Raw genomic sequence first — 63,923 nt, forward strand, 5'->3', positions numbered from 1 at the left:
TTTAAATTGTGATTATAATGCCACTTATGACTTGCATTTTGAGGCACTTATTTTTCTAAAAATATAATTTCTATTACATTCTTTACATATCTAATTTGCATTTACATTACTTACTATCTTGTTTTTCCTTTATGTACATATTCAATTATATCATACAATAATATAACTCAAATTATTTTTTTACTTACATTAGTAAATATATTATAATTCTACTAATGGCTTACATTTTTAGGAAAACTATTTTGTAGACTAGGATTCGTGTAGCCGATCCCAATTAATTGGGGAAAGGTTGTAATGATGAAGTAAGTGTTATTTTAAAAACTGAAGAAACTAAAAATGCAAAAAAGAAAAATAAAGAATGAATTATCTTTTTTTCTTTTTTTTTTTTAATTAATATTTTATCTTTTTTATTCTTATTTTTAGTTATATTATTTTAAAATCGTTCAAATTATTTTAAAATAATATTAGCAAACAAAGTATTTACTTATGGGAAAGTATAGAATGAGACCATTTACCTTTGATACAAGATGATCATAATAATTATAACCATTGGATGTGAAATTGAGTAGCTGCAATTATTCCATTGACCAAGCTAAAACTTCAAAAGAAATTTTTTCGAACTTTGTGACACATCCAAGCTATCAAATTTCACATCAAATGGTTGTAAGGAATTGTGACCACCATGCATCCAAGGTAAATAGTTTCATTGTATACAATCCCTTTACTTATAAGTAAATATTATCTTAAAAAGTTAGAAAAATAAAAATATAAAAAATATGTCACACGATATGCTAACAAGTGACCCTTAAAAATTAGATATATATTGCAAAAAAAAACTAATAATAATGTTGGTATGCATGTCAAAAAAAATCAGAAGGATATATATGCCTTTCTCTTTAAACTATGCAATTGAATATTAAACAATATATGAAGATTGACGTCTAAGTAACTTAGAGATGATAATATTATGATCATAATTCAATTACAAATATATTTGTAAAAATATACTAAACTAATTAATATAAAGTAATAAATTATATATAAGATTAGAATTTGTTTACTATAATTATTTAATTACATAATTTACTTATATGATTATGAGATATTTATAATATTTAATTAGGTTTCTAATTATTTTTGTAAATAATGATGAGGATGATAATGATAATGATGATCATCACCATCACCATCTGAGTCTTATCCCAACTATTTGGGGTACATGAATATCATTAAAAGGCCACATTCTCACTCGATTTATAGGTTACCATATCTCTTCTCACTACTTCTATCTATGTCCTTTTGGGCTTGTTCTTTTCTTTTTTCAGAACCTTCTACTTTAACAAAATCACCCTGTCTAAGAAGTGTTGTTCTAGATCCACAATAATAATAACAATAATAACAATATGAGTAAATGAAAAGTCCAAGACAATAAACAAATATTTTTTATATTTTCTAGAGTCTTTGCCATAGACTAAAAGGGCATGTTATCCTCTATTTCTCTTATTAATTTCATATTATCATGTTACTTGCAGTTGAAAGTTGAGTTATTCTCACTAAGACCTAGATTTTGTCATAAGGGATTAAAGAAAATCCTTATTAAATGTTCTTTAAATTTTTTATTCAACTCTCATATGTTTAAAATTACTCATCAATTTAAGGGAGCGCTCTATGAGAGAATACCCTAACAAAATTATATATGTGTGCATAGAGACATCAAGTATCTTTATTGAAGGGCTTAAAGTGAGTCGAGAATAATGTCATACATTAACTAGAAAATGATGTATACATTTGAGATAAGCGTATGACACTATCTAATAATATTTACCAAACAAAAAAAGCAGTCGAACTTAAGCGAGCCAAATTTACAAGGAGAGATGGCCACCATGCAAAATAAACAAATAAATAAGTAAAGGGTGTGGTTTCAATAAGGTTGCAACCTTAAACAATCCAATTAAGACACACCTACAAATTTTATCATAACATGTAATTTTGGTGTAAAATTTTTTTAGAATTATCTAAAAATCTACTTTCATATCTAATTATAAAATTTTAATCTCAAAAAACATTTAAAATCAAGTAGATCTATAAATATATGAAACTCTTGAAAATGGAAGGTCTAGATAATGTGTTGCAAGATGCAATATATCTGGGACTCAAAATCCTTTTTTTTTTTTTCTTTTTTTTTTTTTCATATGCATACATCTCGATGTCGAGATAATCAATTAGAGGGTTCTTCAATATTAAAGCAACATTTTCTAATGGATTTTTTAAGTGCATATTTACTTCTACAGTTTAAGGTTACAACCTTATATAAACTTTTTCCATAAGTAAATAGAGCGGTTTCAATGGACTCATGTGGGGCACAGCATATCTTACTCCACTAGGAACAACGTACCTCATTCTTCGACTAGGCCAATTTTTAAGATCGGTCCCGGATTTGGATCTGAAACTATATGTAGGATTTAGATCTGTATCTAGATTGAGATCAATTCCAATTTTGTATATTATAAAAATAAATAAAATTACAAAAGTTAAAATAATAATATATATAATATACAAATCCATAAATAAATAAATATATATATATATATATATATATATATATATATTTTTTAAAAAAAAAAAAAAATTGGATCCGAAAAATTCCTATTTGGATATAAATTTTGGATCGAGATCTGAATTTTATATAGTTTTTAAAAAACTGGATCCAAAAAATTCCTATTCAAATATACATTTTGGATCGGGATCTGAATTATGAATCTAGGGTTCAAATTTTGAGTTTCAAATCCAAATCGGATAAGTTCTCAGCCCTACATATGTTCTTGCAGTTGCATACAATATTTTTGGTTTAAAAAAGTGGTGGAGAGTTTATTATGCAGCCACTAGCTAAAGCTCCCACTAACAAGTAACTATCATATCAAATCAATTGAATAATGAGTGAATTCAAAAGTTGGAACTAAGATTCCCATCCTCATTTTCAAAGAAACCTTTTTCTTTTTCCAAGTCCCCTTCACTACGCTATCACTTTACAAAAATGACCTCAACTTCCAAGAAGTAAGGATGGCAATATGCTACTCCTTTCCTGATAAATGTTTGTCCCTTAGAGAAGTGATTTCATGTTACTGCCTCATAGTAACATAATGAAACCTATTTTAAAAAATTATAATAGGTGCACTTGTTTAACTTTAATTTTTGAACATACACTCAATTTATTATGACGAATAATTTTTAAAAATACAACATAAAAATTGCTTGTTTTAACCCAATGAACATAGGCCATTTATTTATTGGAAATGATCAGATCCGGGCTTTAAAGAGTGTCTTTTTTTTTATTCCAATTTCTTGTAAATGGCCCTAATGACATTAGATGGACAATTCTAAAAAACAAAAAGATTTCTTTTGAGCTCTTAAAAGCCGAGATCTCAATGTCCATGAAAGGGATATTATGGATCCATTTTTCTAGAGTGACTGACTCATCTTGACATTTTCTAGGGTGCAATTTTTTTTTTTCGTTCTGGCAATTAATTGATGGGATGAAGAGAATGCAAATGCAAAATTCTGGATCATATAAATGCCACAAAAATAAATTTTTTTTATGCAGTTTCATTGTATTATCATGTAATAGTGACATAAAATCACTCCCACCATATGTATTTGTGTCTGTGTAAATTAAAAGGAGCGTCTTATAATTTTACATAAGGATGCAACCTTATAGTATTGAAGTAGGATGCAATCTCAAAAATCCAATAAAAAGGAGTACTTCAAGGTTAAGCTTATCTCAATATCAAGATGTATGATAAAACCAGAAAAAAAAAGAATCTCGAGTTTTAGAAATAGGGCATATTGTAACAAATTATCTGGACCGTTTATTTTCAAGATTTTAAAACGCTTATGGATCTACTCAATCTACATCATTTTTAAAATTTTAAATTTTGTAATTAAGGTTGAACATGAATTCTAAAGCCATCATAAAGTTTCTAACATCAAAACTACATCGTCTCATGACATGATTTTGAGATGCAAATTATATAGTATAAGGTGGCACCTTATACAAACCTCACCCATTATATTAACATATTCTATATATCTATCTCACATAACTTGGTTTTCTTTTTTCTTTTTTCTTTTTTTGGACTTCAACCATGAATTCTCTCATACAAAACTTGAGGGGCACAATGTTATTTCCTCACTCTCACAGAACTTGGAAGAATTTCATATTCATGACTTTCTCTCTCTCTCTCTCTCTCTAAAATTTGACCAAAGCATATTTGCATATTTAGGGTGGTAATTTAGGACAAAGCAAGAGGGCATTATTGTAAAAAACTCTAGGGCGTTACAGTATTTTGTCACATGGAAATCCTAGATTTGCGGCAATCAAAGTTGAAGACTTAAGGGACCATAATTCAATTACTTTATGCTTTAGGCCTACTTTTTAACTACCGATAGATTCTCGCCCCTCTCTTTTCCTGTTGGCGTGTACACAAACCAGCTTTTGTTTTTTTTTTCCTTCACCGCTAAACCAAACTTTGAAACTCATCTCTCAAAAGCCAGGCCAAATTTTTGAAAGGAAAAAGCTTATATAAGGGTGAGGCCCCTAAACAATCAAAATAAGGCGCACCCCTAAACAATCAAAATAAGGCGCACATCAAATATTCACTGGAAGATAAATAATCAAAATAAGGCGCACATCAAATATTCACTAGAAGATATTTGTTTTGATGCCCAAAAATCGATCATCTCGAACTTAAGATGTAGGGACATAAAAGAAATTGATTTCAAATCGTGGAAATAATGCATCTTGTAATACTCTTTTTGGGCGGTCAATTTTCAAGTGTTCATAAATCTGCTCGTTCTATACTATTTTTTGAATATTTAATTGAGGCGTTCATAAATCTGTTTGCTCTACGCTATTTTTTGAAGATTTAAATTTCATAATTAAAAATGAAGATAAATTTTCAGGATATTATAAAGATTTCTAGTACTGAAATAAGGATGCAATCTTATAATGTAGAACTACATATGCCCCTCAAAAATCTATCAGAAAAGGTAGTTTTAATGTTAAAAAACCTTTTGATAGATCATCTCGACATCGAGATGTATGCTTATGAAAAATAAAAAGAATTTAAGTCTCAAAAATAGTGCATTTTACAATATATTATCTACACCGTCCATTTTCAAGATTTTCATATGTTTATAGATCTACTTGATTTTAACCATTTTTTAAATTTAAAATTTATAAATAGATATAAAAATAAATTTTGAGATAATCCTAATAACATTTTACATTAAAATTATGTACCATAATAAAATTTGAAAGTGCTCCTTACTTCTCCACCTAAGGATGCATCCATATGCCAACCGCACCCTGAAATAATAACTTTCGACATTATTTGAAGATGCGCCTTATTTTGATGGTTTAGGGCCTAGGCCCTATACGAACAAGACTTGATGTCTAGGGCCTAGGCCCTGTACAAACCAGACTCGATGTCCCTCTCTAGCTAAGCCAAACTTTGAAAAAAAATGGCCATTCCACCTTTGAAACCATTCGCTCTCTACCCAACCGACCTTTGAAAACTGCTCTCTCTCTCTCTCTAGCCAACCCACTCTCTCTCTCTCTCTCTCTCTCTCTCTCTCTCAGGGAGGAAGAACCGTATATTTCAGAGAGAGGGAGAGGCATTTGTATTTTGATGAGAGAGAGACTTATTCGATCACGGCGCGTTTAACATTTCGTTGCGTTGGGAAAAAGATGAGCACTTTATAGACTCTACAATTTTCCTTAGTTTCCTTTCCAGAAACCATGTCCAACTCTATTTATATGCATTTCACAACCGACCAGAATTTAGAACCAGCAAACCATAGAGAGAGAGAGAGAAGTAGAACAGAGGAAAGAGAGAATGGGTAGTGAGGTGAGTGTGAGGGCAATCATAAGCAAGGAATTCTGCTCAAAATCAGAGGTGATATTGAATGTGAGGAAGAGGCCGAATGCGATAAATGGAGGTGGTCTAATTGTGAGAAATTGCAGTCAGGAGGTGGCTTTCAGGGTTGATGGGTGTGGAACTCTTGGCCTCAAGAACCAACTCATTGTCAAGGACGCCTCTGATAATTCTCTCCTTCTCATACGCAAACAGGTACTCATCATGAAAACATTTAAACAAAATAGAGATTATATTGTGTGTTAGAGATATATATATATATATTCAAATGAGAGAGATTACATTGTTTGTGTATTAGAGAAAGTATAAATGGGTAATTGTTTTAAATTGGGTTTGAGAGAGAGGGTAATTATTGTGTTTGCATTTAAGAGAATACAAATGGGTTATTATTGTGTTTGCATTTTACAGGGAGGAGTTGTACAGGCTCTGAGCTTTTACAACAAGTGGAAAGGGTATTCCGAGGACTACGAGGGTACTCAGAAACCGGTTTTCAGCATTCGGGAAGCGGTTTTGTGCTTCTCAAAGAGATGCCCAATTAGGATTTATATGGAAGGGAAGCATTGCACCAGGGATTGGGATTTCGAGATCCAGGGCTCTTTCTCAGACAGGGATTGTGTTATCAAAGACCATAATGGAACCATTGTAGCTCAGGTCACTCTCTTCCACAAATGCAACCATACTAGCTCATCTCTCTCTCTCTCTCTCTCTCTCTCCACAGATGTTTCCATCCTAATAAACATACTGCAATATTGCCTCTTCATCTCCATCTAAACCATGTATTGACGGTGATGATGCTCACAGCCATACGTATCCTGTAGTCATGAGCATCAGATTATACTTTTGGATGCGGTTAGCATGGAGCCATGCTCGCACATATAGAAATGCAGACCCTTTAATAAATTTATTTTTTGAAATATAATTTTATCTTAATTTTTTAAAAATATATAATCTTTAACATGGAGATCATGAATTGAAAAGATAAACAAATTTTAAAACGAAAAATAATAATTTTACTAAAAAAAATTAGACCCTTAGTTCCAATTGTTTTTAAATGACCAACTTATTTGTGATGGATGCTTTATACCTCTGGACCCGCATATTCTACAAATGCGGTCCAGTCCTCTGAAACAGTTTTTATGTACTTTTCGCAACTGTCTATTCCTTGAGCACTTTCTTGATATCATTTTCATATAAAAAGATCGCATGCTTTCGGCTGCAAGGTTAATTTTCATATAAAAAGTTTATATGTTTTGAAGGTGTAACTTGTGCATTTGCTCCCTCGGAAAAAAAAAACCACAAGTTAAGAGTATTTTTGTCACCTAATTGTTTGTGATGTGACGTACACAACCTGACCACAAAAAAAAAATTTTGAATAAGTACCCGGAAAAAAAAAAAAAAATTGGGATAACACAGACAATCCAATTTGTAGAGATAGGGGTGTAAACTTTTCGGTTTGTGCCTGATCCAACCAGCTTTGGATCGAAATCCAAAAAGTAATCCAGAATATTTGGATTCAGATCCGAAAGTATATATCGAATCTTGATCAGTTTCTATTTTGTATATTATAAAATTAAAATTTAATTATAAAAGTTAAAATAATTATATATATTATATAAATAATAAATATATAAATTAAAACATACACGTATATATAAAATAATATACTTTAAAAAATCAGATCAGATTCACCTATACTCAGATTCGACCTGAATTACTATTCAGATCTAGATTTTAGATCCTCTAAATTTCAAATCCAAAACTTGGATAGATATCTGGATTTGGATATGATCCGAATTTCGAGTTTCAGATCCAAACCAAGTAAATTCCCAGCCCCATTCAAAGAGTTAGATGTGAGTGTTTAGGCTTAGCGAGCAAGACCATGGCCATTGGGGGCTATCACCATTCCTCACCAATTTAGATTTATATTGGGCTGGATGGAGGGTAAATCCCACCCTATATGTGATCGATTAAGTGTACAAACTACTCAGTGTGATCGCATATATTCCATGAGGTCACTCACACATAATATGTATAAATTGTGCATAGCACTAGAATATGGGGTTATACCCATAAACCACATGACACAAAGCAATAGTATTTATAGCCAAATCCAAGATCTTTGATGAAATCCTCTTTGATTTGTGTTTTAAACTATATCCACTAAAAGTTCATAGAAGAAGAGGATACCCTGGAATTACAGTGAATTAGAAAAGGTTGTTATGAGGCCGAAAAACCTTCCAAATGATGATCTCGACCACGAATGTGGGAAAAAAAGGATTACGATTCTTGGAAACAATGCATCTTATAATGTATTATGTGGGCCATCCATTTTTGAAAAGTATTCATAGACCTAATTGATCTACACGATTTTTGAAACATTAAATTTTATAAAAGCTCAGACAGATTTTCAGCATTTGAACTACATCTTTTGGCATCATTTCTTGGTGTGGCATCATTTCTTGATGCGCCTTTGATTGTTTAAGGCGCCAACTATATACAAACACTTTGATTGTTTAAGGTGCCAATCATATACAAACCTCACCCATATATAATTATGTTTACGTTCCGATCTATACCAATCTCTAGGTGCGATCAACTCAAATCTTTGCAGCCAGAATTTAGAGGGGGTTATCTACAAATTGACTTGATCTATCGCAAATTGTGTTTGAACTTCTGGACTAAATTTCTTATGTTTTTGTTAGGTGGGTGTAACTGAGGACATTGTGAAGACAATGCTTCGCAAAGATGTTTACTATGTGGTGGTTCAGCCAGGCTTTGATCAGGCCTTTGTTCTTGGAGTCATTGCAGTTCTTGATAACATGTTTGATGGGGCAACAAGATGCTAAAGACTTCAAAAATATTTGATCAATTTGAATTCATGTGAAACGTTCTTGTTGTGGAATATTTCTTATGTTTGAGATGGCATCTTAAAGATCCAAAATAAAACCAAGATTATGTTAGTTGACTTTTTTTTCCTTTATATTTTTTAATGTTAATATTTTCTGCTTAATATTGTAAAAAATGATAAGATTGTGTTGGTTGATTTTGTTTTTCTTTCTTTATTTGAATGTTAACATTTTCTTCTTCTTAAATATTGTAAAAAAATGATGTAGGCATGTAGGATCGTCTGCTATAGAAATTAAGCCCACGAATATAGGACTATACTAAAAGTCAAAATGGTGCCACATAAAGGAGTCACAGCTATCCCTCTTTTGAAAGCGAATCCACAATGGAAAAGTATACAATAAGATCTTTTATTTTTGATATAAAAAGGTTACAATTATTTTTAGCTATTAGATTTGAAATTCAATATGCTAAGTTCAAAGTTAAAAAGAAAAATTTTCGGACTTAAGTTGCCAAAAGGGCCTCTCTTTTCTATAAGCGCCTCTCTTGTCCACCGTCCCATTGTGTTACGTTTCATGAATCGCCCTCTGTCATTATTTAAATAACAAAATTAACAATGTTTCTCTCATTGACACATCAAGGAGATTATAAATTGTTTGGGTCCATGGGTGCAACAACCTTGTAAACTTAAAGTTGGCGATATTCTACACCAACAAGCATATGGAAAAGGTTTCTATACTTTTCTTAGTGCACATAAGATATATACTTCCCCACATCCATCAGTTCAATTTAGATCAAGTGAACCACTGGTCGTTTAATCTAAGATCCGACACTTCAAAGTATATTATTTTTAATATTGTTTCTATAAATTTTATGAATATGAAATTTGGTACGTGCCATCCTCGACAAAACCCAATCGAGCAAACTCTTTTAAGACACTCTCCCGATCGACACCATATGTCGTTCTTCTTTTCCTTTACTTCTGGCAACCATTACAAACAATACCAGATAGAGACGCCAGAACAACGAGAAACTAATATTCCCTCTAACTAAAATGAAAAACTATCCAAAATTTCTATGGGAACTGTTTCTCTACAAGAGACTAGTCTCTCAGTATTGATGAGTATTCCAAATGTACCATCGCAGTGTTTCTCTCTACAAGAAGCTCTCTTATCCCTAAGGCAGACCTTTCATCTCATGCATAAGAGCTTGCCCCATCTCTCTAGAGGAAGCCATTTTTCCCATATAGTGACCTAAATAGGGCACACACATATTTCCTCTTTTATCTCATATATATAAAGTTAAGAATCCATATTAAATAGAAAACTTTCTATACATGTTTGGCGCATATTTAGCACCTAGCCCAATAGACACATGGTAACAAAATTGCTGCCAATTTAATATCAGTCTTAGAGAAATTGTGCTTTCACAAGCATGCGCCACATGTTTTGCACATATTCAACAAAATTCCTATCAATCTAAAAAAAATAGAGTGAGAAAAGAATTATCGTTAAAGTCTTTTCTCAACTAATGGATGGCAATACGAATCTTAATCCACTAATTTAGAGTGAAAAAAAGATAATTTATCAAAAATTATGTTTTAATTTTAGAATTTGAAAATATTTTATATATTTAAATTTTTATATTAAGAATTTTTTATCTCTTTTTCTATATATCAAATTAAACTCAAATTTGGTATGTCGATAGTTCTCACTATCACTCTCCTACAAAACAATATTTAAAATAATTTAAGAATAAGAAATAACTAAAATATCCCAATAATAGTTAGGGTAATTTGACCATTTTATTTATCTTAAATTATTCTTCTAATTTTTTTTTTAAGTGTATAATAGTAAGAAGCATAAAAATACTAAATTTAAGCGTAATCCAATATATAAAGAAAAAAAAATTATGAATAGGTCGTGCAGATCGAAATAAGTAAAGCCTCACCTCATAACTAATCGAAAATTGTAATTCAACTGTTGGAAAATCTTTATATCGATCATCTCGGCTTGAACATCATGGTTGTGAAGAAAAATTAGGATTTCAAGCTCTAAAAATAATGTATATTGTAACAAAGTATCTAAACCATCCATTTCGCCTTAAAAATAAGTGTTTATAGATACGGAAAAGCTGTGCATTCTTTTAGTTTCAAATTTTATTGTCGGCGTTAGAAATTAATTTTAGAGCCATCATGGAAATTTTTGTTGGTGAAATGACTCTCCCGACAAGTATTTGAGATGAGATTTTATTTTGTTTCCATAAGCCTCAACTTTTATGGAAACTTCATCCATAAATATATATCTAACGTTATGATTAGCGGCTTATTATTCGCCCATGTCATATTTTAAGGTTCATGATTAGCCTTAAGACACATCATCAAATTGTATGTGTAAAGTTTGTGGTTAGATTCTTAATTTATTGTCGTACTTTCTTTTGATTTTAATTTTATATAAATAATTATATATATGTGATTTTTTTTTGGCTCACTCCAATTAATTAGAAAAAAGCTAAAATGATGATGATGATGGTGCAATTTTTTTAACGAACTTTTTTTTGGGTAAATTTTTTTGAATGAGTTAGGATCTACTCTTGTACACACTCAAAACCACCTTCACCCTTTCAAAAATGGATGTGGAGATCCTCGAGCAAATCTGGGTCCACTGAAATAGATTATCCATAGTGGATGCTGAGAAAGTAGTTAAGATGGACCATTTTTAAAGCTCTAAATCTGGGTTTTTCATTCGTAAAATTGTAGATTTCAAAAAAATAGATATATAGAAAGAACACTCGGGTTTTATTGGTTAGCGCTTGACAATTTGCCAGACTCACCAAAAATAAAAAAAATAAATATGTAAAGTTTTGAAACTTATGGGGTGAGGCACACATTGTTCAATGCAATGGGTGCTGCACCATATTCCACACATGTAGGGCTCACAATTCCCACTGACACAAGAAAGACCAGTTACTTTCCAAGAACCCTCCAATAGTCAGATTTCAGCAAGGAAGTTTAGGGGGAACTTTGTCTGGAGGAAGATTGCATCCTAGCCGTCATTTCATACATCTGATGGCCAAGGAAGTTGTTACCTTTCCATCAGAAAAAGCATCTGGTCTCATTGATTACATTCTTTTATCTTGGTGTATACATGTGTGTGAGAGATGGAGGCATTTTTAAGTGGAAAGAAGCACCATGCTCCTCTCTCTAAGTGCTCTTTTCAGGTCAAGTCTTCTAACCATTCATTAAACAAAGAAAAATACAATAAGATTATCATTTAAAGACTCTATTAAAGACCTAGGAAGATTCATGCATTAAACCAAGAAAAATACAAAAAATATATTATTTAAAACTCCATTAAAGACCTAGGAAGATTCATGCTTCCAAAGTCTTGGTTTTAATTTTTTTATTTCCTTGGTCTTGGTCTTAATTTTGTATTTCCTTGGTCTTCTTGGTGAGGAATGGGACAAAGGCAGGTCAAAAATCTATTGTTTTAAAGACTTAAATTGCCAAGTCTTCCTGCTTGTCCACCACTTGGAAAGTTAAGAAAGACTTGATGAAATTTACTCCATAGAAATTCTTTTGAAATAACCAATTCATTTGGATGAGATTTCTTCTTTCTTGATGCCAAAGATAAAGAAACTACAGGCCAAAGGATTAAAATAACTACACATTCTTTGGGGAAATTTCTAGTCTTTTTTCTAATGAGATGAAAAAAAATTTCATATACTAACTGAATAAAATAAGTGAAAATATTCATTAAATTGTTGGGAAACTTTCTGTAAGATTTACATAATTATCCTTTGGTCTATATTGTCAAAAAATTTAAAGTGAGGTTATTCTTTTGTATTTTTTTTTCGTTTTTTTGTTTTTTTTTCCAATTTTACCATTGATTTATTGTTGCAAACATCGAACCATTTTATTATTATTATTTTATTTTTTTTATTTTGGTCCCCCTAACTCCCACCCTATAACCCCTTATTTTAGTTTTATTTCATCTTATTTATTTTAAATATTTTTTCGATCCATGATTTAGATCGATCCGGATCGTAGATCCAGTGATTTGGCAAGGATATGTAAAGTGAACGATCTACCCCAGGGATCTGAGTTTTGAAACCCTGAGTTGAATAATTAAAAATTGATAAAATTTCAAATAGCCCATACTTTAAGTGCATTCTAATAAATTTGCCAAAAAATATAAGGAAATCTCTTGTTATGCATCTCCTTTCAATAAAACACAGCCACTTAATTTTTATTTTATTTTTTTTCAAAAGTAGAGTTAAACTCCATGGCATGTTGCGGGGTGGGGTCACCTATTAAATAATGTTAGTTCAACGAGTGGCTAAGATTAATCTCTGAGTGAAGCAAGAGCCCACAGTGAAACAGTAGATTATGTTGAGATATGGCAAGAGACACATGGTCCTCCTGGTGCGTCAAGGCGTGTTATGCCTTCTTTTTTTTTCTTTCATTATTTTTCTTAATGTTTACAAACTTTCATTGAAAAAAAAAAAAATAACTGCAATAGTAAATCGTATAAAATTTAAAGATGAAGTTTCTATAAGCCCCAGGTTTTATGAAAACAAAATAAAATCTCATCTCAAATCTTCATCTAGAAAGCCATTAGAACAAAAATCTTCATGATGGATTTAAATCAATTTCCAATATTGATAATAAAATTTAAAACTTAAAAAATGGTATAGATCATGAAGATCTATGAACACTTAATTTTAGAGTGACATGGACACTCTAGATAATTTGTTATAATATACATGATTTTTAAATCTTCAAATCCTAACTTTTTTTCATAACTAATATGTTCAAACCGAGAGGATCGATTTAAAGGTTTTTCAATACTTGAATCGTAAATTTTAATGAATTATGAGTTGAGGGTTACTTATTTTCATAAGGCTGCAGCCTATAAAATTATTTTCCAAAAGGTGAAAGAAAAGGACAACATTTGCTGTGTCAATAGTCGTAGTACGCGACACATGGACTTCTTTTAGTTGGTGGAACATTGAGATATTTTCTCTCTTTGTATACCATACAAATTGTAACAATTATTATCGGATCTTAAATTAGGTGTTGATTATAACTTTTTTAAGAAAATTTCATTGAATTTTGAGCTCGTTCAACATAACACCCTCCTTAATTTTATTTGACATATAATAATCAAAAGTAATTGGGACTTTCTTGTATTAGATAGTAATTATATTATTGTAAATTTTTTTTTGGGGATTGTCTAAATAGAAATCATTTATCCTTTGTATATAGAGGTCAAAATTATTCCTGTTCATTAGATATCAAATTTGATGGCTTGATATGGGTCAAAAAATCCGAATATTTTTTTTTTAGAACTTTTTATCTATTCAATGACACTCTTAGAACCACCAGTTTTGAAATTTAAAGGATAAAAATAAATGTGACCTCCATATATAAAAGATAAATAATCTCTTTAAATACAATCCCTTTTCTTTGAACTAACGCCATAAATATATGCAGCAGCGAGTACCCAAACTTATTCAAACCCCTAGGAGTGAATATATATGAGTTTCTAAAACAGAAAAAATAAATTAATAAAAAATTTTGTCGAAAATTATTTGAAAATACAACATATAACGAACTTTTTAATAGTTTACTGTTGTGCCAATTTTTATTTACCCATATATTAAATAATTGTGCATGATGAGCAAAATTTCGAAAGAACGGACATTACAGAGTCTATAGTGGTCCCTTTTTTTTTTGTTTTCTAAATTCTTAATAAGCAATATATTTGCGGACAGACCGATATATAACAACTTATATAAACGTGAAATCACCAATATTTGACCATATTGGGTGATTTTGATTGCACACTATCTTGGGGTGGCAATGGACCCGGGACCCAACGTCCGGACCTGACCTGGGTCCGGGTGTGGGTCAAATTGGACCTGATGGGCGGGTCTATGTTCAAATATTGGACCCGAACACATGGACCCGGACCCGACCTGACTTGAATAGTGTTATTATATAAATAATATTTAATATATAATATTTTAATAATATTTAAATAAATATAAATATATATTTAGTTAGGGTGCGGTTTGTATAGAGCCTAGGCTCTAAACAATCAAATTAGAGCCTACCTTCAAATAGTATCGAGAAATATGGTTTCAATGAAAATCTTTGTGATAGCCTTAAAATATATTTTTATATTTATTTATAAAGTTTAAAGCTTCAAAAAATAGCGCAGATTTATGAAAACTTGAAAATCTTGAAAATTGACGGTCAAAAAATGCGTTACAAAATACACTATTTCTAAAACTTGAAATCCATTTTTTTCTCATGTCCATGCATCTTGATATTGAGATGATGAATTTGAAGAAATTTGAGCATCAAAACAACCTCCTCTAATAAAAGTTTTGAGGTAGGCTCAAATTTGATTGTTTAGAGCCTCAGCTCTATAAAAACTTTTCCCATTTAGTTATAATATTTAAATAATATATTTATATATTGAAAATAATATTTAAATATATTTAAAAATATTTTTTTATTATTTTTAGGTTGGGTCCAATCCTGTCTAGATGGGTACAGGTCCCATAATTTTATTCGTGTTCAGACCTGATACAATCCGTTGCCACCCCTAACACACTCCCATATTAGGTAGAAGGCCCCTCTAATAAAAATGGTCTCTATATTTAATATTTTAGTATAATCAAGAACATATTGTTCAAAAAATGCTAATCAAGATCAAGTTCAATTAGTGGATTAACCACCTTTTTATTCTTTTTATTCAGGTACTTCTTCATAAATACTTAAATTGTAATTATTCATGAACCCTGAACCATCAGAGGTATTTCATTTATTTATTTTACCCAGTGTTTTAAAAACGCCGAGTCAAACCGGACTCGCCCGGTTCGACTCGAAAATCGTGAAAAGGGAACCGGATAGCCTAAAAAATCGGAAATCATCCGGTTCTAGAGAGAACCGGACGATTCTGTACAGTGAATCGCCGATTCACTGTACGGAATCACGCGAGTCCGAACAGTGAATCGGAGAGTCCGTACGGTTTTTTTTTTTTTTTTTTTTTTTTTTTTTTTTTTTTTTTTTTTTTTTTTTTTTTTTTTTTTTTTTTTTTTTTTTTTTGTAATCCATGATAGATTTTTTTGTAATACTTGATCGATTTTTTTGTAATCCATGATCGAATTGTTTTTGTTTTTTTGTAATCCATGCTCGAATTTTTTGGTTTTTTGTAACCCATAATAGAATTTTTTGTAATCCATGATCGAAGTTTTTGGTTTTTTGTAACCCATAATAGAATTTTTTGTAATCCATGATCGAAATGTTTGTTTTCTTTTTTTGTAATCCATGATCGATTTTTTTGTTTTTTTTTTTTTTTTTGTAACCCATGATAGAATTTTTTGTAATCCATGATCGAATGTTTTGTAATACATGATCGAAATGTTTGTTTTTTTTTTGTAATCCATGATCGCAATGTTTGTTTTTTTTTTTGTAATCCATTATTGAATTTTTTGTTTTTTGCTTTTTTTGTAAACCATGATAGAGTTTTTTGTAATCCATGATTGAATTTTTTGTAATCCATGATCGAACTGTTTTTTTCTTTTTTTGTAATCCACGATTGAATTTTTTGTTTTTTTTTTTGTTTTTTTTTGTTTGTTTTTTTTTGTAATCCATGATCGAATTTTATGTAATCCATGATCGAATTTTATGTAATCCATGATCGAATTTTATGTAATCCATGATTGAATTTTTTGAAAATTTGTGATTTTTTTTTTTTAATCCATGATCGAATTTTTTTTTGTAATCCATGATAGAATTTTTTGAAAATTTGTGATTTTTTTTTTAATCCATGATCGATTTTTTTGAAAATTTGTTTTTTTTTTTTTTTAATCCATATTATTCAAAGAGAAAATGAGAGAGATGATGATTCTGAGGCCACCCTATCCCAGCCATATTATTCACATATCGAGTCCCAACAGCAACAGTGTAGGGATGAGCACGAAATACTGTAAATTAAATGCTGAATGGCGGTTCATGCAAGGAAAGAACATATCAATATTCGCATATTCATTTAAAAACATGAAAATTCTTAATGGAATACCCTCATTTTTTATTGAATTCCTAAAAAACAATATTTATAATGAATTTTAATAATTTTTTCGAATTTTTTTTAAGTTTTATTCTGACATATTCACCCTATTCTCGATCCGGATCGCCGATTTACCGATCCAGATAGGTTTTTTGAAAGCCCGATCCGGATCACCGATCCGTTTTTTAAACCATTGATTTTACCCGATATGAACAAGCACAAGTACCCATGCCATTTTCTCAAGTTATTTCCCCTCCTTTTCCCTGAAAGACTTTCACCCCAAATTCCATTTCAGTCAATCAAGTATGAAACCATGAACCATCCAAGAAGAGTCCTAGAGAGAACCCCTCATTATTAACTAACCCAAAAAAATAAAAAATAAAAATAATTAAAATAGAAAAGAAAAACAATAACCACTCAATAAATAGACACCACTTCCTCTACTAAAACCATCTTCAAAACCCTCCTCAATTCCTATCAAAGAAATCTAACTCTTCCACCTCTACCATGTCCTCAATAAACACCACCACCTCCACCACCTCAATCAACGGCCCCAATGCCCTCATCTACCCCCTTGCCCTCATCACAGCTGTCCTCTTCCTCTACAAAGCAATCTTGAACCATCATCGCCGCCCCCGCCTCAACCTCCCCCCAGGCCCAAAACCATGGCCAATTATCGGAAACCTGAACCTCATCGGACCCCTCCCCCACCAATCAATCCACGAACTATCTAAGCGGTACGGGCCGTTTATGCAGCTGAAGTTTGGGTCTTATCCGGTTGTCGTTGCATCATCGGTGGAGACGGCAAAATCAATTTTGAGGACTAATGACAAGGCCTGTGCAGGTAGGCCTAAAATGGCAGCCGGAAAATATACAACTTATGATTATTCTGATATAACATGGTCTCCTTATGGGGCATATTGGAGGCAAGCAAGGAAGATGTGTTTAATGGAGTTGTTCTCTACAAAGAGATTGGATTCTTTGGAGTATATAAGGAGAGAGGAGTTGGGGGCCATGCTTAGAGGCCTCTGTCAGCTGCAGGGGAGGCCTGTGGTTCTAAAGGATGAGCTCTCTACGGTGACTCTCTCTCTCTCTCTTTCTCCTGTTTTGTGAATTTTGTACTTTCTCTGTCTATGTTATGAATTACAGTCTCTCTCTCTCTCTCCTGTTTTGTGAATTTTGTACTCTCTATGTTATGAGTTACAGTCTCTCTCTTCTACCCATCTCTTCATCTGTCTTCTGCTTTATACTCTCTTTCTCCCTGTTTTGTGATTTTATATCTCTCTATCTCTTTGCTTTGTAAAATTTTACTCTCAGTACTTGTTTTTTGAATTCCTCCATCCCAAAAATTTGTTTATCAATTTATTTTCGGTAATTCAGTGGGGAATATTGACCCTACATAGTTTTTAAATGGTAAGTGGGATTTTTTAAAGTCTTAATAATCTCGGAAACACCCTCTTTATTTGTTTATGTATTTTTAAGTAATTCAATTAGCAGCAAGGACAGGCCTTACCCATACGCTTACTCATTTTTTAAAAAGTTAGTTAATGAGGTTTTAAAGTACGAGTAGGAATGAAAGCCACAACGGTATATACGAAAATGCTACCATCACACCCCTTCCCCTTCCCATGCTTTTAAACTGTGCTTTCGTAATGCTCTCATTTGCTTTGTGAATTTAGTCACTCTCACCTTTTTCTCTCTCTCGTTACTCAAGTGCTTATATTATATTCCCGCGAGTACATGTTATACATTTACTCCCTCAACGGAAAGAACTACTCAAACGTAGTTTTCATCTTAACTTTTGAGATCCACTTAAGAATTACCAAATAATATTAAAATTAAAATATTTGAAGTTTTTAAATACCTGAATCTAATCTTTCGAAAATTGTTCAATCTTGAAAAGCTTATTTTTCAAGCATACAAAGTGCATTGATTTTTTTAAAATTTTTTGCATTGATTTTTTTTAAATTTTTTTGGGGCTTGGCTCTAAATTGAAAATGTTACTTACATTCCCAAAACTTTGGGAGCCTACAAGCAAGTTTTACCCAGATAAATGAAGAGGAAAAATTATAAATTCTGAATGTAGGGTAGAACCTCTTGAGTTTTCACGCTCTCTAATTTGTAATGACTGCTTCATTTTATGAATTAGCAGTCTCTCTCTCTTCATTTTATGGATTAGTAGTCTCTCTCTCTTCCTTCTATGAACTAGTAGTCTCTCTGCATTTTATGAATTCGTAGTCTCTCTCTCTCTATTTTCATTTCATAAATTAGCAGTCTCTCACTCTCTCTTCATTTTATGAATTAGTAGTCTCTCTCTGTGTCTTCATTTTAAGTACTCTCTCTATATATATAGAGACAAAGGCTAACTGTAAAACATATTGATGATGAGCAGTTGAGCCTAAATGTTATAAGTAGGATGGTGTTGGGCAAGAAGTATTTAGAAGAAGATGAGAGTGGCAATGCAATAGTGAAGCCTGAGGAGTTCAAGAAAATGCTTGATGAGCTTTTCCTCCTAAGTGGTGTCCTCCTCATTGGAGACCAAATCCCTTGGCTCAGTTTCCTCGACTTGGAAGGCTACATTAAGAGGATGAAGGCAGTTAGTAAGAAGTTTGATAGGTTTTTGGAGCATGTGTTGGATGAGCATCAAAATGCAAGGAAAGTTGAGGGGTTTGTGGCCAAGGACATGGTTGATGTCTTGCTTCAAGTGGCTGAAGATCCCAACCTTGAACTCAACCTCACTAGGAACAATGTCAAGGCCTTCACACAAGTTAGTGCTCTCTCTCTCTCTCTCTCTCTCTCTCTCTCTCTCTCTCTCTCTCTCTAGGAAGGTCAAGGCATTCACACAATTTACTGCTCTCTCTCAAGCTCACTAAGACCCTTTCTCTCTCACTCACTAAACCAAATTTCACACAATTTAGTGTTGCCTTCTCTCTCTCTCTCTCTCTCTCTCTCTCTCTCTCTCTCTCTAGCTTAGTATGGAAATATCAAGGACCTCATACAAGTTGTTAGCTCCCCTCTCTCTCTCTATCTCTGCCTCTCTCTAACTCAGTATGGAATGTGAAGGGCTTCATACAAGTTAGCTCCTCTCTGTCTCTCTCTCTCTCTAAGAAGGAGGTTCAAGTACTCAAAGAATAGTACATTTAATAAGTTGCCATAAAAGATTGCAATGAAAGCAGTTGACAAGATTTGCCAAATTTATTTTAACCCACCTAACCCAAAAAAATAATGACCACTAGGCTTGCTTGTGAGAATCTGTCTTATTTATTCTCACTTCTGTTGGCGTTTTCAAATTGGGGAATTTTTCTCTCTAAAACGAAAAGATGGTAGCCTCTACACGCTTCTTTTCTTCATTTATCAAAGACCCTGGCCTTAATTGGTCACTTTTTTTCTTTTTTCTTTATGAAAGACCCTCGTCTTAATTGGTTAGCGCTCGACGATTTGTGAAGCAATTTGCAAAGCTATATCTCAAGCTCAATTCTTAATTTGGTAAACTCATCTGAAAAAAAAACAAAAAAAAAAAAAAATTCCAAAGCAAAGCAAATAGTCTCGCTAAGAACTCACATCAATTAATTGTCTCTATCAACTCTGTCTCTTTCCATAACAATGAAAAACATGCCATACCGAACCTTAATTTGAATCTCTATCTCTGTTAACAAAACATTAATTGTGAAGTAGTGGCAATGGACTTACCAGACCGGGGACCCAACGGTTAGACCCGACCTCGGGTCTGGGTATGGGTCTAAATTTTGGCGGGCACCCTTTGTGAGAGACTGTATAACAGTGAAAACCACGTTATCCAGATTCCAGACCTCAATTTGAATCTCTCTTTCTCTAACCCCCTTTGTTTCTCTTCCCTCCAGGACATGATCGCAGGAGGCACCGAGAGCTCGGCCGTGACTGTCGAGTGGGCCATCTCTGAGATTTTGCGTCGCCCTGAAATTTTCGAAAGGGCCACTCAGGAGCTCGACCAAGTCATTGGCCAAACACGCTGGGTTGAAGAGAAAGACATACCCCAACTCCCTTATATGGCTGCCATAGTCAAGGAGACCATGCGATTGCACCCAGTCGCACCCATGCTCGTGCCTAGGCAAGCTCGCGAGAGCTGCACCATAGCTGGGTTCGATGTGCCGGTTGGGACCCGCATCCTAGTCAATGTGTGGACCATAGGGCGGGACCCCAAGATATGGGACTCGCCTGACGAGTTCAGGCCCGAGAGGTTTCTGGGCAGCCAGATCGATGTGAAGGGCCAGGATTTCGAGTTGTTGCCATTCGGGTCCGGAAGGAGGATGTGCCCCGGTTACAATTTGGGGCTCAGGGTGATTCAGGTAGCAACATTCTTCAAATAACGTCATTAGTTCATCAAAGCAGCCATCATTATAACGGAATAACAATGCTTGAATTTTCATGATCCATGTGATTATAGAAACTATGCGATCTTAAACGTCATCATCATCCATTCGATTTGTTAAAGGTGATTGATTTAGAGAGTGGGACCAACCACTTGGCTATATCACGACCATCACCATCCTACAAACGATTGGACCATGATAAAAAGCTTGATCTTAAGATTCAAGATTCATACAGTCATATGGATCATAATGCACTTTTATAAATCAAATAACGTTTTTGTGACCGTTATGATGGCCAATGCAACGGTAGTGGCTGTTATAGCCGAATAATGTTATTGGACTTTTTAATTTCCCTCTTTGATCCCATGGTGGAAAACCATCGTTTTCACCATTATCATAGCATCAATACTGGTATAACATTTTTTAGCAATAAAAATTGTTTTTTGACCATTATAATATCATCATCATTATTAATTTTTTAAATAATCGGATTTAGCTACACGAATCTTAATCCACCATCTTACTCTATTGACCGTTATAGTATAAATAATATTATTTGGATCCATGCAGACGAGCCTCGCCAATTTGGTGCATGGGTTTGAGTGGGGCTTGCCTGAGGGAATGAAGAAGGAAGATTTGAACATGGAGGAGATATTTGGATTGTCTACACCAAAGAAGGAGCCCCTTGTGGCTGTAGTGAAACCAAGGCTACCCCCACAACTTTATGAGCACCTCCACTAAAAACTCTCTCTCTCTCTCTCTCTCTCTTTTTTAGGGCTTGTGATAGAAGCTAGGGCAGTCCTTGTGTGTGGATTTTTAAGTGTGGATGTGTGTTATCTCTTTCAATTTTATGAGCAGCTTCACTAAACTCTCTCTCTCTCTCTCTTTTAGGGCTTTAGGGCTTGTGATAAAAGCTAGGCCAGTCCTTGTGGGGATTTTAAAAGTTTGGATGTGTGTGTTTTGGTGTATTTGGGGGGCTTTAATGTCCCCATACTCTCTAACCCAGTGTTTGGGCTGGGGATCAAATGATTTCAGCTGTAATGTGAAATAACTACATAAAGAAGTAAATAGCCAGAAATTCCATAATTTATATGGGTGTGTATATATGCCCTTTCTCTATATCGCTTTATCCTTCTCTCAAGTGCTATAATTTATTTGTCTTCAACCTCTCTCCCTCATACTCTATTCATAAAAGGAGCGTATGATCCGGATGGTATAGTGAATTATTTATTTGTGGTATAAAACTCAGATGGTACACTAAATTATTTATTTGTAGTATAAAGAGGTCACAATCATTTTTTAACTATCATAAATAACATATGCAGCTCAAAGTGTTTAGAACATTTTAGATATCTGAATTCTTGTAACAAATGCAAAATTCACAAAATAAGAAAGAAGCACTTGAACCTGCTATAACAACTAATCAATAAGTCACATGATTGTTCCAATCAGTGTTCTAGAACTCAGAATTGATGGGATTGGATAATTCACCCCATAGATCTATGTTGAATCAAAGGAATAGCGACCCATAAGGTTTGGATTTGTCCAAATAATTGAACTAGAGAAATATTAAAATAAATAAATCAAATAAAAATAAGGATTTATGAGGTAGGATTTAGTTATAATTATTAAGACAAATATTGCCTATTGTAATATTGTATAGGACTTTATGTTATTCTTTCATTCTTTACCCTCAAAATATTGTCAAGAGTATATATATATATATATAAAGTGTGGAAGTGCAAAGCCCCCTCCGGATGAGAGATTTTCTTTGGGCTTTTTAGCTGAAGACAGGTCTTAACTATTGATCAGTTGCACATCATGGGAGTTTCAATTGTAAATATTTACATTATGTGTAAACGGGATGCAGAGTGTGCCTCTCATCTCTTTCTTACCCGCCGTATAGCTCGCCAAGTCTGGTATTGGCTCCTGACTAAGTGCAATTGGCATTGGGTGATGCCATGTCACCTTCAAGGCATCTTTCAACATGGTTGGTTGCCTCCTTTCTCTTGCTTGGGGGTACTCTTATGGTGTTTATGTGTCGCGGTGATTCTTTGAACTATTTGGAAAGAGAGGAATGCTAGATGTTTTTTAAGAAAAAGTGAGGAGTTTCAAACTCATTACAGCATCCATCTTAAAAACCATTGTCGGTTGGGCTCAGATGTACCCTTCTTTCAAGCATTTCCATAAAGAGTGTTTTTTATTCACACCTTATGGTACTCTTGGTTATAAGAAAAAGGAAGTTTATTAAGAACAGTCGATGGTTACCGGCACCAGCTTGTTGGGTTAAGCTTAATTTTGATGGCCGCGTGAAGGAGGATGGCCAAGTGGCAAAGTATGGGGTCTTCTCAAGGATAGTGTGGGGAATATTATTTAGACCTATCAGTGTAGCTTACATCCATGCTCGGTCAATGAAGCAAAATTTGGGGCCCCTCTTTCATGGGATCTCTAGGATTGACGATGTTTTTCATCGAATTTTTATTGAAAGAGATTCCCTCAATGTTATTAAGTAGTACCACCACCCTTCTGTCACTCCTTGGCAATGGATGTACATTTGACCGTATTGATACATCCCTTCGAGGTAGAGAGATTCATTTTATCCACGTTCACCAGAAGCGGAATGGTGATACTGATGCAATAGCCAAGGGTGTTCCTGTTTGAGTTGTGGATGATCTTCCCCACCCCCTTTTTCTTTCCTCCCCTCTTCCCTTCCTCCTCCCCCCACCCACACTCCTTTTTTTTGCTTTCTTTGTTTTTCTCTTGTTGAAACCTCTTTCCATTCTTCAAAAAAAATCGTTGTTAATTGTTATATATATATATATATATATATATATATATATATATATATATATATATATATATATATATATATGAAAAAGTATAGAATGTGACCATGTGCCTTTTATACAAGGTGGTCACAATAAAAGATAAATGGTCTCATTGTATACGATGGGGTTAGCCCACTAGCTAGTGGGCTAAGCTCAGTTTTATATATATATATATATATATATATATATTGAATAAATAAATTGAGGTGCTTTCTCTAGGGTGTCATACATTAACAAAAATAAATTCGTTCCAATAAATTTCCATCCAAGTCGGAAATTGTTGGGTTTTAAATTACTGTCGATATTTGTTCAGCTACACCTCAAAAGTAGATATTATTGAAACAATATCATCTCATTTTTGTTACAAATCCTTTCGCTTCTTTGGCTCCATATATGCAACCAACAATCTCAAGTTCGCGACGGACCACACAAAGAAAATTTTGAATAACCACCTTACCTGAAAAATAAAACCGTAGATAACACAGACAATCCAACTTTCAAAGATAAGGGGTGAGACTTTTTTTGGATGGTGTCCGGATCCACCTATATCCTGGATAGGAAAAATATACATCAGATCTGGATCTTATCAGATCCAGAATATTTGAATTTGGATCTAGATCTGAAACTTCTGAATCTGAATCCATATTAGTTCAAATTTTGTATATTATAAAGTTAAAATATAACTATAAAAGCTAGAATAATAATATATATTACATATAAATATATAGATTTATAACATATATATATATATATATATATATATATATATATATATATATATATATAATTTAAAAAACCCAGGTCAGATCTGGATCAGATCCATCTATCCCCAGATCTGCCCTAAATTACTATTTAGATCTAGATTTTGCATATTAATCTGAATTTTAGATCCAATACTTGGATCTATACCCAAGTCCGAATTGGATTCAAATTTCGGATTCAAATCCAAATTGGGTAAATTCTCATTCTATTCATAGAGTTAGATCTAGAAACTTAGGTTTAGTGAGCAAGACTATGGTATAATCACTATTCCTCACCAATTTATATTGTGCGGGATGGAAGGTAAATACCACCCTATATGTGATGAATTAAGTGTACAAACTACTTGATAGTGTGATCACACAGATTCCATAAGGTCACCCCACGTAATATGTATAAAGTGTGCATGGTAGAATATGGGGATGTGCCCATAAGCCACTTGACACTGAACAATGTTAAATCCAAGAAGATCTTTGATGAAATTATCTTTGATTTGTGCTTTAAACAAGATCAATTACAAGTTGATAGAAGAAGTGGGATCTTTGATGAAATTATCTTTGATTTGTGCTTTAAACAAGATCAATTAAAAGTTGATAGAAGAAGTGGATACCACGGAATTACAACGAATAAGAAAATAAGTCCACAAGAACAAAAGTTCTCCTTATGTATTGCTAATTGTCTTGGCTTAAGATCTCATAAAATCAAACAATTTTAAAAATGATTTAAAAGAAATCAAACTAAAGGTTTTGAAAGATTCTTAAAAAAGGCAAACTAGATTTAAAAGAAAAGAAGAAATAACTTACTTGGCAAGTCTGGGCCGGCACTCAGAGCTGTGGCCCGGATCGAACTTATGCTGCATAGGCATCTTTCTCCTTCGCCTTGAATTTCACTTGAACTAGAGAATTTATTGTATACATTCTCATGTATTTATTTTCCTGCAAATGTTTAATGTGGATTCTGCATTGCGACCCAACTTGGTGAACATCCTAACAAATCTCTGATGTGTGTATGTGTGAGTGTGTGTATATGTCAACCTTATACTATAGAAATAAGGCGCACTTCAAAAACTCACTAGATAAGGCTGCATTGAGGCCAATAAACTCTCCAATTGATGATTTCGACCTCGAGATGTACGGATGTGGGAGGAAAAAAAAAGATTGTGATTCTTGAAAACAATGTATCTTGTAATGTATTATCTGGACAGACCATTTTCAAGAATCTTAAGTATTCATAGGTATGCTCGATTTTCATGTGTTGTCTGCTGAGCGTTCTTTCGTACATTTGATGGACCAATTAGAATTCAAAGCATATCCAACTTCCTTCGATGCCCTTATGAGCTGCGATGGTGTCAAGCCATCGTTCTGGCTCTTTCATATGGTTAATAGCTGATGTGACATTTCCTCGACGAATCCAAGGTCAACAATCGATTATGTATTGATATTTGATATATCAGTACCTTTCGACACGTGTCAGTCCGTACTGACACGCAACATTGGGCCGTATGTCTAGGTTGTTTCCTTCTCTGCAGAAAAGACCAGAGCCAATAGCTAAAGGGTGATATTACATTTCATGAGTCACATTACGTCATTATTTAACTGACAAAATTTAACAATGTTTGTCTTATTAACACATCAAGGAGATTATAAATTGTTTGGGTCCATGGGTAGAACAACCTTGTATGTAGAATTAAAGTTTTGATATTCTACACTAACCATTTTAGTTAGATAGTGTTGATCTAACACACATTTTAGGACCGGTGTGCTGTGTATACAGGTTTGTAACCTTAAACACTCCAATTAAGGCATACCACTAAATTTTATCATAAATGTAAGTTTGATATCAAAAATTCTTAGGATGGCTTGAGAATCTATTTTCATATCTACGTATAAAAATTTAAACTTTAAAAATAGCTTAAATCGCGTAGGTCTATAAACACATGAAAATCTTAAAAATAGACGGTCCAAATAATGTGTTGCAAGGTGCACTATTTTGCGGACACAAAATCTTTTTTTTCTTTTCATATTCATGCATCTTGATATCGAGATGATCAATTAAAGGGTTTTCTAACATCCAAAAAACCTTTTATGATGGATTTTTGAGAAACACCTTTAATTCTATATTTTAAGTTTGCAACCTTATATAAACTTTATCCGTATTTTAAGTTTGCAACTTTATATAAACTTTTTCCTTTTAGGACATTGTCAAAAAGTTGCACCTACTTTTAAAAAAGTGTCAAATGTACATTGTCCAAATAAAATGGACGTTCTAGATTAATAGAACCTTATTTCAACAAGTAAGGTCGCAATCTTGTATAAGCTTTTTCTTAATATATATATATATATATATATATATATATATATATATATATATATATATATATATATATATATATATATATATATATATATATATATATTAAAACAACAAAAATCCATATGTATTTTCATGTATCTCAATTTTAATCTACGCTTCTTACACTTGGACAAATATCTAATGCGGACACCGTATCTATGTAGGTAGTATGGCTATGAAGAGTGTGTATGAGAAGAGCATGTTCATGTACGGCAGTCAAACTTATCCTTGCCCTTTACGACTCTTAAGCCAGCAAAATATTACTATAAGACCTAAGCATTACGATAAGAAAAATATATATAAAGAAATGATTTATTTTTAATGCAATGAGGTCACAATTATTTTTGTCCGTCAGATTTTAAATCGGGTAGTTGTCATTATGTCATTTACTAGACTCAAAGTTTAAAACAAAAATTTCTTAAAGTGTGTATCACATCCCAAGCCATCCAATTTAACATCTAATGGCTAGTAACAATTGTACGACCCCTTTTAATAGAGAGCAAAGTTGTATCTCAAATCGATCATCTTGACCTCGACAATTATGAATCTGAAAAGAATAGATTTCAAGTCCTAAAAATAATGTATTTTGTGACTCATAATATAAAAGATGAGGTTTGTATAAGGTGACAACATTAAACAATTACGGAAAGGTGCACCTCAAAATCTCATTGAAAAGTCGAATTTTTTAAGCCAAAACTCTTATCATGGCCTAAAAGTCTATTTTTCACCCCTATAATGAAATTGAATGCTCCGAAAATGGTGCAAATCTAGTAAATCTATGAGCACTCAAAAATCTTGAAAATTGACGGTTTAGATAATGTGTTACAAGATACACTGTTTTTAAGATTTGAAATTTATTTTTTCTTTTATATCTATATATATCGAGGTCAAGATAATCAATTGGATATAGTATAAGGTTGACACCTTATATAAACTTTTCCCTTATCTAAAACATCCATTTTTTTAACAGGGGTAGCAATTGGAACCCATAACTTTTCCCTTATCTAAAACATCCATTTTTTTAACAGGGGTAGCAATTGGGACCCATACTCCCAAGGCCCGACGAGTCCAGATATGTGTCCAGTGTTGGACCTGATGGGTGCGGTTTGGGTCGAATAGCCTAGACCTGAAGCCCGTTGGGTTTGGATCTGGGTCCGGGTCCAAGCCCAAGTCTAGGTAGTCCCTCCGGGTCCAAATCTAGGTCAAGGTCCGAGTCCAGGTTGTCCCTTTCTTTATTTTTCGAATTAAAAATATATGGGTTCGGTGTGTCTAGACTCTAAATAATCAAAGTAAAATGCATCTTCAAATAGTGTCGAGAAATGTGGTTTCGATACTAGAAATTTGTGTGATAGCCTTGTAATATATTTTCATTTTTAATTATAAAATTTAAAGCTTGAAAAATAGTGTAGATCAAGCATATCTATGAAAATTTGAAAATCTTGAAAATTGACAGGCCAAAAATGTATTACAAGATGCACTATTTTCAAAACTTGAAAATCCATTTTTTTTCTCATGTCCATGCATCTTGATATTGAGGTGATCAATTTGAGCATACTTGGGCATCAAAACAACCTCTTCTAGTGAATTTTTTTACGTGGGCTCTATTTGATTGTTTAGAGCCTCGGCTCTATATATACTCTTTCCAAAATATATATTTTTTATTAATGTAAACAATGATTTTCAGGTTGGGTCTAGGTCCACCATAATCAATTCGGATCCAAGTCTAGGTCCCATAATACATTTTCGGATCCATGTCCCAACCCGACCCGTTTCCGCCCCTAATTTTTAAGTGTTCATAGATACGGTGGATTTGCACTATCACAACAGTTTTTCATGTCAAAACTACTTTTCTCCGCATCATTTTAGGGTACAATGTTGGTATGGCATTGTTCTTAGTAGTAGAAGAGAACTTTGTTGCCTCATGGATGTAAGCAACTTACCAAATCACGTAAATCTTTGTGTTTCTCTCTTCTTTTTTTCTGCATTATATTTTTGTCCCTTATTTTTGTCAATGTCATTTCCAAGTGCAACTTTATTTTTTATCCTAATATCTAGACCCATGCTCAATGCAAATGTTAAAGTTATTTTTCGGAATCCCAAACCTAAATGTGTAAGAGATTATGACATCAATTTTTTATGATTGGTTTTACTATTTACTTGCTTTCTATCATGCACAATTCGATTATGACATCTATCTTTAATTATTGGTATTACTATTGACTTGCCTTTTCTATTTGAACAGATTATGACCTCAATTTTTTATGATGGATTTTACTATTTACTTGCTTTCTGTCATGCACAATTCGATTATGACCTCTATTATTGATGATTGCTTTTACTATTGATTTGCCTTTACTATCATGCACAATTTGGGTTTGCTATTTGTTTTGGGAAAATTGTTTCATGTGGGCTAGACCACATAACTACATATGCTGTCCAAAAAGTGTAAAGCATCCATCTTAAAGGTTAAGGCAAGTAGGTGTTCCATCTAAAAACAATAAAAACTAACGGTCCAAATGTTTTCTTGCTAGAATTATTATTTCTAGTTTTTTAAATTTACTTATTTTTTCATATTCATGATCTTCATGTTAGAGATTACATATCCTTAAACCTAAAGTCCAAAAATCCATATCAAAAATAGATTTATTAATAGGCCCGCATTTCTACATATCCACGCTTGGCTGCATAGAAAGGGCCTTTTGTTTTGTTATTCCCACATAGTGACAATAGTATTCATATAAGGACATAGTTTCTATGCGGCCAGCCCACGCATATTGTAGAAATGTGGGCTTGGCAATAAATATATTTTTTAAATATAAGTTGAGCCTAAATTTTGGAGAATATATAATCTTTAACATGAAGATCATGAATATAAAAAAAAAAAAAATTTGAAAAGTAGAACTAATAATTATATTAAGAAACATTGGGACTCATTAGTTGCAATTGTTTTTAGGTGGACCACTTATTTGCATCCATCTTTAAGATGGATGCTTGGTACCTCTAGGTCACATATTGTAGAAATGTGGTCCAGCCCGCATAAAACAATTTTCCTTCATATAAAGTAGTTTTAATTTGACGATATTTATTATGAAAACTATAATATTTATCAGATAGAAAAAGTTTTATCTAACGTTGCAACTTTAAAATGTAGAATTAAAGATGCACCTCAAAAACCCATCATAAAAAGTTGTTTGGATGTTAGAAAACCCTTTAATTGATCATCTTGACATCGAGATGTATGAATATGAAAAGAAAGAAAAATTTTAAGTCCCCAAAATAGTATATCTTGCAACCCATTATCTGGAACGTTCATTTTCAAGATTTTTATGTGTTTATATATCTACTTGATTTGAAACATTTTTAGAGTGTAAAATTTTATAAGTAGAGATAGAAATAGATTCTCAAGCCATCCTAAAAATAAATTATATCAAAATTGTATTTAAAATTTAGAGGTGCATCTTAGTTGGATTGTTTAAGGTTGCAACCTTATCCTTTTCAGATTATGCTAGTATTAAGCCACCTCACAAATTCCTAGCATTTTTTATAGGGATTGTATACAATGAGATCATTTACCTTTGGTATAAGGTGGTCACAATTACTTACAATTATCTAATGGAAAATTTGATAGCTTGGGTACATCACAAAGTTCAAAAAAATTTCTTTTGAACTTTGAGCTTTATCAATGAAATAAATACAGCCACCCAATTTCACATCTAATGGTCAGGATTAATTGTGACCACCTCGTACCAAAGATAAATTGTCTCATTATATACTTTCCCTCTTTTATATACAATTCCACTAAACCGTTATTAACAATTAAAACCACTCCTACAATAAAAATAAATCTAAAATAGAGTAAACTTTTTGGTGATTAAATATTTTTAAATCTGGAGACTTTTGAGACCTAGTGAATCAAAAGTTTCTATTGTACCCAACTAAAATCTTGTACTAAAAAGCCTTGACTCGGCCTTGACTTCGTCAAGATCCATGACCTGAGTCAGAGTGACTTGGCCAAGTCGAATTATCTAACTAGATCTAGTCTCAATCTAAAGACACATTAGACTTCAGGACTCTGGTCAGACTAGCCCGAGTCATTTGGACCTTGCAATCTATTAATTCCATGTGATTTGGGAAAGTCGAGACTTGGCAAGCTATCCATTCCAAGTGATGATGAGTCGAAGTTGAGTCAATGGCTCATAAAGCAACGGTTTCTGAAGTGAGTAAGCGAATACCATATGTGAATATTGGCAAAAGTGGATATTTGAATGAGTCTATAGGGCCACATGCGTAGGACGTGGAAGGTCTCTAGACAATTTGGGTAATTTAGTGGTAGGAAATACACTTGGATGACTGTCAACTTTAAAGTAATAGAGATCAGGGTTCTAAAACTTCACAAATAGGGAATCATCAATCCAGATTGGATTCAAAGGGTGGGCGATTTGAGTCCCCACCCATGAATCCCTGTCAATTTCATTATTTTAATTTAACCCATTTTTCACCAGTTTGGTCATTCCAGAGCACCAGTTCGGTTGATTATAAAGGCACATTGGACAAATGATCCAAAACCCCATTTTGGCTTCTGATAACACTTATAGCAACTAAGAAAAGGGAAAAGTGCATCAATAAGGAGATAAAAAAAAGGGAGGAACTATACAAGATATAGGGTCAATTACACAACAAATTTAAATTTGTACAAGTTAAAGGGACAAGGTCACTGTAAAAGAATCATAATAGTACGTCTTCACCCCCACACCGTAGTCGCCATGTTGTGGTTTTCATTCCGACCACTAATACCATCATGTTAATACCTGTAAAAAACTAACTCCTAAACTATTTGAAAAAACCAGTACAGGCCTGTCATCCCAACTGATTACCAAAAAAAAAAAAATTTGTTTTAAATGAAGGAAATAGAGAGAGAGAGATAGATAGAGAGGGAGAGAGGAACCCAAGACTGATTGCTAAACTTCATAAGGGAAAAAGGAGATAAATAGAGACATTAAAAGCAAACGCATTAGGTTAGCAAGCACCACAATTTGTGTCCCCACCCTGAATCCCCCCAATTTCATTATTTTAATTTAACCAATTTTTCACGAATTTAGTCATTCCAAATCACCAGTTGATTTAGATAGGTACAATGGATAGATGATCTAAAACCCAATTCTGGCTATTGGTAACACTCATAGCCACTAAGAAAATGGGAAAGGCAATCAATGGGGAGACAAAAAAGGAAGGGAATGTAGCGGATAGGAAAATAAAGTAGGCAATAAGAGCATCATCAAAATTATAGTTGTACAAGATAAAGGGAGAAGGACACAACAAAATTATAGTTGTAGAGGATAAAGGGACAAGGTCAAAGTGAAAGAATGCATAATAGCACTGCTTCACCCCCACACCCTAAGATAAAATCAAGGTTCGACAAAAATAAAGGAAAGAAATCTATTTTTGAGATGGATATTTGGACTTAATTTTTAAAGATATGTAATATCTAACATGGAGATCATGAATATGAAAAAGTAAGTAAATTTAAAAAACTAAAATTAAAATTCTCGTAAAAACTAAAAAAAATTGAAAGAAAGTTGCGTAATTTTTTGTGGGGGTCTTTTGGGGAAGAAATGAAGTATCACTTATTTAGGTGGGATCGTGTTTGTACTGCTAAAAGTAAACGTGGTCTTGACATTAGAAAGATAAAATATATAAATGAGGCAATGCTTTGTAAGTTGTGGTGGAGAAGTTTTCAGTATACAAATCAGCTTTGGTTTCAGGTATCTGGTATTGTCTTCGAAATATGGCATGGATAGGCAAAGAATATGATTAGGAGGCAGTAGAAATAGAGAGATGTCTTTTATGTGGATGCCCATTTATAGATGCAGGCTGATGATTGCAAGTAATTTTCTTTAGAATGTTGGTTGAAGTGACAACATCTCTTTTTGACATCATAAGTGGATAGGAGATGCCCCTCCGAAGCTTACTTATCCGGAACTTTTTGCTAAGGTTTCTGATATGGTTGAAGTGAGAGGTAATTGTGTTGCTTGGAGTATCAATTTCCCGTATAATAGATTGACAGAAGATATTTATCTTCAATGGAACAATTTGATGGGTATCTTGGATTCGGTTTATAGCTCCCAGGGGGCAATAGATGAAGTGATTTGAGAAGTTGAGTGCAATGGGGTATTTTCGGTCAAGTCTTGTTATAAGCTATTTTTTCACGATAGATGGAGATGGTCTTTATGATAAATGGAAATGGTCTTTACCTGTTGCAGCCAAAGTGTTGTCTTGTTATAGGCTCTTTTTTCAAGATAGATGGAGATGGTCTTTATCTGCTACAGCCAAAGTGTGGAAATGGCATGTTCCCCATAAGGTGCAGGTGTTTTTATGGTTAGCTATCCAAAATAAGACTCTGACAGTAAATAATTTGGTTAAGAGGGGTAAAGTTTTACCTAACATATGTTTGATATGTACAACGAACGAAGAATCTGGGAAGTATCTTCTCATCCAATGCCATGTTACCTCAAGAATTTGCTATTGGTTATTTGGGTTACTTGAGGTTCACTCTTCACTGCCCCAATATGCTACTTGGGGTTCATGCTTCACTGCCCCAATCTGTGATGGGTTTGGTGTCACAGTTAGTCTTTAATCATTTACCTTCCGGAGGTATTTTGGTGTGGCAAATAGCAAGAGGGGCTACTCTATGGGAACTATGGAAGTAAATAAATTAGCGGACTTTTGAAAGGTGAGAGTTTATCTTTTGATAGATTGCTGAGTAAAGTCACAACCAGATGTTTAGTTGAATTTGCCAAATTTGTTTTTGATAGGTAGAGTAAATATGAGACCAATGAGTATTTGGGTAGCACCAGAGAGTGGGAGATTTTAGTTAAAATTTGATTGGAGCGCTCTGAGCCATCCAGGTTTCTTAGGCATTGGGGGTGTGGTGCAAGATTGTTTTCGAGAGGTCATCTTCTCATATGCTGGCCCTATTGGTATTGTCACGACTAACCAATCGGAGTTAATGATTTTGTTGCAAAGGTTAAAAATTTTTATCTCTAAAAACATATGGAGTAGCTGCATTATTAAAGAAGACTCTATGAACACAATTAATTTGTGCAAGAAGGAGCAACGTATTCCATGAGAACTGACATCTAGCTAACTGCAGATTATGGATCTGGTGGCTCCACTTTCAGTTTCCTTTTGTCATGTCTATCACGAGGCGAATTTCTTGATGACTTTCTTGCTAAAGGCGGGGCATTTTTGTTCTCTCTAGCTATTTCCTTTGATGTATTTTCTTTTGAGTAGATTTTATAAATAAAGTAAAGAATATTTGTCCAAAAAAAAAAACTTTTGGACCATTTGTTTCCATTGTTTTTAGATGGAACACCTACTCGCGTCCATCTTTAAGATGAATGCGTTGCACTTTTTGGACCGTATATGTAGTCATGCGATCCAACCCGCATAAAACAATTTTCCTTCACAAAAACATATACTTATCTACCAGAAACAACAGTATCTCCAAATATAGCCCCTTTGATACGTAAAATATATCTCTTCTCTCCATCCTCATAATGTACAAGTCAAACATATGCATCTTGATTAGGGTTGTATTCTATGGTTACGATTCTACCATATATATCTTTTTAACTATGTCAAAAATCAATTTAATATAGATGCTTGTGACACCCCTTTTGAAGGAGAATATGTACGATATGTACTCCTGCGGGATCAAAGTAATGTTTTGAAAAAGTCATAACATTATTGGCCACTTTGCATGTATCATGTTCAAAAAATCTGACCCCACTATAAAGTGTTTCTCAAAGAGATGTTACATTTCATACTCATTAAATGAAACAATTGGGATAAGCCACTTCCCTTTTCAACTATTTGTGTCTATACCTCAACTTCAAAACTGTGCTTCCACATATATTGCCTGTTTGCCACATATTTAACAACTAGCCTAATAGCCACATGGTACACCTTTCACCCATCCACATGATGTGGATGCACATGATTTGGACATGATACTTTTATGAAAAAAATAACTAAAAGGATTTTTGTTCATATTGTAGAAATAAAGCGCCCCTCTAAAATTTGTTTGCAGATGTAATTCGAGAGGCATAAATCTTACGATGGTTTGAAAATCTATTTTTATCTCTAATTATAGAATTTAAAATTTAAAAAGTAGTACACAACAAATAAATCTATAAACACTCAAAAATCTTGAGAATAGATCTAGAGAGCTTTTACAATATGCGCTATTATTTGAAATTATTTTTGTCTTCATATTCACACATCTTGAGATTAAGATGATCAATTGGAGGATTCTCCAACAAAGCAATGCTCTCTTCTGGAGGTATTTTTATACGCACCTTACCTCAATACTATAAGATTGCAAACTCATAAAAACTTCTATACACACACAATAGGTATTCTCGAATTTAGAAATGTATGAAAAATATAAAGTGAAGGGAAAGAAAAAAGATAACTTATGAAAATACATCTAAGGGACATTATTAGCAGCCTAGATACAAATTTAAAAACCTATGAAAAGCACATATATACATTAAGATAAACTATAAACACTCGAAAATCTTGAAAATATGCGATCTAGATAGCTCGCTGCAAGATGCACTATTTAAGATTTGAAATTCTTTTTTCTTCATATTCACACATCTTGAGAGTGAGATGATCAATTGGAGGGTTCTTCAACATAGCAATACTATCTTTTAGAGGATTTTTTATCTGCATATTTCTTCAATACTATAAGATTGCTGCCTCATACAAACTTTTTACAAACACACAATATATATTCTCAACTTTTACAAAAAAGCGTGGAAAACCATAAAGAGAAGGGAAAGGAAACGAGAGAGAAAAATACACCTAAGAGAAACTATTGAGCATTTTGCCTTTTTTTTGTTTTTTTTTTTGGGGAGGGGGGGAATGAACCGGATTTTGGATGATAGGAGTCCTGGCCAGTTTCCCGCTAAACCCTCTCCCTCTTCCCCCCGCCTTCTTTACTTTTTATTTTTTATTTATTTTTAACTTATCTAATAGTTACTTAAGTCCCACTAACTCATTCCCTATAAACCTTTATTTTAGTTTTATTTTATCTTGTATATTATAATATTTTATGGATCACCGATTTAGATTGAACCGGATCACAGATCCAGTGATCTAATAAGGATATGTACGGTGAATGATCCACCGCAAAGATCCGAGTTTTGAAACCCTAAGTTGAATAATTAAAAATTGATAAATTTTCAAATAGCCCATACTTTAAGTGCATTCTATTTATTTTATCAAAAGAATATAAGGAAATCTCTTGTTATGCATCTCCTTTCAATAAACCACAACTAGCTAATTTAATTTAATTTTATTTCCATAAAAAGAGTTAAACTCCATGTTGTGCGGTGGGGTCACCTCTTAAATACTGTAAGTTCAACGAATGGCTAAGATTTGAATCGATTCTGAAGTGGGTAATCTATTGCAGTCATTGAGTGAAGAAAAAGCAGCATGAGCCCTTACTGGAAACTCTAGATTATGTTGAGAGGTAATAAAATACAAAACAATAAAAATTACTTCAAAGGCTAAAAATTTTTAATTCTAAATATTAGAAACCGATATGGTATTTTTATATATCTGTTAATTTTTATAAAATAACCAAAAATAACTAACAAAATTTAATATAAAGAAAAAGTAAAAAATACTCATAAAAATTTTATAAAATTTTGGAATTCATAATTATTTGAAAGAAACTTATAAAAAAAAAAACAAAAGATAGACCAAATCGCACTCATTTCTGAAGCGCTAGGAATGGATTAGCTTGGGTCCAGGTCGGTTCGTACCGGACAGGTCTCGAAAATACATACATGGGACCTAGATCCAAATTTTATTTCAATGACCCTGACCCAAACCCAATGGTTTATACATAAAAAATAAAAAAAGTAGATAAAAATAAAAAATTATCAAATAACGTGTACCAAAAATTATTAAAAATTATCAAAAACATATAATCAAAATTACATAAAAGAGTGGTGGCGATTAAAATATTTAAAAACTTAAAAAAGTATACATATTAATATATGTCACCTTTATTAATTTATATAAAAATATATAACATATTAGAATAACGATGTTGGGTCTGCCAATACCCAAACTTGACCCGATTTACTCTTTGAGTCCATGATTTGGACCTGAGCCTGACCCGCTGAGTCCAAATCTTGGATCCATACCAAGACCAGGTCAGGTCATTGGGTCTCTAGTTCGGTCGGGTTAAATTCCCCACCCTAGTTGATGAAACATTAGTATTTATACATTTTCTTCAAAATTATATTAGTTTAGAATATTTTTATATGTGATAACAATATTAAGCATCAAATAAAATGGTCAAAATTTTCATTAGTACAAAATTTCAAAAATAATCGATAAATTTATTGAATAAAATTTAGTAGCAATTATGAGACGTTATATCTCGTACTGTAAAGAAAATAATTCTCAAAATAAGATTGTGAATCAAAAAAAATGTAGAGTAGGTGATTGTGAAATTCAAATAAAATAACTACATACCTTTAAGTTTCAAGGTTTTTCTACCACGATCTCACTCTAAATCTTGTTCTACTATGCACATGAAGTATGACCATTTGAAAATTTAATGAAAAATACAACTACTTACCTCAAAAGATGAATATGTTCATTGAGCTTCGAGAGTAACTACACAAAAATAATATAAGGAAAATTGTTTCATGCGGGCTGGACCGATTTCTACATAGGCAGTCCAGAAAGTGTAAAGCATCCATCTTAAAGATGGATGCACGTAGGTGTTCCATCTAAAAACAATGGAAACTAGTGGTCCAAATGTTTTCTTATTAGAATTATTATTTATAATTTTTAAAATTTATTTAGTTTTTCATATTCATGATCCCCATGTTAGAGATCATGTGTCCTTAAAAATTAAGTCTTAAAATCCCTCTCAAAAATAGATTTATTAAGAGGCCCGCATTTCTACAAATGCGGGCTTGGCCGCATAGAAACTGGGTCCATAATATAATTACAAAAATATGAATATAGAGAACAATAAAAGTTAATACAAAAGCATAAAAATAAAAAATTAATAAGAAAATTATAGGAAACTGTAGTCAAATAATATAAAATGATATATTAATGAGATAAGTAGAAAATATCAACAATGGTATGTAAATCTACTCTACATATATGAGTGATCAGAGATGCTTTCACTCTAGAATTCTTGGATTCTTATCTCCATTCATGCTTCACAATTCACACATAATGAAAGGCAAAGCTACTTCGCCCATAATTTCAATATATTATAAAAAAAAAGTTTATTTTATTCCCTTGGATAAAACAATTAGAAATTTTAGAAAAAAAATTTCCTTAAATTTGCTCTCTTTATGGGTATTCTTATGTGTCTATAGTTGTATCCTTTCGGAGTAATTTACTATATTCAATTATAGACATAAGATAAAGAAATGTGTCCTCTTTATCTAAAATGAGAAGGAAACCTTAATTGTGAATCTAGAAAAATCTTCCGCTAGCTTAAATCTATTTATTTTCATGATTTTTTTTTCATTTTTTTCTCTTTAATCTCACTCCCCACATTTTTTTTTTTTTTTTTTTAATGTCCTCTCCACATCTTTCTCCCTTTAAAGATAGGATTAGACACCTTAGATTTATCTCTTTTTATCTCTCTCTCCACGTGCTTTTTCGCTAAATGTTTTCTCCTTTTAAAGATAGGATTAGGCACCTTGGCCTTCTCTCTCTCCCACCCCTTTAAAAATAGAAAGCCATATTTTTCTCTCTCTTCCTAAATATGATAAGCATATTTCTCTCCTTCTCAATAATAATAATAATAATAATAATAATTAAAATAAAAAATAAAAACAACAACCACTCTATAAATACACACCACTTCGCCTACTAAAACCATCATCAAAACCCTCTTCAATTTCTATCAAACAAATCTCTACAAACTACGTCCACTGCCGCCATGGCCATGTCTTCAATAAACACCACATCCACCACCGCAATCAACGGCCCCAATTCCCTCATCTACCCCCTCGCCCTCATCACAGCTGTCCTCTTCCTCTACAAAGCAATCTTGAACCATCGTCGCCGCCCACGCTTGAACCTCCTCCCTGGCCCAAAACCATGGCCAATTATCGGAAACCTGGACCTCATCGGACCCCTCCCCCACCAATCGATCCACGGCTTATCTAAGCGATACGGGCCGTTGATGCAGCTGAAGTTCGGGTCTTATCCGGTTGTGGTCGCATCATCGGTGGAGATGGCAAAATCAACTTTGAAGACTAATGACAAGGTCTTTGCAACTAGGCCTAAAATGGCAGCTGGAAAGTATACAACTTATGATTATTCTGATATAACATGGGCTCCTTATGGTCCTTACTGGAGGCAAGCAAGGAAGATGTGTATACTGGAGTTGTTCTCTGCAAAGAAAGAGATTGGAGTCTTTGGAGTATATAAGGAAAGAAGAGTTGGGGGCCATGCTTAGAGGCCTCTGTCATCTGCAGGGGAGGCCTGTGGTCCTTAAGAATGAGCTCTCTACGGTGAGACTCTCTCTCTCTCTCTGTAGGGGAATGGAAGCCACAACGTGAATATGAGGTACAAGGTATAGGGGTGTTACCGCCGCTACCCCAAACTCTCATTTTGTTTTTATAAATTTAGTCTCTCTCTTTAGTCAGGTGCTTGTACTTTATTCCCGCAAGGACATGTTGTACATTTACTCCTAAAGTGAAATAAGTACTTAGATGTAGTTTTCATCGATCCACATGAGAATTACAGAATAAATTTAAAAAATATATAGATTTTAAGTTTTTAAACACTTCCATCTAATCTTTAAACAATTGGATAGTCTCTATTCAATATTGGAAAGCCTATTTTTTAGACATACAAAATGCATTGATTTTTTTATTTTCTTTTGGGCTCAGCTCTATTATTAAAAAGGTTACTTACATCCCCAAAATGTTGGGGGTAAAAGTACTTCTAAATTGAGTTTTATCCAAGGCAATGAATAAGAAAAATCTATAAATTCTAAATGTAGTGTAGAATCATTCACTTTTTACCCTCTCTAAGTTGTAATGACTTCTCCATTTTATGAATTACTCTCTCTCTCTCTCTCTCTCTCTCTCTCTCTCTCTCTCTCTCTCTCTCTCTACATGGCCTAACTGTAAAACATATTGATGATGAGCAGCTGAGCCTAAATGTCATGAGTAGGATGGTGTTGGACAAGAAGTCTTTAGAGGTAGATGAGAGTGGCAATGCAATAGTGAAGCCTGAGGAGTTCAAGAAAATGCTTGATGAGCTTTTCCTCCTAAGTGATGTCCTCCTCATTGGAGACCAAATCCCTTGGCTCAGTTTCCTTGACTTGGAAGGCTACATTGAGAGGATGAAGGCAGTTAGTAAGAAGTTTGATAGGTTTTTGGAGCATGTGTTGGATGAGCATCAAAATGCAAGGAAAGTTGAGGGGTTTGTGGCCAAGGACATGGTTGATGTCTTGCTCCAAGTGGCTGAAGATCCCAACCTTGAAGTCAAGCTCACTAGGAACAATGTCAAGGCCTTCACACAAGTTAGTGCTCTCTCTCTCTCTCTAGGTCAAGGCCTTCACACAATTTAGTGCTCTCTCTCTCTCTCTTAAAAGAGGAAGGTCAAGGCTTTCACACAATTTAATGCTCTCTCTCACACAAGCTCACTAAGACCATCTCTCTATCTCTATCTCTCTCTCTCTCAGACCAAATGTCGAACAATTAGTGTTCCTTCTTTCTCTCTCTCACTAAGGCCAAATGTAACATAATTTACTGCTCCCTCTCTCTCTAGCTTAATATGGCAATTTCTAAAGCCTTCATACTACCAAAATGATAGAGAATATTAAAAAATACATTACCAAAAAATCCCTTATTTTTTTGTTATTTTATATATTTTTTGAATTCTTTTAAAATAACTAGCCAACAACTTAAGCCAGCTATCCCGCGGACCGGCAGAGTTGTCGATTGCTGCTCTCCCATATTTTCACCGTTATAACGAGTGAAAACACGTCATACCAAACCTTAGTTTGAATCTCTGTATCTGTTAAAAAAAAAGCCCTCTCTCTCTCTCCACCAGGATACGGTGGAGGGCATACTTTTCGAGACTGTATAACAGTGAAAACCATGTTACCCAGACCTCAATTTGAGTATCTCTCTCTAACCCCTTTTTTCTCTCTCCTCCAGGACATGATCGCTGGAGGCACTGAGAGCCCAGCCATGATCGTCGAATGGGCCATCTCCGAGCTCCTGCGCCGCCCCGAAATTTTCGAAAGGGCCACTCAAGAGCTCGACCAAGTCATTGGCCGAACACGCTGGGTTGACGAGAAAGACATGCACCAACTCCCTTATGTGGCTGGCATTGTCAAGGAGACCATGCGACTCCACCCAGTCGCACCCATGCTCGTGCCTAGGGAAGCTCGTGAGAGCTGCACCATAGCTGGGTTTGATGTGCCCGTTGGGACGGGACCCGCATCCTAGTCAATGTGTGGACCATAGGACGGGACCCCAAGATATGGGACTCGCCTGATGAGTTCAGGCCCGAGAGGTTTCTACGCAGCCCGATCGACGTGAAGGGTCAGGATTTCGAGTTGTTGCCGTTCGGGTCCGGGAGGAGGATGTGCCCTGGTTACAATTTGGGCCTCAAGGTGATTCAGGTAGCAACATTCTTCAAATAACGTCATTAGTTCATCAAAGCAGTCATCGTTATAACAGAATAACAATGCTTGAATTTCCATGATCCATGTGATTATAGGAAGCAAATTTGTTTCACCTGGGCTGGACCACATTTATGCAAGAAGCGGTAGGTATAAAGCATCCACTAAAGATGGAGGTAAATAGGCTGTCCATCTAAAAACAATTGTAACTAACAGTCCAAATGTTTTTTAATATAATTATTATTTTAATTTTTTTTTTTTTTTTTTTTTTTTTTCATATTCACGATCGCCATGTTAAGGATTATATATATTCTCTAAAAATTGGGATCAAATTATATTTCAAAAAATATATTTATTGACAAGCTTGCATTTCTATAATATATGGGCTGGCCACATTGAAACCGTGTCCTTATAGAAAATATGTGATCTTAAGCGTTATCCCCATCCATTCGATTTGTCAAAGGTGATCGAGTGGGCCAACCACTTGGCGATATCACCACCGTCACCATTCTACAATCAATTGGACCGTGATAGAATGCTTGATCTTAAGATTCAAGATTCATCAATTGGACTATTATGATAGCCAATGCAACAGTGGTGACTGTTATAGCGGAATAGAGTTATTTGCACTTTTTAATTTCCCTATGTGGCCCTAGAAAATCACTGTTTTCACCATTATCATGGCATCAAGACCGTTATAACGTTATTTAACAATAATGGTTGTTTTTTGACAACTGTAATATCATCATCATCATAGTTTTTTTAAAAATAATTGAGATCGGCTACACAAATCTTAATATGTCATTCTGCTTTATTGACGGTTACAATATAAATGACGTTATTTGGAACGATGCAGGCGAGCTTGGCCAATTTGGTGCATGGGTTTGAGTGGGGTTTGCCTGAGGGAATGAAGAAAGAAGATTTGAACATGGCGGAGATATTTGGGTTGTCTACACCAAGGAAGGAGCCCCTTGTGGCTGTGATGAAACCAAGGCTAACCCCACAACTCTATGAGCAGCTTCACTAACAAAAATCTCTCTCTCTCTCTCTATCTCTGTTTTAGGGCTTGAGATAGAAGCTGGGCCGGTCCTTGTGTGGAGTTTTTAGTGTGGATGTGTGTGTTTTTGTGTGTTTGGGGGCTTAAATATACCCCTCCTATCTAACCCAGTTCTTGGGTTGGGGATCATGAATTATTTCACCTATAATGTAAAATAACTACATAAAAAAGTAAATACACCAGGAATTCCATAATTTATATGGTGCATTTTGTGCCCTCTCTATATAGTGCTCTATCTTGTTGTCAAGTATTATAATTTATTGGGTTATGTTAGGCTACTTTTATATATATATATATATATATGAGTATTTCTTAAGATACTCAGTATTATTTGACCCTTGATATCTTTACTCTACTATGTAGTAATTTTTTTGTCTAGAGATATTTTAAATAATTAAAATATAGTGCGGTAGAAATTTTTGATAGAAAAACAAACATTTATTAACTATAACGGATGATGACATCATCCACATAAAAGTGTGTATATGGAACAATGATTTATTCTTAACCCTTAGTAACATGCCATTAATTTTTTATAAACATATCTATCATGCCCCTCTTAATAAAAAAAGATATCCTTACTAAAAAAAAAATTTCCTTTTACAAAACAAAGGGTAACAAGTGTCAAGAAGTATTGAGTACATAACCCTAATTTATCATTCTTTAACCTCTGTCTCACACTATTCATAAATGCAGCATATGACCTGGATAGCACATTAATTATTTATTTGTGGTATAAAGATGTCACAATTGGTTTTGGCCATCAAATATGACATCAACTGAAAGTGTTTAGAGAAAGAACCTTTGAGATATTTGAAATCTTGTGACTAATGCAAAATTCACAAAAAAAAAAGAAAAAGAACATTTGAAAATGCTATGACAACTAATTAATAAGTCACATGATTGTTCCAATCAATGTTCTAGAACATAGATCGGTGGGATTGGATTATTCCCCCCTAGATCCATGTTGAATCACTGGATTGGATTGGAGACGCAAAAGGTTTGGATTTGTCCGAACAGTTGATCAAGAGAAATATAAAAAATAAATTAAATAAAATTAAAATAGAGATTTATGGGGCGATGATTTGTTAAAATAAATCGATTTCAACCAACTCCCATTCAAGTCGAAAATCGTCGGGTCTTAAAATGCTGGTTTCTATTGTTGATATTTGTTCAACTCGTACTCATAAAGTACAACAACACCTCAAAAATAGATATTATTGAAGGGAAAAATAAGTATGCGTCGTTTATTTTACCGTTATAACAAAAAAAACTAGAAAATATGTGGTATTTACAAAGCAAGACAAACCCCCTTGTATTTTTTTTCAACTTTGCTCTGGTTCGATGTGTCATTTTTGTATTTTGTTAACTTTCATGTTTGAAGTATCAAACCGCATTACAATTTTAAAGGTACACTTACACAAGCAATCCGATATTTCAAACATCAAATCGCGTATTGTCAAAAACAAATTTTATATTTCAAACATCAGATCTTGTATTATTATAAACAAATGTAAACAGACAACGGTCCGATATTTCAAACATTGAAACATTGGACCGCTTGGGGTAGGGCTTAAACGCAGACACACAAAGGAAAGAGGACCGAAGAAAAGTTAGAGGAGAGAGAGGATAAGTAAAAAGCCCTACACTCAATCTATAGGTATATTATTTTTTGACCGCCTGACATTCCGCCTTAAAGAGTCGAGCTGGTTTCAGAACTGTCTTATAAAATTTACCCTTCTGCCTCATTGATATGCAGCGATCTCATAAAATTCCAGTTGCACATATGTTTTAAAATAAATAAATACTCAAAACACCCCTAAAGTTTTTAAACTTGTTAGGTATTTTGCTCATTTTTATTTAATCTAATTATATTTTTTATATTTTTATTCTAGATTTTGATGTGGCCTACGACCTAGCGATAACAAATACTTACTTAAAAAAACAAGATATACATTTAATAACCTATAAAAGTGGAACAGAAAAAAACCAGGATAGACTTCTTCCTAGTTAAGAAGGAGATTGACCATCATGTAACGATTGTAAGGTTATCTCTGGAGAGAGTTTGACTACCCAACATAGACTCGTGGTCATGGACGTCTACATAAAAAGTAATGGGGGTCCAAGAACCAGGTGGTGGAATTTAAAAAATGAGCAAATATACTCATTTAGGGATAAATTAATTGAAGAAGAAAAATAGAACTCTGAACATGATGTCGTTGTAATATGGAATGACACGGCTAAATGTATCAAGAAAGTGGCAAAAGAAGTTTTAAGATAATCTAGATGGAAAAGAAACTTCAATAAGGAAACTTGGTGGTGGAATGATGAGATTCAAAGGACCATTAACAAAAAATGATCATTTATAAACCTTGACAATGTAATAGAAAATATCAAAACTTAGAAGAATATAAAAATGCTAAGAAAAATGTTAAACAAGTAGTAAGTAAAACTAAACTTAAAGCATATAACAATCTATACAATAAATTGGGATACAAGAGAAGATGAAAAATATATCTTTAAATTAGGAAAAATAAGAGAGCAAAAGTGTAGGGATCTAAACCATATTAAATGCATTAAAAGTGATGATCAAATGGTCTTGGTGAAAGATGATGAGGTAAACGAAAGATGGAGAGTCTGTTTTAAAAAATTATTAAATAACGAACACAATAAGAACACAGCGGTAGAAGGGATTATTGGTACAAGTGATGATGGAGGTCATAGATACATTCGTAGGATTAGAATGTTGGAAGTGAAAGAAGATGATATCCTAAATTGGAAATACTTTAGAACTAGATGATATCCTAATAGAGGTTTGGAAGTGCATGGGGAAAATTGGCATTGACTAGATGACGAAGATGTTCAACAGGGTGTTGAGAATAGAAGGGTGAGCAAAGTGAAGATATGCAATTGAAATTTTATATGATCGCCGCATACCAATGAGACAAAAGGACAAATTCTATAGGATAGCGGTGAGACTAGCATTGATTTATGAGGCGGAATGTTGGACGAACAAAAAACAATATACCCATAGAATGAGTATAGAGAAGATGATGATGATGTTGAGATGGATAAGTGGAAAGACAAGAAGAGATATAATTCGAAATGAATTTATTCAAAATAATTTAGGTGTGACATCAGTAGACGATAAAATGAGTTAGAGTATATTTAGATGGGCTGGGCATGTATGATGATGACCAAGTACAATACCTGCTAAGAGATACAAGTTAGTTCAAATGGGAAGATTGAAAAGGACAAGAGGTAGGGGCAAAATGACGTGGTTGAAAGTAGTTCGAAAAGATATGGAGATTTATGACACTACTGAAGATATGACTTTTAATATAACAAAATAGAGAACCAAGATTCATGTACTCATCCTTAATTAATTTGAAAAATGCTAAAATGACAACGATGATGACATTTTTAATAATTTTATAAGCTTTGAGAATAAGGATAGTGAAAATTTGAACTTACTAGGATCTATAAAAAGGAAAAAAATATAAAAAGAATAAAATTAAATTACAATAATTAGCGTACAAAAGTGAGTTATAAAAAAATGAATTGTATATTGTGAGATCGTTTATATTTAGTACAAAGAGGTCACTGTTACTTTAATCATTAGAGGTGAAATCTAATAGGTGAAAACATATCACATCGGCAGAGAAATTTTATTTTGGCGTTGCGCCCAAAACAATGACACATCATTAACCACCTGATTTCAAATCTAACGACAAATGAAAATTGTGACATTGAATGAAAAATAACGTCTCATTATATATGGAATATTTTCAAAAAAAAATTATAATTTCCAAAAAAGGCGCATTTTGTTTTTTTGTTAATTTCCCTTGAAAATTTGGACGAAACGTGAAGTACTTTCATGGAGCTTCTAAGTGGGAATATAATAAAATTTCAAAATTGAAAATTTCATCAAGATTATCTCTTTCATCGTAAACCGCTGCCCTCCTCAAAACCTTTCTATCTCTTCTTCGAAAAAGAACCTCTCTCTCTCTAAACCCTGACCTAAAGTAGTGGCAGCTCTCTCTCTCTTTCTTATTCAAATTTGTTCCGTCTCCCTCTACTAACGATTCAGCTTTTCTCCCTCTCTTTCTCTCTCTCTCTACCGATGCTTCTCCGGCGGGCGAACCCTCTAAAATCGAGTTTCTCTCTCTACAATAACAGCTATCACTGCGTGTCCTCTGCAACTTCTCATTCTCTCTCCACTACTTTTAATGGCTACCACTTTCTCTCTCTGCTTCGACATCCTACCCTCCACAATGCGACTCACTCTTCTCGAGCTTTCTCCACTGCAACAACGGGTGCCTCTCAGTCGGCCATGGATTGGAGGAATGGGCCACCCAGAGAAGCCATTTTGGTCGAAGGTTGTGATTATGAGCACTGGCTTGTGGTCATGGAGCCTCCTCAGGGCCATCCCCTTAGGGACCAGATCGTCGATACCTATGTTAAGATACTTGCTATGGTTTTAGGAAGGTTCTCTCTCTACATTAAGACACTTGCTATGGTTTTAGGATTGTTATCTCTCTCACTCTCTGCCTACATTAGGACTGTTGTTGTGGTTTTATTTTTTCTTAACATTGTTAGTCTCTCTCTCATGTGTGTATTTTGTATTGCTAATCATGGGAGTTCCTTTCCTTATTATTGTTATTGTTATTTTTATATACTTTACGCTCTCTCTCTCTCTCTCGTGTGAATTTTTTGCTGGTAATTGGTATTTCCTTTTTTCTTTTCTTTTTTGTAGCGGGTTTTTAAACTCTCTCATTATCGTTTAATTACAAACCTACAATAAAATGCATTTTTCATTAGTTCTGGACGAGTAGAAATTGAGTTTATGCCAATTGTTCTAATATTATGGTTTTCAATTTCGAATTTTCTCATCACATTTTTTTGTTTTTTGCTGGTTCTTTGTTTGTTATAGCGAGGAAGACGCCAAGAAAGCCATATATTCGGTATCGACTAAGTACTATTATGCATTTGGGTGCAAAGTCTCTAAGGAGATTTCCCATAAGATAAAAGGTGGGCTCTCTGGATTTTATCTTTTTACAGGAAGTTTGCTTCCTTTTCTATTCTCTGTTTCTTTTTTTTCTTTTTTTCTTATCTTCCTCTGAGAGTTGTGTATTTTTTTCCTTTTTTGAATGTTAACTCGTAACTTTCTATTGAGACTTGTGTATGTCTTTTCTCTCAGCTTTGCCAATGGTGAGATGGGTGTTGCCTGATTCATATTTACATATCAAGGAGAAGGATTATGGAGGTAATACCCCTCTCTCTCTGGCCCTCCTCCTCTCTGCCTGTGTGTGCGCGAGTGTGCAGGTGTGTGCATGTATGTGTGTGTGTGTATTAGTTCTTATCAATATTACTATGCCAGATTTGCTCCTGTTTGTGAAAGTGTTGCTTTTAAACTTGGGGCAATCTTATTGTGTAATTCATGCACACAAAAGGAGAACATTGCATACTAGAATTGGATTAATCAGTCAAATCATTTCTCACTCTGCTGATATCCATGAATAGCTATTTATCATGCGAAATTTCACCTGAAATTGGGTTTAGACTTTATGTTCTTCTTCTCGATCATAAGTTATTGTTTATTTGCATTTAAGGGAAAAAATATTCCAGATCGTTTAGATTAGCAACGTCAAAGACTTCAAATATTTAGGCCAAAGAAGACCACCAAATTAGGCTTCATTTTAAAATGGTGCACTTAATGCATTTCGTCCAATTTTGAATACCATGGCATTGGTGGTGAACCAGGTATGGTTGGCTGTACCCCATTCCCACTTTTCTCCATATACATGCAAAATCTACTTATTTATGGAATTTTGCATTACATTTGTGTGCAAGTATTCATGATTGCATTTCTTTGTGCATTGTATTGCTTTACAAATCATATACATTATAGAACACAAAACTGTGTATAGATCATGTACAGGCTCTAAGGCAAAGTGTGGGGCTGTTACAAGAATCATATAAATAATCTTCATTGATAAATGGAAAGTAGATGTAATTAGATATGTGTTCATACTCCCCCTCAAACTCAAGATGATCTGAAAGCAAATGTGGAGAGCTTGGACATAAACTAGAAGAATTGAGGTGCAAAATGAGTATTTGGAAAGAAGTTACGAGTTTTACAGCGAAAGTTATATAGGAAAGAGTAATTGTGTCTGCCTAGTTTTCTTGTTGTACAAAATGGCAGTCCATTTCATGAACTCTGGATTCTTGGACATGTAGATGGCACTTTGATTGTCTCATAACAATGGAGTAGGTTTGGTGATTTTTTTTTTTTTAAAAGAAAGGCTGACTAAAGTAGGTTTCGTGATATTTACTTCCAAATCTGCTAGCAACCAGCGAAACCACACAAGTTTAGTACTGGTCTGAGCCATGGAGCTATATTCCGCTTTAGTTGTTGATTGGGCAATATGCTTTTGCTTTTTGCTTTTTGTTTTTCTAGGAGAGAAGAGAGTCCCCTAGGAATATACAAAACCCTAAAGTAGATTTGCGGTCAATTGGATTTCCTGCAAAGTTTGTGTTAAGTTATGCCTTGAGTTTAAGTGAGGATAATGAGGAGAAGAATAGAGCTTGATTAAGGGTATCTTGGACATAACGAATAATTTTTAACATTGTGCCAGATGAATTGATCACGGTGCACTAAAAAATTGGCTGACTAGATTAACTACATAAGCTATGTTTGGTTGTGAAATTGCCAGAAAAATGAACTTTGCAACCAATTGTTTGTAGAATCGTGGGTCAGAAAGAAGGTCTCCATCGGGTTCGAAGCTTGACATTTAACTCTATAAGAATGTCAACTCTTTTGTATCTCCAAGCTTGAGAGGGGGCATATTTGAGTTGAGAGAGTACATTTTTTTTTTTGGTGAAGTTAACATATGAGAGAGTACATAGTTGTGAGGGGAGTAAGAAACTTCTAGCCAAGAAAATAGCACAGAAAACCAAAATATTTCATTTTAAAGATCGAGTTGAGTTAATCTTATGAATAGTACTCAATCATCACCATAGATAAAACACATCACCCACCCACATTGAATACAAAAGGTATGGATCATGATGACTTTCCAAAACCCCAGTTGAGACTACCAAACTTAGAAATTTCTCAAACCAAGTGAGGAGCTTGTTTGAGTACATAAAAGGGTCGGCGGACGCTGCATACTCTATTTTATGGATAGGTCACTCCAACGGTATTTTTATGTATACTTTTTTAGCAAGGTCACCATTAAGAAATGTGTTCTTGACATCCAGTTGATATGGGGGGCCACTATTGGACAGATGCCATAGAGATTATCGTTCAAACTGTAGTCATATGGGCTATTACAACAAATGTTTCGACAAAGTCGATCCCATATTGTTGATTCTACCCTTTTGCCACAAGCCTGGCTATACATCTTTTGTGGCTACCATCAACCTTTGTTTTGATCTTATACAACCATCAACATCTAACAACTTTCTTTCCTTTTGGAAGTGATGCAAGATCCCAAGCATGCATCTGATCAAGACCATTCAACTCTTTTGCCATTGCATGTTCCCATTTCAGGTTGATTTGTAGTTTCTTTGTAAGTTTGAGTTTCAAAATTGGAATAATCAAAAGCAAGAAAAGCTTGATGTTGGTGGAGGAAGGTTTTGTAATAAGCATTATGAGCATGAGAGATTGAAACACGAGTGCTTTGTTGAACAGTAGGAACTTGTACAAGATCAACAAGCGAGTTTGGCTGAGTAGGGCTCTTAGCATTAGCAGTTGGTCGATCTTCTCGAGTTTCTAGTGTAGGGATAAAGTGTGAGATTTCAGAGGCGGCTAGAACAGCATTAGGCAAAGGGACAAGGGATGAGAGGTCGGAGGATGAATATTCAGTTGTTTTGTCTAAAAAAAATGGGGTATGTTCGGAGAAGGTTACATTTTTTGAGACCCTAGTTTCTTCAAAAGTGGATCATAGAATATATACCCTTTCAAGATAATCCTAAAAATAATATTTAATAGCTTTGGCAGACAATTTCCTACTCATATTCAAGAATGAACACAACGCTAGTGCAACCAAAACTTCTTAGAAGAGACTAATTTGGCTGCCTAGTGAAGAGTTTCTCAAATGTCGGATGCCCAGATAGAAAGGATGATGGCATAATGTTAACAAGATAGACCGCAATACTAACAACTCTTTTCTACTGGATTTTGGGAACATAAGTGGATAAAAGAAGTCTCCTCTCGGTTTTTAAAATATGGCAATATTTGCATTTTGCAATACCATTTGGTTTAGGAGTGTATGGTTGGTTTTTTTCTCTTAGATATTTTTGTCCCAAAGGAATTTTTGAAGTATCCCACTTGTATTTTCTCCTCCAAAATCAGAATGTGAGGCCTTAATTTTAGTTGAAAATTTGCTTTCCATATAAGAATGGAATTAGGTGAATATTTTGGAAGGCTCAATGCGGCTGTTCATGAAATAAGACCCGTATGTACCTTGTGTAATCATCAATGAAGATTACAAAATAGTGTGCTCCTCCATTCAAATGAGAGGAGTAGGTCTACCATTAGAAAATAGAAAATTTAATCGAGAACTAGAGATATGACCAGGCGCTGATGCTAAACGGATGTGACATTAGTGGAAGAGACATCACAAACTGAAGTGGAAGGTGACATTTGGAGCTAGTCTAGGTAGTAAAGATCGCCATCTTTGCGCTTAGTTTTGATTAGCTTCCTTGACAGTTGATTTTGTATACAAGAAGTAGAAGTAGAACTAAGAAAGTAGAACATAATAGTTGGAGTGAGTAATTTGTTCAACAAAGAGAGGTTTCATTGTTATGGAAGGAACACTCAATTTTCGAGAGGGATCAAAATTATGTGAGATAGAACCTATTTTAGAAATTTGCATAATGGCTTCATCAACAGTACGAATAGTGTCAGAAAAATAGTTACAGTCAGTCAATATCGACTCATTAGATGTTATATATCAAGAAGCTCCTGAGTCAATCAACGAAGAAGTTGGGTTACTTGAAAAGGCGGTGGATGATGCAAAAGACACCGAGTTGAGAGAGAATGGAACGAAGTTGCTTAATCGCAAGGGTGACTGTCAATGGGATAATTGTAGACGAGGTTGAAGAACATGCATCCAAGGATTGACTTGTCTCTATAGCAACTATGACGAAATGTTTTTTCTTCTTTGGACATGTGAACTTCATATGTCCATACTCCTTACAATAATTATACCTGATGGTTGACATATTATGTCGAGATACGAAGGAAAAAGGGGTTTTAAAATTTTTGCGCCCTCTGGGACTATTTGTAACAAACATTGTTTCTCCTTTGAAAGCAGTAGTCACTAGTTCGAAATTTGATCGTGGTTTCTTCAGCCATCAATTCAGAAAGGGCTTGAGTTAGATAGGGGAGAAAATGTCTTTGCGATATGGTGTTTCCTACAAAATCAAACTCAAGACAGAGTGCCATTAAAACATTCTATAACTCAAAACTCATTCCTTGATTTTTTAATAATTTCTGCACTCGAACCATCACGAATTTCATGTTCGATAAGCATTAGAGCATCTTGGAGCTCCTTCATGGATGAGTAGATGTGTTGAATAGACCGATCTCCATGTCAGATGTCTTGTACTAACTGATATTTTCTTTCCCAAGTTAGTTTGATGGTAGATTTCTTCGAGGAAGACCTATGCTTAACAAGCAGTTTTGAAACCTCTCAGATTAACCCCTATACTGCTTTCAACTGATCCATTAGGCATGCTACAGTTATTGCATTAGTGGTTCCCCACTCTCCTAGCTTGTTAGGGTTAGTTGGTCTTTTTTTAGTGCCATCAATGTACCTAGGAAGCCTTTTACACAGGAACATCTGAAAGGATTCTGATTTTTCCATAGAAAGAGAAGTATAGAGAAAGAATTTCGAGGCCTTTACGAAAACGAACAAACTCAGTTATGAGGGGCAAAGGTGGTTCCATGGGTGGAGGAAAGTGGATTCGAGGTATAAATAACAGCTTTGAATACAAGCAGTTTCGTGTCAACAAGAGTGGTATACCGGTGCACATAAACGATTTTCAGGCAAGCTGGCAAAGGGACACGAAAAATGACTCTATAAGAAGAAACCGTGGCTGGAAGGGAGATCAAAACAGCATGACTTCGCAAGATCAAAGTGATTGTCTGCTTCGCTTGTGATTGATTGTATCTGGAGGTTCGCTTGTGGTCAGTTATATTTGGAGGTTTTAATGAAAGTTTTTATGGACAAGCGAGGTTTTCAATTTGGGTTTTGCAAGAAGGGATGGGAACAAAAAATGAATTGGTGCTCTTGAATTGTGCAGAGAAGAAAGTAGAATAAAAACGTTGAATGATGGTTCAGAAGCAATAAAATAGCGCTAAAACGAGCAATTAGTGTTAAAGATTCTAACCTTGATGTTTTCTCGTACACCTTCTGTCTCGAATCGGAATACTACAACGGGCTTTCTTTCTCTAAAAGTTTTCTTTTGTTCCACACCTTCTCTCTATATTCCCAGATCTGTGACATTTTTGAGATCACAACAAGCTTTCTCTCTCTGCAGCTGTTCCTTCCATGAACTGTACAGCACCTGGTTTGGCAACTTGATGATGGATCTGAGCAGAGCAGCCTGAGCATATTGATCCTTCTCCACAACAACCTAGATCGTGGGACCATTAGAGAACAGATGGATCGACAATTCACTGTGATGGTTTTAAAAAACAGGGAAGTTTTGGGGTTTCAGCTGTGATGGTTTGGGCGCCCTACTTAGTGGCTTAGTATCCGTTAACTTAGGTGCTTCCATGCCAGCATTGGAATAAAAAACGTTGAATGATGGTTTAGAAAAGGAAGAATATAATAGCGCTAAAAAGAGCAATTAGTGTTAAAGATTCTAACCTTGACGTTTTCTCGTACACCTTCTGTCTTGAATCGGAATACTACAACAGGCTCTCTTTCTCTAAAAGTTTTCTCTGGTTCCACACCTTCTCTCTATATTCCCAGATCTGTGACATTTTTGAGATCACAACAAGCTTTCTCTCTGTGCAGCTGTTCCTTCCATGAACTGTACAGCACCTGGTTTGGCAACTTGATGGATCTGAGCAGAGAGGCCTGAGCATATTGATCCTTCACCACAACAACCTAGATCGTGGGACCATTAGAGAACAGATGGATCGACAATTCACTGTGATGGTTTTAAAAAACAGGGACGTTTTGGGGTTTTATCTGTGATGGTTTGGGCGCCCTACTTAGTGGCTTAGTATCCGTTAACTTAAGGTGCTTCCATGCCAGCATTGGATATGAAGGCCAAGGTCAATGTCTTGAGTAAGTGGGTTTCATGCGTACATTGTGAGGTCCTTCTCATAGAGTTGTGTATAACATGCCTTTGACAGATGTACACAATTTTTATCTTACATGGACATCATTTAACAGTGTTATACATGGAATGATTCTATTTGAATGGAGAATAAAAAGATGGGGACTGAATAGAAAAATATGATCTTTCCACTGAGCTAGTAGTGTCGTTCTCATGCTTGGGGCATGTCAAAAAGTTATTAAAATAGTGGGTTGTTCTTTTTGTGAACGTGCTCTTGAAAGAAGTGGTGCCAACAATCAATTGCAATCTATAACATGATCAAGACCTGATATAGCTCAAGTTTTATGTAGAGAAGGCATCTCAGCTCATGAAGATTTGGAGCTTCTATTAGCAAAGCACTCTCAAGCACACACAAAATAAGTTATAGCCATACTGGTAATCAGTTGAAAAAAGGGACACGATCTAGTGAAGTTTCAGGCGAGACTCTACTTTACAAAACGACTGCCATACCCCCATATTTTTTTTCTTTGGCCTGGCAATCTTCTCCTGCTTGTCGATTCTTGGGTGTATTTTAATCCAAAAATTGGTGCACCAAGTTCACTGTGCAACTCTGATGCTTATCCAGTTGGTAAGATTTAAATGCTTGTATAAATGCTTTACATGGAGTATGGGGACCATTTGCATAACTGAAATGGTATACATGGGCTTTTCTTTCCTTTTGCTACTTGTCAGCCTAGATTTTTATTCATTATTTATTGCAATTTATTTGATACTTGAGGTCATATATGGGGGAGATCTGGTGTTCGTATGTGTAGAATTGCTCTGGTATAATCTCTCGATTTCCATCCATTATTCAATGCAATTTACTTGGTACTCAAGGCCATATTCGGAAGCGATTTGTTTGTAGTGTCTGTAACAAGGTTCTGGTGTTTCCTCCTTTGACAAGTAAGATGGTTCTGGTAGCCACAACTATTTTCTTGAATATGGAGGTGAGTGCATTTTGTTTTGTTGGACTATAAGATTAGATGATGCAAATTCCCATTTAACAGTGTTATACATGGAATGATTTTATTTGAATGGAGAATAAAAAGATGTAGAAAAATATGATCTTTCCACTGAGCTAGTAGTGTTGTTCTCATGCTTGGGGCATGTCAACAAGTGATTAAAATAATGGGTTGTTCTTTTTGTGAACGTTCTCTTGAAAGAAGCGGTGCCAACAATCAATTGTAATCTATAACACGATCAAGAACTGATTTAGCTCAAGTTTTATGTAGAGAAGGCATCTCAGCTCATGAAGATTTGGGGCTTCTATTAGAAAAGCACTCTCAAGCACACACAAAATAAGTTATAGCCATACTGGTGCTCAGTTGAAAAAAGGGACACGATCTAGTGAAGTTTCAGGCAAGACTCTACTTTACAAAACAACTGCCATACCCCCATATTTTTTTTCTTTGGCCTGGCAATCTTCTTCTGCTTGTCGATTCTTAGGTGTATTTTAATCCAAAAATTGGTGCACCAAGTTCACTGTGCTACTCTGATACTCATCCAGTTGGTAAGATTTAAATGCTTGTATAAATGCTTTACATGGAGTAAGGGGACCATTTGCATAACAAAAATGGTACACATGGGCTTTTCTTTCCTTTTGCTACTTGTCAGCCTAGATTTTTATTCATTATTTATTGCAATTAACTTGATACTTGAGGTCATATTGGGGGGAGATCTGGTGATCGTATGTAGGATTGCTCTGGTATAATCTCTCGGTTTCCATTATTCAATGCAATTTACTTGGTACTCAAGGCCATATTCGGAAGCGATTTGTTTGTAGTGTCTGTAACAATGTTCTGGTGTTTCCTCCTTTGACAAGTAAGATGGTTCTGGTAGCCACAACTATTTTCTTGAATATGGAGGTGAGTGCATTTTGTTTTGTTGGACTATAAGATTAGAAGATGCAAATTCCCAGCATATAGTATTTGTTAAATAGGAGAAACCTCTAGAAAGTGAGATGAACTGGAAATATATGAATGCATTAGAAGCTTTACTCAACGCAAAGAGGTGAAGAGGTTTTGCCAACTTCGGTTTCTATCACATGCGCCACTTTCTAGTTCTTAAAAATGATTGGAAGTTTGAAACATACCATGCTGGAATACATGATTATAAAGCATCACTTGTCTTTTTTTCAGGCTTTTTCCCCAGTAGTGTGTTGAGTGTTGGGTGGAACGTAAATCCAAGAATATCTACTTTCCGTTTATCTAGGAATGTGGATTATTTATATTATTTTTGTAATAGTCTTGCAGCTTGCTTTACAGCTTATACATGATCTGTACAGGGCTTGGTATTCTATAAATGTATATTCTTGTAAAATAATATCTTGGATACTTTCACATGGTATCAGAGCAATAAAATCTTGGATACTTTCACATGGTATCAGAGCCAGTCGTCCCAAACCATCAAAGCCGAAGCCTCCAATACACCTTGCTCTTTCAAACCATCATAGTTTCACATGGTATCAGAACCAGACGACCCAAACCATCAAAGTCGAAGCCTCCAATACACCTTGCTCTTTCAAACCATCGCAGTTGATCACCAAATCATCTGTTCTCTGACCATTCCACGATCTATCTCATTGCTTTTCTGCTGTTTGTTGCTTTGCTGCTGATCTAGTTCGTTGCTTTGCTGCTGAGACCTTGTTAACGTTAGGCCCTCCCAGAGTTTTAGTGCTCTTAGTCCCATTATCAAAGCTTAATATGGCTTGTATTAGGTGGAATTCTATAGAGCATTCATTAACAATGGGCCGGCTGGGGAGTTTAGTGGAGGGGAAGGAAGGAGGCGAGTGTTTGCAAATTTCAATCACTTCAAGCAAAGTGCTATACTGCCTTTTCACAATTGGTGGGACATTCGATCAAGGGAAGCCTCTGTATAAGATTCGTGGGAAGATGTTATATAGTTAAGATCTTTAGTCTTAAATTTCGTCGGTCAAGGATCGATCAGCTCATACTACTATGCTCAGATTCAACATCAGATCCCCAAACTAGCTCATGTACCCTCTTATCCCCTTTTCTTCTCTATGAGAAGACCTGTCTAAACCTTTTTGTCTCGGTCTAAAACTTGCCTAATTGCTGTTTTGGAAGGCACTCTTCTCTCTAGACATAGACAATCAAACATTACCATCAAACAAATTAGGCAATAAAATATCAACTAGTACAAGAAATTTGCTCATGTAGACAAGGAGATCAGTTTTTCATGGATGAGTATAGTTCTACTCATCCATGAAAGACCTTTGGGATGCTAGAGCACTCATGGCACCTACAATCGGTGATGACACAAGTGCAGAAATTATTTAAAAATTAGGGGATGAGTTTCGAATTACAATTTTTTTTAAATTGTAGTTCGACATGTGTTTGAGAGTACATGAACTGCCATATTTCACATTTCCCCTCTATAACTCAGGCTCTTTTTGAGTTGACAGCGGAAGAAACCAAGACCAAATCTCTTGCTAATGCTTTCAATGGATAAATCTTTTTTGCTTTGACTAGACCCATGGGGCGCAAAGATTTTCAAACCCCTTTCTCCTCTTTACCTCGACAGAATATGTCGGACATCTAGTGTAATTATTGTAGAGAGTTTGGCCATATGTTCACACGTCCAAACAAGAAAAAAACCTTTTGTCGTAACTGTAACAGAGACAAGTCAACCCTTGGAGGGATGTTCTTCAACCTCATCTCCACTATCTTGTTACTCGTCACCCTTGCAATTGAGCAGCTTCAGTCCATGCTTTCTTAGTCCTAGTTGTCCTCTATGTCATCCATCGCCTTTTCAAATGATCTCTTTTGTACTTCTTGGTCCTGTCAACCGTCACCCTTACAATTGAGCAGCTTCAGTCCATGCTTTCTCAGTCCTAGTTGTCATGTGTGTCATCCATCACCTTTTCAAGTAACCATGTTTTACCTCTTGGTTGATTGACTTAGGAGCTTCTCGTTACATGATAGATAATGAGTTGATCTTGACCGACTATAATTATTTTTCTGATGCTATTTGTACTGCTTAGAGAGCCACTCAATTTTATTCTTATGTGGAAAGCCTATTTTTTAGTAAAATTAAGACCTTGCATTCTGATATGGAGGAGAATACATAAGTGGTATACTTCAAAGATTCCTTTTGGCCTAAAATATGCAACATCAAAAAACCTATCCTTACACTCTTGAGCAAAGACGTATTGTTGAACGTAGAAATTGCCATATTTTAAAAACCATGAGTGCAACTTCTATTCCCAAAATTAACTTGGTAGAATCTGTTCGTATTGGGTCTATCTTGTTAATATTATGGCATCATCCATTCTGTCAGGGCATTCCCCCTTTGGGAAACCTTTACTAGGCAGCTAAATTACTCCCTTCTTAGAACTTTTAGTTGCACTTGCTTTGTGTTAATACTTGAATTCGAGCAAGACAAATTGTTTGCCAAAGTTGTTACATGTTGTTTTTTGAGGTTATCCTGATCACTAAGAAGCAATGATTTAAAAAATGTCGGGTCGGCATGGAATCGCTCGGTCTGACTCGGGAATCGGTCACCCCATGCTGATTCTGTCAATATATAAAAAATCGTCCGGGTCTAGAAGAGAACCGGCGATTTGCTATAGTAAAAATGCCATTTGGCTACAGTAAAAACGTCGATTCACCTATCCGGACCGGTTCTTGACCGGCTTATTGTTTTTGCATGTGTTGTTTTGCTGGTTCACTATTTTTTTTGCACTGTAAAATGGCGATCTGAGCTGTCGATTCACCGATCCGAACTGATTTTGCAATGCTCAATCCTAGTCACCGATCTGTTTTTTAAATCATTGCTAAAAAGGATATAGGTGCTATGATCCACTCTTAAAGAATTATGAGTCTCAAGAAATGTAACCTTCTCCAAACATATCCCGTTCTTTTAGATAAAATAGCTAAATATTCCTCTGACCTCTTAATTCTTGTCCCTTTCTCTAATGATGTTCCAGCTGCGTTTGAAATCTCATACTTTACCCTCATACTAGAAACTCAAAAAGAGTAACCAATTACTACTGCAAAGAACTCTAATCTGACAAACTCGCTCCATGATCTTGTACAAGGGCCCACTATCCAACAAAGAACTTGTGTTTCGACTTCCCTTGCTCGTTTTATTGATTACAAAACCTTCCTTCACCAACATCAAGCTTTTTTTGCTTCTATTCATTCCAATTACGAGCATCAGACTTACAAAAAAACTGCAAATCAGTGAATGGGAACAACCAATGGTAGAAGAATTGATTGCTCTTGATCGGATGCATGTTTGGGATGTTGTACCACTCCCAAAAGGAAAGGAAGCAATTGGATGTTGACGAGTATATAAGATCAAAACAAAAGTTGATGGTAGCCTTGAGAGATATAAAGTCAGGCTTATGGACTTACAATCAGCAATCTTGGATCGAATTTATTGGCTCTAGTAGCCCATATAAGTACAGTTCCAACCTTAATCTCTATGGCATCTGTTCGACAGTGGCCCCTATATCAGTTAGATGTCAAGAATGCATTTCTTAATGGTGAACTTGCTAAATAATTTAAAATGAAATTAACCTTTGGAGTTACCGATCCAAAAAATAGAGTGTGCGGACTTTGTCAAGCCCTATATGGACTCAAACAAGCTCCTCGTGCTTGGTTTGAGAAATTTTGAAGTATGGTAGTATCAGCTGGGTTTTGGCAAAGTCATCATGATTTAGCCCTATTTATATCTAAAACGTTGGAAAGACGAGCCATTTTGTTACTTTATTTGGATGGCATGATTATCTATGGTGATAATTTGGGTATTATTTATAAGATTAAACAAAACCTCAACCAGATCTCTAAAATGAAAGATTTGGGATTTCTGCGCTATTTTCTTGCGCTAGAAGTTTCTTACTTCTCATAGACATATACTTTGTCAACTCCAATATTTCTGCGCTATTTTTTCTCAAGCTCGGCTTGCTAACGATACAAAAAGAGTTGTCAATCCAACATAGTTAAATGTAACGCTTCGAGCTAGTGATGGAGAACTTCTTTTTGACCCAACATTTTTCAGACGATTGGTTGGGAAGTTTGATTTAGCTAACAATTTCACGGCCATACATAGCTTGTATAGTTCATTTGATCAGCACAATGTTAAAAATCATTGGTTGCATGTCCGAGATGCCCCTAATCAAGCTCAGTTCTGCTCCTAATCGCCCTTAATGCGACTCAGGGCATACCTTGACTCAGATTTTACAGGAGATCGAACTGGCTGCAAATCTACTTTAGGGTTCTGTATAGTCCCTATGGGACTCTCTTTTCTTCTGGAAAAGCAAAAAGCAAATGCCTATTGCCCAATCAAGAACTGAAGCAGAATATGGCTCAGACCACCAGTGAAATTTCACTATTTGCTAGCAAATTTGGAAGTAAACATCACCAAACCGACTCCATTGTTTTGTGCCAATCAAAGTGCCATTTATATTTCCAAGAATCACGAGTTCTATGAACACAAGAAACACCAGAAGCATATTGAAGTTGATTGTTGTATTGTACGACAAGAATCCCTAGAAGACACAATTGCTCTTCCCTATCCAACTTCCTTTATACGACTTGTTGGCTTCTTCACCAATACTCGTTTCGTACCTCAATTCTTTTGGTTTACGTTCGAACTCTCCATACTTTCTTTTAGACCATCTCGATGTTGAGGCGGAGTATGAATGTATATCCAAGTATGTCTACTTTGCATTTATTTAGGGATGTGGATTATTTGTGTGATCCTTGTAATAGCCTCACAGCATGTACATGGATTTGTATTCTATAAATGTATATCCTTATAAAGCAATGCAACATACAGAGAAATACAATCTTGGATATCTTGGTGCCTCTTGTGGAGCTCAGGCACCCAATCTTGATATACAAAGTTATGCTGATGAATTGTTTTCTTATTTTTCCTTTTTTTCCCCTTGGTAGCTGGTTTTGAGATGGACAGGTTCGTTACATTACTAGACCAAACGGTCGATATCCCTATATTCATTTTCAAGTTCATGAACATGACTATAAAAAATTCTCTTGAACTTTAGTTCTATTGTACACATTGACACATTTGGAATCCTTTGTGTGTGTGTGTGTTCGTGCATGTGCTGATAGTTTCCATTATTGTTTTGTTGAATCCAGGAGAGCCTCTCTGTGTGGGTGTGTTTGTCTGTTTAAAAAAAAGGGTCCGCCCAACACCTAGGTGCCCAAGGGGCCCTTGGCCGCATGCTTAAGCCTAGGTGTCCCTCCCTGGGTGCTCGCCTAGGGTTGTGGGCCCTTTTTTATTTTTAAAGTAGCCCCTACGGGCATTTTGTGTAATTTGGACCCTGAATTTGGTTTAAGAGAGTATTGTGGTTTATTTTGAACCCTTGGAAGTTAAAAAAAGCACCCTCTATAAGCCCTACATCAATTGATTATATATAAAAAAAATTCATCCATATTTTAATTACATCAGTTTATTGGATAAATAAAGATGTCTTCTCTCTTCTTTTGTATTTCATCTGTATTACACCATCTTGGTTTGAACATTTGGATTTTGGAGTTTTTGCCTTTTTGGACTATTGGTTTAATAATTTTGTAAATTTGTTGAAAACTTGGAGTCCATGTGATTATGGAATATGGAGAGTTGGAGACTAATATAGTAATACATTATGGACTTTTTAAAGTTTTTTGCACTAAATTTTCTATGAAGTTTTGCACATGTTTATTCTTATCATGCGATATGTTTGTATGAAAAACGTTACTTACAATATATATAAGTGCAAAAAATTTCAAAACAAACACACACACACATGCACGCACGCACGCACGCACGCACACACACACACACACACACTGGAAAAATAAGGTTGGAAATAGAGTTTATATAAGGTTGCACCTCGAAAATCCACACACACACACATTGGAAAAATAAGGTTGGAAATAGAGTTTATATAAGGTTGCACCTCAAAAATCCATTGGAAAAATATTGTTTTAATGTTGAAAAAACCTCTAATTGATCATCTCAACGTCAACATGTATGAATATGAAAAATAAAAAGATTTTGAGTCCTAGAAATAGTGCACTTGCAACGCATTGTCTAAACCGTCCATTTTCAAGATTTCCATATGTTTATAGATCTACTTCATTTGAACTATTTGGGAGTTTAAAATTTTATAATTAGAGTTGGAAATAGAGTTTCAGGCAGTGATTTAAAAATTGACAAGTCACAACGGACTCGCCCGAGTTAACACGTGGCAAAGTACCATAGTTCACACGTGGAAGACTATCGTCACCCACTGGGCGCGCCTGGATGGCAACCTCGGGCACACGTGCGCAAACCTTAAGGAACTTACAAAGCAATTTATAGAAGCGAAACTAAAACTACTGTTGGATGTGGGATAATTCGGAGTGGTTATCACTTCCACGTTAACCCTTCACGTCTCAAGTTCGATTCCGCCTGGACACATTTTATTTTATTTTTGTTGACTATAAAAATAAGCAAAAATTAATTTTTTTTTAAAAAAAATTATTTTTTTGAAATCTCTCTTTCTAATAACAATCTTTTTTACTAAATTTATTCTAGCAATCTAAAAAAAAAATTTTTTTTAAAGAAATTTATTCCATTTGAAATCTCTCTTTCTATTAACAATCTCTTTTACTAAATTTATTCCAGAAATCTAAAAAATTAAAATTTTGAAAAATTAAAGTGTTCTTTCGAAAATTGGTATGCATTCTAATAATTTCTAACCATATTTTTATTTTATTTATTAATTTTTGCATTATAAATCATGTAATTTATTATCTTTCTTACAGTTCTCAATAATACATTTTAAATTAGATCGTATTACAAACTATTTTAGATTTGTTATTATTTGTATAATAAAATAATTATAAAATTTAAACCAACAATTTTAATTTCAGCATATAACATTATAGTTAGTTAGGTTGTAATAAATTTGGATTGTAGTTAGTTAGTTTGTAATAATTTGGGTATTTTTAGGGGATTAGGGCTTTCCGCCAATTTGAGATTTTGATGGCCCTTTTTTATCGATTAAATCTACTCTTTATAATAGTCCATATATAATTATATATTTTATCCATGATAATTATATGATTTTTCTTATGTGTGATGTAAATTTAATGGTTAACATAAGTTTATACAGAGAAAAAACATATCAATATTCACAAATTGATGTAAAAAGTGAAAGTTAACAATGGAGTACTATCATTATTATTGGATTCCTAAAAAACAACATTTATAATTAATTTTAATAATTTTTTTGGATTTTTTTAGTGCTTAATCTGACCGAGTTGGCCGATTCCCCATCCGAATCGCCAATTCACCGATCCGGCTGGGTTTTTGAAGTGCCCAACCCGGGGCACCAATCCGTTTTTTAAATCATTGGTTTCAGGCAATTCTAAGAATTTTTTACACCAAAACTACTTCTTATGATAAAATTTGGAGGTGCACCTTAATTGGGTTGTTTAAGGTTGCAACCTTATGCAAACCGCACCACACACACACACACACACACACACACACACACACACACACACATATATATATATATGGAAAATGCAGAGATTAGCCCACTAGCTCATATGAACATATGAGCCCAGCGGCCCAGATTAAATTTGGGACGCTCACGACCTTATTTCGTATTTAAATTTCAAGTTGTTTTCTACAAATCCAAATAACTTGAAATTTTAGGCGT

At 34.4% G+C, this 63,923-nt stretch overlaps 3 protein-coding genes and 1 pseudogene across 7 annotated transcripts in view; all 4 read left to right on the plus strand.

The window, feature by feature from the left end:
• The first annotated feature begins 5,425 nt into the window (after nt 1-5,425).
• LOC18439485 (LURP-one-like protein (DUF567)) lies at nt 5,426-8,976 on the plus strand. Its single transcript, XM_006849649.4, has 3 exons — nt 5,426-6,128; nt 6,342-6,584; nt 8,636-8,976. The coding sequence occupies exons 1-3, from the start codon at nt 5,895-5,897 to the stop codon at nt 8,777-8,779; spliced, it is 621 nt and encodes a 206-aa protein (XP_006849712.1). The 5' UTR covers nt 5,426-5,894; the 3' UTR covers nt 8,780-8,976.
• An 8,333-nt stretch (nt 8,977-17,309) lies between these two features.
• Nucleotides 17,310-22,297, plus strand: LOC18439484 (trimethyltridecatetraene synthase). The gene is made up of 4 exons (XM_088864198.1): nt 17,310-17,935; nt 19,251-19,625; nt 20,719-21,183; nt 21,778-22,297. Exons 1-4 carry the CDS (start codon nt 17,366-17,368, stop codon nt 21,946-21,948), a joined length of 1,581 nt encoding a protein of 526 aa, XP_088720324.1. The 5' UTR covers nt 17,310-17,365; the 3' UTR covers nt 21,949-22,297.
• Nucleotides 22,298-38,762: 16,465 nt separating this feature from the next.
• Nucleotides 38,763-43,122, plus strand: LOC18439482 (trimethyltridecatetraene synthase-like; annotated as a pseudogene). The gene is made up of 5 exons (XR_016053705.1): nt 38,763-39,715; nt 40,360-40,734; nt 41,375-41,844; nt 41,943-42,020; nt 42,701-43,122. The product of XR_016053705.1 is annotated as a trimethyltridecatetraene synthase-like (transcript).
• Nucleotides 43,123-46,827: 3,705 nt separating this feature from the next.
• The window catches only part of LOC105421055 (plastid developmental protein DAG), a 19,579-nt gene continuing 2,483 nt past the window's right edge, over nt 46,828-63,923 (plus strand). For 2 of the 4 annotated variants that reach the window (XR_016053706.1, XM_011627018.3), the window contains exons 1-3: nt 46,828-47,389; nt 47,835-47,932; nt 48,102-48,167. Coding sequence is in view for 3 of the 4 variants with exons in the window: in XM_011627018.3 (XP_011625320.1) it covers nt 47,025-47,389; nt 47,835-47,932; nt 48,102-48,167 (529 nt within the window). In the remaining variant the exon portion in view is untranslated. Of the gene's footprint in view, nt 47,390-47,834; nt 47,933-48,101; nt 48,168-53,452; nt 53,606-53,934; nt 54,381-63,923 lie in introns of those variants that run through there. The other 2 variants (XM_020670481.2, XM_020670480.2) reach the window with 2 other exon arrangements.

This window comes from Amborella trichopoda, chromosome 4 (genome assembly GCF_054954075.1).
Source record: "Amborella trichopoda isolate Santa Cruz 75 chromosome 4, AtrichopodaSantaCruz75HAP2 v2.0, whole genome shotgun sequence".
NCBI lineage: Eukaryota > Viridiplantae > Streptophyta > Magnoliopsida > Amborellales > Amborellaceae > Amborella > Amborella trichopoda.

Bases quoted from the DNA above. Each gene is read 5' to 3' on its own strand.
- LOC18439485 (XM_006849649.4), top strand. From the start codon at position 5,895: ATGGGTAGTGAGGTGAGTGTGAGGGCAATCATAAGCAAGGAATTCTGC. The intron at 6,129-6,341 runs GTACTCATCATG...TGCATTTTACAG, and splicing joins TCCTTCTCATACGCAAACAG to GGAGGAGTTGTACAGGCTCT. The intron at 6,585-8,635 runs GTCACTCTCTTC...TGTTTTTGTTAG, and splicing joins ATGGAACCATTGTAGCTCAG to GTGGGTGTAACTGAGGACAT.
- LOC18439484 (XM_088864198.1), top strand. From the start codon at position 17,366: ATGTCCTCAATAAACACCACCACCTCCACCACCTCAATCAACGGCCCC. The intron at 19,626-20,718 runs GTTAGTGCTCTC...TCTTCCCTCCAG, and splicing joins ATGTCAAGGCCTTCACACAA to GACATGATCGCAGGAGGCAC. The intron at 21,184-21,777 runs GTAGCAACATTC...GGATCCATGCAG, and splicing joins TGGGGCTCAGGGTGATTCAG to ACGAGCCTCGCCAATTTGGT.